Below are 71,073 nucleotides of genomic sequence, written 5' to 3' on the forward strand. Positions count from 1 at the left end.
GCCTTCAGTGACAAAATGCATGAGAATTCATCTAGAGGTCAACTCTTCCACCCCGCATACCCTTCACCACTATTATACACTGTATAATAATATACATTATACACCATTATACAGCATGCTCCTATTCCTTTCCTGTTTCTCCCATATACATGAAAGAAATGCTAACAGGGTTACCTACCCAGCACAGCCAGAGAGCTGCAGCTCCCAACACTCCTGTAGTGACCAGGATGGGTGCTGTCTTCCAAAGCCTAGGACTGGAAGAGACCCAAAGGAGTCTCAGCCTCAAGGGAGAGATGTCCTAAGGGCAGAAAGAAAAGTCAGAGTTAGGAAAGCATCTCTTGCTTCAGAGAAGGAAGCAAGCACTTTTTTTTTTTTCTCTTCAAAGTTTTATTTCCCTAACTTCAGGTCAAATTTCCACAAAATTGTATTCTGGTCAATTACTAGCCTTTTTTAGCTCCCCACAACGGTAGTAGCAAAAGATTTGTGAGTCAGGGAGAAGAGACGACTTTAAGAAGCATTGTATTTACTCATGACACAAGGCAACAGAGTTGGGTATCTGACTGTTCAACAACACAAAGCTTTAATTGCCTCAGTGAGGGCAGACAGGCAAACCAGGCTGTAGACACTCTTCAACTTGTCAGAAATCAGACCAAGGAAAACCTATTCCACACCAATCCAATCTTCTCTTTTCTGTTGCCGCAACATTTTTCTTCTTTTAATTATCATATCATGTATTTTCTCAAGTCCTTCCTTTAGCCCACCTCCTATGATTGCACAGGTGGGCTGCCAATGCCAAGAGTGCACGAGGTCAATTCACCCATTGGTAACAAGTCTCAATCTCTGATAGACCGGGTGGGTAGCAACTATAAGTACAGGGACTCCCTGGTTTTCTGATATCTTAGTTATTTTATAAAGTTCAGTTTTGGCTTCTTCTGTTTGCTACATCAACAGAGTCCACCACAAACACAATGTCATCTATGCATGGAGTATATGACTATCACAGTGGTCTTCATTTCTCTTGCCCACCTACATCCAGAAGTGAAAAGTGAATGTTTTAGAATTGCCCAAGGTTACCTTAGTTTTCTCAGTGTTAAATCCTTTTGCAGGCATGGTATTTACAAAGCCGTTGAACTGCAGCCTGCATAAAATTGTTGTCTTTCCAGCACAGTCCAAACCAGTGGGAAAGGACCAAAAGGGTGGCAGGCTGGTTCATACCCAAGTTCTAGCTGCAAATGGTTTACCAAACTGAATGCTTTCTTCTTTTTTCTTTTTTTTTTAAATGTTAGTGTTTACTTTTTTTTTTTTAAGATTTATGTATTATTATATCTAAGTACACCGTAGCTGTCTTCAGATGCACCAGAAGAGGGCGTCAGATCTCATTACAGGTGGTTGTGAGCCACCATGTGGTTGCTGGGATTTGAACTCATGACCTTCGGAAGAGCAGCCGGTGCTCTTAACCACTGAGCCATCTCTCCAGCCCGAATGCTTTATTCTTATCTGCTGAGAATTTCCTTTTCTGGGTGAGAGAGCTACTGGATTTCACTTTCCACCCTCTGCTGTCTACTGTCAGCCTCTGCCTATTTCACTTTCTGCCCCTGCTGTCTACTGTCAGCTGCTGCCTAGAAGTCCTCCCCTTGCAGCAGCTAGGTCTGAAGGGGGAAGGGACAGAGGGAGGGAGGGGCAGAAGAGAGGTGGCACACAAGCCTAAACCTAGTGCTAAACCTAGTTAGGGGCATGCTTGCCAGCCTCCCTAGGTGGGGAGGCGCCCAGAGAAGGAAGCTCTTAAAGCAACAGCTGAGTATGGAGAAGGAGGGAGCATGAGTCTGCTTTACCAGAGGGACATTGGAGGCCACCATGATCACTCAATATGGACAGGATGGAAGTCTGGACTGACAGTCCATTCCCCATTTTCAGCTGCAGATGGTGTCCCAAATAGAATGTGTTCTTCTCAGCTTATGATTTCTCTTTCTGGGTGATCGCTGGCTGACAGTCCTGAGTTGTCACCTCACTCTCAACCTGGGCTGTGAGCTGCTGCCCTGCTCAGGAGTCTGTCCCTGGACAGCTGCAAGCCCTGATGCTCCCCACCCATTCTTGCTAGGGACATGCTCTCCAGCCTCCTTAAACCAACAGCCTAGTATAGGCAAGGAAGGAGCAGGAGTCTGTTTACCAGAGGGACTGTGGAGGCCACCATGATCACTCAATATGGATTGCATAGAACCAAACCCCACAAGGTCTCTCATGCAGCACAATACAATTGAAAATTGACCTAAGACGACCACCCACTTTATTAAGGGTGCTCATGGTGTCTTCTGTATAGAAATTGAGGGTCCTGAAATGAGGCTCAGATCTCCAGGACAAGAAAACACAAGGGTATGAAAGCAGAGCCCTGCCACTCAATGGTGATTACAGAAAAGAAATGTTGATCTCCACCAGGATTCAATATTCCCAGGACCCAGCTCAGGCCTTCCATTCTATTCTGAGTCTCTAAATAATGAGAACTCAGTCACATGGGAGTTTGACCTGTCTCCTCCCCAAACCACCTCTTCCGGGCTTCCCCACCTGACATAGATCCCAGATCTGCTTACCAAGAAGAAGAGACTCTGGCTCATGGTGAACACTAGATCCTTCCAACCTGCTTTAGAACAGCTCTGGATAACAGGACCATCCCTGAGACAAACACAGTGGAAAGATTGAGAACCTGGTTCTGCAAGGTTTCCTCTGACCTCCTCATCTGTGCTGGGGAAGAAGATGGCCAGGTACACTTCAGACAGACAGACAGACAGACAGACAGAAAGACAGAAAGACACACACACACTCACAGTGAAAGTAATAAAATTTAAAACGCCAGAGTTTTGGGTCTTATTATAGGAAGGGAAAGAATGGGAAGGAGGAAGGAAATGAAGAAATAAGATTTGTATTCTATTCTCAGCCTCAGTTCTCAGCTCTCAGCTCTCAGCTCTCAGCTCTCAGCTCTCAGCTCTCAGAGAACTCCGCCACATCCTGTGCTCTCCAATGCCAGTGCTGCTTCTTGCTAGCTGACCACAAATCCACCGGTGGTAAAGCACCCAGAAAACAACAAAAGTCACTCACAAGAGTGCGCCCTCTACTGGAGGAGTGAAGAAACCTCATCGTTACAGGCCTGGTACTGTGGCACGCTGTGAAATCAGACGCTATCAGAAGTCCACTGAACTTCTGATCCGCAAGCTCCCTTTTCAGTGTCTGGTGAGAGAAATTGCTCAGGACTTCAAAACAGATCTGTGCTTCCAGAGTGCAGCTATTGGTGCTTTGCAGGAGGCAAGTGAGGCCTAGCTGCTTGGCCTTTTGGAAGATACCAATCTGTGTGCTATCCATGCCAAACGTGTATCAATTATGCCAAAAGATATCCAGCTAGCACACCGCATATGCAGAGAATGTGCTTAAGAGTCCACTATGAGGGGAAACATTTCATTCTCAAAAAAATTTTTTTCTCTTCTTCCTGTTATCAGTAGTTCTGAATGTTAGATATTTTTTCCATGGGGTCAAAGGTACCTAAGTATATGATTGCGAGTGGAAACATAAGGGACAGAATCAGGTATTGGCATTTCTCCACGTTCATTAAATGCAAGATGTAAAGCATTAATGCAAGCAAAATGTTTCAGTGAACACATTTAAACACAATTATAAATAAACCTGTTAAAATCTTCTGGACAATACCAGCATTTGGATTTTTTTAAAAATAAATAAATTTCTTATTGACGACAACTAAATGGTGTTTGTAGCATTTTTATCACACAGTAGATGCCATCCATTCACTATACTTTTCTAACTGAGTTGTCCTACATACAAGTACATGTTGTTAATGTTGTCAGTCTTCTGTACTGTTCCTGTAAGTTTACTACTAAAATACATTAAACTATAAAATAAAATAAAATAAAATAAAGAAATAAGATTTGTCTGTAGGTCTCTTCTCAATTCCAGTCTAAGGAAGGTGTGTGTTTGGGCGGGGGGGGGGGGGGGACAGTGACATAACAGTAGTCTGTCAAGCAACACAGGGTTCTGGGCAAGGTCAGCTATTGAGGTCTGGGATGGAGTAGCCCTAGCAGGCTCCTCCCCATCTTGCTAGTTTCACTTCCCACCCCCAACCTGTGTGATGTCCTTCTCCCCTGACACTGATGACAAATTGGCAGTTATCACCCCCAGAGGATAGTGAGATCCTGAAACAACAACCAGCATAGTCTCCAGTACTGGTTATAAACTCCTCCTAGATCGGGAGGAATCAAACAAGCTCTGTATTCCTCTCTATATGTGCCTGACCGAGCTGTGCAAGTTCCTTCTGTGGCCGGTGGCCACCCTGGCTGAGACCCAGACCAGCACAAGTGAGTGATGGAGTCTGCAAGAGGAGGCAGGGGTGTGGGGGGTAGGGTGGGGAGAGAGTGCCGAACCAGGGCTTTTCCCACCAGACACCACTCTCCAAACGCGTTTGAGCACTGCCCACTACTCCCCTCCTCCCGGAGCACCCTTGGCATCCCAGGAGGAGGTCGGGATCTCACAGCTTACAGTCCTCAGGCTCACACTCGCTGTGTTCTTTCCTCACCGCCTTGTCCTGGCCTGACCTGGAAGAGCCACGATTCATGGAAGTTACTTGGACCACATGGATTTCCTGTGCTTCCACAGCGACCTGGAGACTCCACCGTGGGTGGAGCAGGAGGGGCCAGAGTACTGGGAGCAGGAGACAAAGAGAGCCAAGACCATAGAGCAGACTTACCTCATGGACCAGAGGACCCTGTTTGGCTACTACAACTAGCACCATGCATTTTGGACTTCCACGCGGTTTCTGGCTCAGCATGGACCATAGCACCTCATTCTCGCCTGGGCACCCAGTTCTGTTCAGTCATCTTTCCTTCCAGTTATCTGAGTTCACCTTTAAAAGCATCTTTCCATGGACCTGACCTTCACTGGTATTTCCAGGAACACTTAGGGCTCTGAAGACTCCTCTGCTGCCTCTGCTGCCCTGAGCCTCCTCTCAGGCTCCCAGGAGCTGCTCAGCAGGCTGCAGGCAGGAAATGGCTTCAGTCACAGCCATGCTTCAGGATCTGTTCCTGAATCTGGTTATGCAGCCCTGGCTCCTCCACCTCATCTATCAGGTCACAGATGGAGTAGGTGTTGGGGTGGACCGACTTGAAGCTCTGGATCTGGGCACAGATGACAGCCGAATAGGTCAAAGAGATGGTGGCTTCCTTTACAGAGCTTCCATGTGCCTGTTCCTCATGCAGGAGTCTGATGGAAACAAATTACTAATTACAGCTACCTTAACCCACTTCAGTACTCTGTTACATGGTCCAGCCAGTTGTACAATTGCATGTGACCTTATGTTAACTTTATATTTTATCTTATAATGATTTGTGTTATTCTTGATGTAAATTTTGTTCTTGTTAACTTTGTCTCTTAATGTTTCCCACATAGTTGTACAGTTCTTACCACCTGACTTACGTTCTGTATCTTTACCACTATGAGGTTATTTTGTGTCCGCATGGACGGACACTCTTCTGAGTTACACTAACTACTTCTCCTTCTGAATAGTGGGTTTTGCCAGCTTGAAAGAGTTACAGCACTCCTCAGCCCCTGACTGAGGATCTCTGAAAAGGGAGCCATACACATCAAATAATAAAACAATATAGAGGGCCATCAAGAAAGGCACTTGCAACCATGCCTGCGGAACTGAGTTTGATCCCAGGGATCTCAAAGAAGGAAGAAGCCTGTTGCTTGAAATTTGTTCTGAGGCTATCTACAAGCACTAGGTGGAATGCATTCAAACACCCCTAGTCCCAACCACCATAAAGTAATTTCACACACACACACACACACACACACACACACACACACACCATCACCACCACCACCAAGGAAAACAACCCAAACAAAGAAAGATGCAAAACCTGCCAGCTTTTGCGCCACATGTCATTTTATGCTCATTATAAGATAAAGGGTGGTGTGACCACATCCCCACACTCCTACCCACTCACCCCACCCAATCCCATGGACTAACAGTCAGGAGGAATATGAACACTGAAAGGTGCCTGGCTGTAGCTGAGTGCAAAGGACAAAAGAATTCTCAGAAAGATGGCTTGTGGCCGGAATGAGCCAACAGTCTCACTTCCCCAGGCCAACCTGACAACAGTCTGCCCACCCTGCCCTTCAGTTCCCTTGACTATTGATTGACTATTGGTGAGGAAGACTTGGGACAGAGTAGAGAAAGATATGCAGGCTCAGAGTCACATGTGTTTCCTTACACACATTAAACAGCTTTCTTCAACTGCTCATTCTGTCTGCCAAGCTGGAGATTTCTCTACTGCAGCTGCTGGTTGCCCTTGAGATTTTTCCTGACTTGTGAGTCAACTGGCAGAGCAAAAAGCAGATCAAGACTTTTTTAGACCGTGTCAATACTAGGTGAGCTTTAAACTCTATCTAGAGTCAATATCTCACTGATAAAACTGTTTTCTTTTCTTTTTTCTTAATTTTATTATTTAAATGCATTTTATACATCAAACATATTAATAATATTGAATATTTTGAGAATCAAATAATACCTAAAAATGTATTCAATTTTTATAATCATATCCTTTCATATGCTAAAAATATCATTAATGAACATTTAATACTCTCCATAACCGAGGACCCTATAACTAATGTTGAATAATAAATTGTTTCAAAACATATAAAATATTCTTTGGGAATTAAGCATACTAGGAGAGCATAGAATATTAAAAATGAATCATTAACAAATATATTCAAAAGCCCTTATATGATACCATCTGACATAGTGAGAGAGTATTTAAAATGCATTATATATCTGTGTACATTGTCTAATTATAAGTTTACTTAAAGAAGATCAGGGTTTCTAGGAGAAATTATTTTATCAGTAAGTATAATTTAAACATTTCAAAATAGCAAAAACTCTTTGAAGTTAAACATTAAGAAAATGCTGACTTCAAACACAGTGAGAAAAATTATCAATAATATTCCATGATGTTTGCAGAACATGGTTTTAATATTTTGAACTGTTTAGCAAACAGATTAATTCTTTTAAGATATATTTCATTGTTATGTCTCCCTTTTCATTTCTGATTTTATTAATTTGGATACTGTCTCTGTGCCCTCTGGTTAGTCTGGCTAAGGGTTTATCTATCTTGTTGATTTTCTCAAATAACCAGTTCCTGGTTTTGTTGATTCTTTGAATAGTTCTTTTTCTTTCTAGTTGATTGATTTCAGCCCTGAGTTTGATTATTTCCTGCTGTCTACTCCTCTTGGGTGCATTTGCTTCTTTTCGTTCTAGAGCTTTCAGGTGTGCTGTCAAGCTGCTAGTGTAAGCTCTCTCCAGCTTCTTTTTGGAGGCACTTAGAGCTGTGAGTTTTCCTCTTACCATGCTTTCAATGTGTCCCATAAGTTTTGATATGATGTGTCTTTGTTTTTATTAAATTCTAACAAGCCTTTAGTTTCTTTCTTTATTTCTTCCTTGAACAAGTTATCATTGAATAAAGTGTTGTTCAGCTTCCACGTGTATCTGTGCTTTCCACTGTTTTTGTTGATATTTAAGGCCAGCCTTAGTCCAGGGTGATCTGATAGGATGCATGGGATTATTTCAGTGTTGTATCTCTTGAGGCCTGTTTTGTGACCAATTATATGGTCAGTTTTGGAGAAGGTGCCATGAGGTGCTGAGAAGAAGGTATATTCTTTTGTCTTAGGATGAAATGTTTTATAGATATCTGGGATACTGGACATGTGTGAGTGCCTGGGAGTGGAGCTTCCTCTGGGTGCTGTGGACTGGCTGCAGAGTTTGTGTCCAAGGTGTGCACAGAGCACCAGCCCAGACCAGAAAGAACCCATGCCACTGGTTTGGCAGACTTCCTGAGTGCCTATTATTTTATCTTCTAAGTTCCTTAAAAGTTGTGTGGCTGCAGAACAGTAGTTTCTCTATCAACTGGAACTGACTCCTCAGCGCTGATTTGGTTCAATGTTGCCTATCTGGAACCAGGACAGACAGAAGGTTGAAGGGAAGGGGAACCCCACTCCCACCCATCACGTGGTTCCACCTGTGCAGGAACACACAACAGAGACTGGGTTTGTGTCAAGGAGAGAAACTTTGCCTTCATTGGAGGAGCTCAGACCTCCCCATCCCCACCCCAACAACCCCCCCCCCATGCCCTGACCTCCAGCTTTTGCTACACCTGTTATTTTCTGACCCTAATGACAGAGAGTGTCCCGGAGTAGGTGATGTGACCATACCCTCTTCTTCCCTCACCCATGCACACCATCAATATGTACGCACAGTCAAGAGTAGGGAATTAGTTTGGGTCTGGGACTGAGAAATTCATCAATTCCTTGCCTTAATTGGAGCATGCCACATGTGGTTTTTACCTGGTCCAAGATTCATTGCAATGCAGCTATCTGTTTCTGCTGTGATAGCTGCAACTGGGAAGCCTAAGGATCAATGCTGGTTTTGAAGACTCCTGTGCTAGTGGGAACAGTTCTAGGCACTTGCTGAATATACAAGTTGAGGGTGGGTTGTAGCCAGAAAGAGAGACATGGAGCAATCAGGACCCTAACTTTGTATCCTTCAGAGAGCAAAGATAGAAGAAAAAGTATAGAAAGTACAAAGAGGAAGGGTCAGCCTAGGAAAAGGACAAAAGACTTGAGTTGGACTCATCTGCTCTGCTGGCCTACACTCTTCTTCCCTACAATCTGCTCCCCAACACTCTGCCTGAACTCTCTACCATCCAGTCCTCCCCTTTGCCTCTCTTCTATTTCCTGTTATAGAACAACTCCCCATAAAACAGAACTGCCAGCATCTTCATATGTTTTAAGAATTTATCCAGTATTTTCTGGACAGGTAGTAGAAGACAATGACTATGTCCCTAATATAACTGAGTGTCTCCTAGTCAGCCATGGTAGCAACACATCTTTAATCCTAGCAGTCATGATGCAGACACAGGTGGTTCTCTGAATTTGAGGCCAGCCTGATTTATACACAGAGTTCCAGGACAACCAGAGGGAAAAACCCTGTCTTGAATCCTACTCCACCCCACTCCTGAAAAAGAAACTTCCTTGAATCTGATCCTTCAGTAAATGAAGGCCATCTGATCTACCCATGGCCCAGGAAGGAAACTGGGGGCTATGATTCCTGAGAATGCTTGCCTCGCCCCTGCTTGATCACCCCTGACAGAGTTTGTAGTCACCCAGCAGTCATCTGCAGCCTCTGATGCTTTTGTCCAGTGCTGCTGGGGACCACTGGGGATGATTTAGTCTCTCTGTTCATCAGGGAGGCTGCTGTGCCCTTGGTTAGATCCTCTTCTTGGAACCCCCGTGGTTCCTGTTCAGAGGGTAATCGCGGGTTGAGAATCCTTCTCTGCCCGGCAGTGGTGGCGCACGCCTTTAATCCCAGCACTTGGGAGGCAGAGGCAGGCGGATTTCTGAGTTCGAGGCCAGCCTGGTCTACAGAGTGAGTTCCAGGACTGCCAGGGCTACACATAGAAACCCTGTCTCGAAAAATCAAAAAAAAAAAAAAAATTACTGAGGAGAATCCTTCTCTGTAAATGAGGAAGAAATATCAATATTGCAAACCATGAACATTACCTGTTTCTAGCACAATTATCCCAGTTAAAATAGTATTTTTTCAGAAAATTGAAAGATTTTTCTACAAAGCAGAGCTTATACAAAAAACAAACAAACAAATAAAACACAAACAAACAAACAAAAAACACCAAAGATTTGAGATCTATGGAGGTATTGCCTGTACCCCTGAGAGAGTGAACAGGCTCACCAGGAAAGCAGGAAGAGGTAGGAGGGATATTGATAGTGAAACAGGCTCAGCAAGGGACAAGTAGTGTAGGCAAAGGGAAAAGCAGAAATTGACCTTCAGAAACACCAGCAGGATTGAAGAAATAATTTACTCAGGTCAATATTAAAGGACACTGTGATGGTCAGAACTGATCTAAAACTTAACAGTATCCAGAGTCCAGTAGCAAAGGAAAGTCCGCTCCAGGTGTGCCTGGAGGAATTATCAAGAGTAAGTTACTCTCTGGAATGCCTGAGGGGCATTGTCTTTATTGGGTTGAGCTTGGAAGCCTCTTTCCTAATATGGACAGATCTTTGTACTGGGATGGAGTCTTACACTGCCAGGAGACAGTTGCTCTGCCCCGAGTCCCTAGAGGAACTCCTGGTCTCACCGCACAGTGTTCCCAGGTTCACACTCACTGTGGTATTTCCTCACTGCTACCTCCCAACTGCCTCGGGGAGACCAGGTTTATGGAAGTTGGCTACCTGGAGGACAAGCAGTTTCTGTGCTTAGAGAGCAACTTGGAGAATCCTAGGGTGGAGCAGCAAGCATGGGGGGTAGAGGAGGAGGGGCCTGAGCACTGGAAGCTGGAGTCAGGGAGAGCTGAGGAGGAGGAGGAGCAGACTCCCCCTGTGAACCAGAAAACCCTGCTCCACTATGACAACCAGCCCTTTATAGTCAGCAGCACACATTTTGGACTTCCACAGGGTTTCTTGCTCAGCATGGACCACAGCATCTCAGTCCGTCCTTAGTTTGATCATTCTTCCCTGGAATCCCAGCGGTTTCATCATCTTTCCTTCCAATTTCCTAAGTTCACATCCCGCCCCCCTCCCAGGTAAAACTTTAATCTCATAGCGCCCCTCCTGACACCTATACCATTCTCCCACACCCAAATCCAGGGCCAGAAAATGAGGCCTCCTTTGCCTCTGCCCCCACTTGGGTGGGAGAGGCCTTTTAAGGCACCTGTTAATGTGGTGGGGGGCAGTAAGCTGGTAAGGTCCTGGGTACAGGACAAGTTTTGATGGACAGGCTGTCTTGCTGTGGAACCTACAGGCTGAGCTTTTACAACTAGCCCCGCCCAACCGGAGGGTGCCAATCCCACAAAGAATTCTTCTGTTGCTGGGCAACAGAATTGACATGTTGCTGGGCAGAGCAGACAGTGGCCTCTCGCGCACGGAGGCGTTCTGCACGCTTAATAGTTCCGCTTCAGCTTCTGGAAGTCGCGGGTACTGAGCCGCGACCGCGGAAGATCCCCGAAGACCTGGGGTGTCCTCACCTCTAGCAGCACTAGCGCACACAAGCTAGCCGCTATTTCTTCTAGGTCGGGCGAGAAGGGCGGGCTATTCTTCTGATCTGACGATCCGGCTTCTGTCCTCTTCTTGAAGGCCCACACTGGCACCGACACCTGCAGAGACTTGGCATACAGCTGGGTCGTTAGGGCTGTGCTTGGGGGCTTGGGGCAGGCTGGGGGACCGGCGGGTGTCTCCCCACTCAGGCTGCCGTCAACTGAGTGCTCTCCGGGTCTGACTTGCAGAAGGGGGGCAGGTCCTGGAGGGTGGCATCCTCATTCATAGCGAAGAGACTTCAATGATCGCTACCGCCCAGTCGCTTCCCAGATAACTCTTTCAGTGGGCTCGTCCTCTTCTTCCTAATCATCCTCCCTGACCAAGGCTGGCCAAGGGCTGGGCGGCTGTGGTGCTGGTGGCGGGACCAAGAGGTCAGGTGGCAGTTACACTGTGTGCCTGTGCGATGTCATGGAGGCAGAGTCGTGCGGCCTCTGCCAGGGCTCCGTGACCATGGGCAGCATAGGCACAGGGCCCTGGCGGAGCGGTGCCGCGGTGCTGCAGTCAGTAATACCAGCTCTGAGCCAGTGCTGGCCCAAAAGCTCTGAGCAGCCCCCATGACAGCTTCCCCACAGATTTCATCCACGCCCCCTTTCGATCTCCGTTTTGCTTTTCCAACACGTCTCCATCATGCCCAGCAAAGAGATAGTAGTGTCCAGTATTAACATGGTTTCCACCAAGCTGCTATGCGAGTTCCCATTTTTAAAGCATCTTTCCAGGAACCAGCCAGTGGTCAATGGTATTCCAGGAACACTTCAGGCTGCAGGAAGGAAATGGCGTGTTTGGGTGAACCGATTTGAAACACTGGATCTGAGCGCCGCAGACAGCCAAATTGGTCAGCCTGCAGGCTGCAGAGGATTTTCCTCTCTCTTTTAATTTGTCAAAGAGATGGAGGCTCCCTTTACAAAGCTTCCATGTACTTGTTACTCATGCAGGAGTCTGATGGAAACAAATTGCTATTTACAGTTACCTTAACCCACTTCAGCACTCTGGTACACGGTCCAGCCAGTTGTACAAATGCATATGACCATATGTCCACTTTATATTTAACTTCATATTGATTTGTATATATCTTGATGTAAATTTTGTTCTTATTTTTATCTCAATATTTCCCACACTGTTATACAGTAATTTCCACCTGACTTATTTTATGTATCTTTACATCCCCATGGATGGACTTTCTTCTGAAGTACATGAACTACTTTTCCTTCTGCATAGTGGGTTTTGTCAGCTTGAAAGAGTTACAGCCTGCCTTAACCCCTGACTGGAGATCTCTGAAAGGAAGCCATACACATCAAATAATAAAAACAATATAGAGAGCCATCAAGAAAGGCATTTGCAGCCGGGCGTGGTGGCGCACGCCTTTAATCCCAGCACTCGGGAGGCAGAGGCAGGCGGATTTCTGAGTTCGAGGCCAGCCTGGTCTACAAAGTGAGCTCCAGGACAGCCAGAGCTATAAAGAGAAACCCTGTCTCGAAAAACCAAAAAAAAAAAAAAAAAAAAAAAAGAAAAAGAAAAAAAAAGAAAAAAAAAAAGAAAGGCAGTTGCTCCCACACTGGAGGACCTGAGTTTGATCCCTGGGATCCACAGGAAAGAAGACGCAGGTCTCTTGAAATTTGTTCTGAGGCTGTGACAATGCATGTTGAAATACATGCAAACACCCACACTCCTCACCACCATGAAGTAATCTCATACATACACACACCACCACCACAACAACAAGGGCCACAACCAAAAACAACAACAACACAAACAAACAAACAGAACCTGCCAGTTTTTGCTCCACATGTCATTTTATGCTCAGTATGGGATAAAAGGTGGTGTGACCACATCCTCACCTACCCACCCAGCCCATGAACTAACAGTCAGGAGTAGTGTGGGCACAGAAAGGTGTCTGGCTGTAGCTGAGTGCAAAGGACAAAAGAGTTCTCAGAAGGATGGCTTGTGGCAAGGTCCTATCCCCAGGAAGGAGTCCACAGCCTCACTGCCCCAGGCCAACCTGACAACAGTCTGCCCTTTATCCACTCCCTTCCTGCCCTTCAGTTCCCTTGACTGTAGATTGACTACTAGTGAGGAGGACTAGGGACTGAGTAGACAATGATCTGCAGGCCCAGAGAAACATGTAGCCTATATGTGTTTTCTCACCCATAATACACAGCTTTCTTCAACTACTTATTCTGTCTGCTATGTTGGAGATTTCTCTACCGCTGCCTTTTACCCTTTTGATTTTTCCTGACTTGTCAGTCAAATGGAAGAGAAAAAAAAAAGATTACTTTTTTAGACTGTGTCTGTACAAGGTGAGTTTTAAACACTAGAGTCAGTATCTCACTGTTAAAACTGTGTTTTATTTTATTTTCTAAGTTCTTTAAAGGTTGTGTGGAGGATTTCCCATTTTGGTCACAGGGTTTTCTCTGGTGACTGGAACTTATTTGTCAGTGCTGACTTTGGCTCACCTTTCCACCTCTCTGGAACCAGGACAGACAAAAGGTTGAAGGGAAGGGTAACCCCACCACAACCCCGCTATGTGGTTCAACTGGACCCCTCTCCTATGTGCATATTAAGAGCTTGTGTGCACCATGGTGCGAACACACAGCAGAGACTGTGTTTGTGTCAAGGAGAGAAACATTGCATCCCTTGGAGGAACTCAGACCTCAGCCCTGGCCGCCAGCTTTTGCTCCATCTGTCCTTTTTTGATCATAAAGAGCAGAGTGTCCCTGGCTAGGAGGTGTGACCACAGCCTCCTCATCCCTCACCCATCCACTCCACTCACTGACTGTCAGGAGTACTGTGTGACATGGAAATCAGTCTGGCAGGGGAACCGAGAAATGCTTTGATTCCCCGGTTACACTGGCACCTTCACAGGTGATCTTTACTGTGTCACTATTTCACTGCAAAGCAGCTGGCTGTTTCTCTGTGATCCCAGTCAGAGCACAGCTTCAGGTTCTTGGATGCTTTGGAGGACTTACAGAATAGTAAGAGAAGTTCAGGGAACTTATTAAATACAGGGGTAGGGGGTCACAGGGAAAGAGGGAGAAAGGACTGAGGACCCTAACTTTGTATCCTTCAGAGCTCAAAGCAGGAATAGAAAGTGGAAAGTGGAAGTGTCAGTCTAGGAAAGGGACACAAGGTTTGAGGATGACTCATCCACTATGCTTCCCTCCACTCTCCTGCTCTAATCTCTGTTCCTCTCTCCTCTGCTTCCCTCCACTCTACTCCTCTCCCCTCTGCACTGCCCTACTCTGCTATTCTACATGCTGTCCCCTCCAATCTGCTCCCCTCCACTCTGCCTTCCAGTCCTAACTTTGGCCTCTCTTCTATTTCCTCTTATTGTCAAGTTCTCAAAAAAAAAAAAAAAAAAAAAAAAAAAGCAGAACTGCTATTGTCACGTACTTTGGTTGAGTCAGTTTGACATAGCGAAAAGCGAAAGCTGGGAAACTGACCGATGAAGCAATGGGTTTCAAAGGGAACTCTCTTCCTGAAGTCTGACATTCTTCTCCCCAAATTTTTTTAAATCATAATATCAATCCTCCACTCACTGTCAGTCTAATGTATAGACTCACGTGCACTCTATTAAGCATTACCTTATAGTAAATGCCTTTTAAGATTGTATTCTAACATAGCTAAAGCCTTTTCCCAGGGTTCTTAGATTCCAGATAGCAACAAGGAGTTTAACCTAGTCAATAACCAATTAAGTACTAGTCATTAAATCAGCTATCTACAAAAAGAGACTGGAATTCTCACTGAGATAGAAATTCTTATTACAGACTATATTCCGTGCCAACAGCAAATTAAGTTACTATACTGAAAAATGGGAATTCTCCAGACATAGATAAGTATTAACAAGGCCTAAGTCCTTGACACTACTTTATTCCTGAGGCCAGGCAAGGGTTAAAACTCCTCTAGCCCAATTAACTCTAAAGTGCAAAACTCAGGGGCCTCCTACCCCAACAGGTGCTAATCTCTAAGATAAACATAGTCCTTTTGTAGTCACTCCTCTTATATCTGGAGGGATGCTGATCCCTAGCGTAAACTTTGCAGTCACACTTTTTGCCCCTGGGAAACTTCAATGTACCATATCTGTTATGTTTTACAATTTATGATATTCGCTGTAATATAATTAGTCTAAGCTCAACCAGACATTACATTCAGATTCAACACCTCTCTTGTGTGTTTGTCTGTTTGTCACGTCCTAATCTTTGCCCATCTACTCTAGAGAACCGTTTTACACAGGCACGGGACCCAGAGGGTCTGCGGCATGCCAGCATCCTTTAAGTATTTATTCTTTGGGCAGTGGTGGCACACACCTTTAATCCAAGCACTTGAGAGGCAGAGGCAGGTGCATTTCTGAGTTCAAGACCAGCCTGGTCTACAGAGTGAGTTCCAGAACAGCCAGGGATACACAGAGAAATCCTGACTCAAAAAACAAAAAAACAAAAAACAAAAACACCCAAAACAAACAAACAACAAAAAAGGTATTTATTCAATATATTCTGTACATGTAGTAGAGGACAATGCTTATGTCCCTGGTAAAAATGAGTGTCTCCTTGTCAGCCATGGTAGCAAACATTTTTACTCCTGGCATCAGGGTGCAGAGGCAGGTGGTTCTCTGAATTTGAGACCAGCCTGATTTACACAAGGAGTTCCAGGATAACCAGAGGTAAAAACACTGCCTTGTAACCCTACTCCAACTCAACCCCTGAAAAAGAAAGTTTTCTGCATCTGATCCTCCAGTAAATGAAGGCCATCTGATCTCCATGGACCAGGAAGGAAACCGGGGCCTATGATCCCCAACAATTTAAGCCTCACCCTTGCTTGATCACCCATGAGAGAGTTTTGTAGACACTCAGCAGTCATCTGCCTCCTCTGGTGGCTCTTGTCCAGTGCTGCTAGGAAAACCCCAGGGATGACTAAAAGTCTCTCTGTTCATCAGCAGGGCTGCTGTGCCCTTGGCTTGGATCCTCTTCTTGGAACACCAGTGGTTCCTGCTCAGGGAGCAATCTCCAGTTTCCAATTCTTCCATGTAAATGAGGAAGAAATATTAATATTGCAAACCATGAACTTTATCTGTTTCTACCACAATTATTCCATTAAACTAGTATGTTTTAAGGTAACTGAAAGATTTTTCTACAAAGCTGAGAATAGACAAACTAAACAAAACAAAACAAAACCTGAAGACTTGAGATCTATGGAGGTACCTGTACCCCTGAGAGAGTGAACAGGCTCACCAGGAAAGCAGGGAGAGGGAGGAGGGATATTGATGGTGAAACAGGCTCAGCAAGAGACAAGTAGTGTAGGCAGAGGGAAAAGCAGAAATTGATATTCAGAAACACCAGCAGGATTGAAGAAATAATTTACTCAGGTCAATGTTAAAGGAGACTGAGATGGTCAGAATGGATCTAAAACTTGACAGTATCCTGAGTCCAGGAGAAAAGGAAAGTACACTCCAGGGAGTCTGTCCCTGAACACAGGCGAGCACCGACATAGTGTGCCAGTGTGGTATGCTCGCCAGCCTCTCTAGGAGCCCAGCTTCGGCCAGAGAAGGAAGCTATTATCTGCTTAAGATTTCTTTTCCTGGAAGATGGGCTACTCGATTGCTGGCTGAAGGTCCTCTATTTTCCTGCCTCTGCAGAGGTTGTCTGTCAGCTGCTGCCCAGTAGTCTGTCCTGGCGCAGCAGTGAGGTCTGATGCCAGAGCAGCCAGGCTTTGAAAGTGCCTGCCTCTGCCTCCTGAGTGCTGAGATTAAAGGTGTGCACCACCACGCCCAGCTTTAAAGCAACAGCTGAGTATAGGGAAGTAGGAAGCATGACTCTGCTTTACCAGAGGGATTGTGGAGGCCACCATGATCACTCAATGTGGACCGGATGGAAGTCTGGTCTGACAGTCCATTCCCTATTTCCAGCTGCAAATGGTGCCCCAAACTGAATGCATTCTTGTTTTTTTGGTTTTTGATTGTTTGTTTTTTCGAGACAGGGTTTCTCTGTGTAGCCCTGGCTGTCCTGGAACTCACTTTGTAGACCAGGCTGGCCTTGAACTCAGAAATCCACCTGCCTCTGCCTCCCAAGTGTTGGGATTAAAGGCATGTGCCACCACTGCCCAGCGAACTCCTTCTTCTTATCTGCTTACTATTTCTCTTCCTGGGTGATGGAGCTTTGCTATTGCTGGCTGACAGTCCTCCTTTGTTGCCTTGGCAGATGTCAGCCCCTGAGGAATCTGTTTCTGGGCAGCAGAGAGCCCTGATGCTGCTGCAAGCCAGCCACATGGGAGTTTGACCTGTCTCCTCTGGTTCATGGTGAACACTTGATCCTTCCAACTTGCTCTAGAACAGCTCTAGATTCCAGCAGCACAGGGTTCTGGGCAAAATCTGCTATTGAGGTCTGGGTTGGACCTCTGAGCTATCAAAGCAGGCTCTTCCTCATCTCTCCAATTTCACCTCCCTTCATCCTAAATCAAGTCCTTCTGCCCAGAGACTGATGACTAGTTGGCAGTTATCACCCCTATTGGACAGTAAGATCCTGAAAAACCAACCAGCATCGCTGAGGGCACTGGTTATAAAGTCCACACAGATCCTCAGGAATCAAAGAGGCCCTGAATCTCTAGATCTGCCTGATGACACCCTGCCTGTTGCTCCTGCTGATGGAAGCTGCCCTGACTCCCGAAACTGCCCGTTCTGGTGAGTGCGGGGTTGGAGGGAACTGGAGTCTGAAGAGAGGAGGAGCAGAGTGGATGAGGGGGCGCCACCTAGGAAGCCCTGTCCCTGCTTTACCCACTTGACCTTCTGCCCCTTCTCCACCAGAGTGCCCTGTTCCTCTCCTGGCAGTAGCACCGCCCTCGGGTGCAAAGAGGACCTCCTGGTCTTATGGTGCTCCTTCCCCAGGCTCACACTTGCTGTGGTATTTCCTCACCGCTGCACCCCGACCTGTCTCAGAAGCCCAGGTTCATGGAAGTAGGCTACATGGAGGACAGGCAGTTCTTGCACTAAGACAGGGACTCGGTGACTCTGTGGATGGTGGGTGGAGCAGGAGGGGCCTGAGTACTGGAAGCCAAAGAAACAGAGAGCTGAGAATGAGGAGCAGATGTGCCCAGTGAACCAGAAAATCCTACTCCATTACTAAACCAGCCCTTTATAGTCAGCAGCACACATTTTGGACTTCCACAGGGTTTCTGGCTCAGCATGGACCACAGCATCTCAGTCCTTCCTTAGTTTGATTGGTCTCCCCTCGGCACCCTGCTGTTTCATTATCTTTCCTTCCAATTTTGTGAGTTCACATTTTGTAAAGCATCTTTCCAGGGACCTTCCCTTCTCTGGTATTTCAGGAACACGTCAGGCTGCAGGCAGGAAATGGAGTAACTGGGTGGATGGAATGGAAGCGCTGGGTCTGAGCCCAGATGACTAGTCAGCCTACAGGCTGCTGAAGATCCTCTATTTCTCTTTAAATTTGTCAAAGAGATGGTGGCTCCCTCCCATTACAAAGCTTCCATGTGCTTGTTCCTTATGCAGGAGTCTGATAGAAACAAATAGCTAGTTACACTTACCTCATGGTGAGCCAGTTGTACAACTGCATTTAACTTTTGTTAACTTTATAGTTAATCTCATATTGATTTGTGTTCATCTTGATGTAAATGTTGTTCTTATTAACTTTGTCTCTTAATGTTTCCCACACGGTTGTACACTTATTACCATGTGACTTATGTCATGTATCTTTATCATCTATGAGGTTATTTTTTAAAGATTTATTTATTTATTTATTTATTTATTATATGTAAGTACACCATAGCTGCCTTCAGACACTCCAGAAGAGGGTACAGGATCTCGTTACAGCCACCATGTGGTTGCTGGGAATTGAACTCAGGACCTTCGGAAGAGCAGTCAATGCTCTTAACCGCTGAGCCTTCTCTCCAGCCTTATTAGGTTATTTTTTTGTCCTCCTGGATGGACCCTCTTCTGAGGTAAATGAACTACTTCACCTTCTACATACTGGGTTTTGTCAGCTTGAAAGAGTTCCAGCATGCCTCAGTCCCTGACTGGTGATCTCTGAAAGGGAGCCAAACACATCAAATTATTTTAAAAAATAGAGAGAGAGGTGCATCAAGGAAGGCAGTTGCTACCACACTGGAGGACCTGAGTTTGATCCCAGGGATCCACAGGAAAGAAGATGCAGGTCTCTTTAAATTTGTCCTGAGGCTGTCACAGCACATGTTGAAATACTCCCCACCACCATAAAGTGTTTCATAAACACACACACACACATACACACACACACACCAACAACATCAAAGTCAACAACACAAACAAAGAAACAAAACCTACCAGCTTTTGCTCCACCTGTCCTTTTCTGATCATCAGGACAGAGTGCCCCTGGCTAGGAGGTGTGACCACACCCATCCAGTCCCTCATTCACCCATTCCACTCATGTGTACCCACTGTCAGGGGTACTGTATGACATGGAAATCAGTCTGGCAGGGGTACTGAAAAATTCTTTGATTCCCTGCTTAAAGTTGACCATTCAAGGGGTGATTTTTACAGTGTCACTATTTCACTGCAAAGCAGCTGGCTGTTTCTGCTGTGATCCCAGGCAGAGAACAGGTTTAGGGTGCTTTGGAGGACTTACAGAATAGTGAGAGAAGTTCTAGGAACTTGGTAAAGACATAGGAAGGGGGAGGGGCACAGGGAAAGAGAGAGGAGGAAGATTGAGCACCCTAACATTGTATCCTTCAGAGCTCAAAGCAGGAATAGGAAGTGGAATGTGGAAGAGTCAGCCTAGGAAAAGGGCATAAGATCTGAGGCTGACCAAGCTCTCTGCTACAGTCCACTCTGCTCTTCTGTACTCTGCCTCCCTCCATTCTCTCCCCTCCATTTGGCTCCCCTCCATTCTACTTCCCACCACTCTGCTCCCCTCCACTCTCCCTCCTATATTCTGCCCCCCAGTCCTTCCTTTGTCCTCGCTTCCATTTCCTCTTATTGTCCAACTCCCAGAAAGCAAAACTGCCAGCATCTTCAGAAGTTTTAAGAATTTATTCAGTATTTTCTGTAAATGGAGTAGAGGACAATGACTATGTTCCTGAGAAAAATGAGTATCTCCTAGTCAGCCATGGTAGCACCCAGGATGCGCAGCCAGATGGTTCTCTGAATTTGAGTGCAGCCTGATTTACACAGAGAGTTCCAGTACAGCCAGTGGGAAAATTTACACAGAGAGTTCCAGATCAGCCAGTGGACTGATCCCCCAGTAAATGCAGGCCCTCTGATTGACCCATGGCCCAGCAAGGAAACTGGGGCCTATGAACCCTGACAGTGCTTGCCTCACCCCTGCTTGATCACCCATGACAGAGTTTTGCAGTCACCCCAGCAGCCTCTGATGGCTTTGGTCCAGTGCTGCTGAAGAATCTGTAGTGATGATTTAGTCTCTCTGTGCATCAGGAGGGCAGCTGTGCCCTTGGCTTGGATCTTCTTCTTGGAGCGCCAGTGGTTTCTGCTCATGGGGTAATCTCCGGTTGGCAATCCTTCCCTGTAAATGAGGAAGAAATATCAATATTGTAAACCATGAACATTACCTGTTTCTACCACATTATCCCAGTTAAACTAGGATGTTTTCAGGTAGATTTTTCTATAGCTGAGACTATACAATAAAATAAAATTAAATTAAATAAATCCACCAAAGATTTGAGATCTATGGAGGTGTTTCTATAGCCCTGAGAGAGTGAACAGGCTCACCAGGAGAGCAGGGAGAGGGAGGAGGGATATTGATAGTGAAACAGGCTCAGCAAGGGACAAGCAGTGTAGGCAAAGGGAAAAGCAAAAATTGATATTCAGAAACACCAGCAGGATTGAAGAAATAATTTACTCAGGTCAATGTTAAAGGACACTGTGATGGTCAGAATGGATCTAAAACTTGACAGTATCCTGAGTCCAGTAGCAAAGGAAAGTACACTCCAGGTGTGCCTGGAGGAATTATCAAGAGTAAGTTACTCTCTGGAATGCCTGGGAGACCTTGTCTTCATTAGGTTGAGCTTGGAAGCCTCTTTCCTAATGTGAACAGAACTTTGCCCTGGGCTGGAGTCTTACACTGCCAGGAGACAGCTGCCAGCAACTCTCCCATTTAACTCCCCATTTTGTTAACTGGATTAAGCTGAGTTCACATTCCCAGACTCAGGGGCCTCCTCCTACTGTGCCCCTCTGAATACTGTCTTAATTGACTATAAACCAGTAAACAAATGTAGAACCTGCTGTCATCATTATCAAGGTGTCTACATTGTAAGAATAGAGTCAGTCACCTGGAGGCCCTCATTAACTACAACCAGCTGACCTGCTTTTGTTCTTTTATCACTTTGAGCTCTGGACCAAATATCTATGAGGATGAGTTAAGGGTCTTGGATTCCCAATGGAGTGTCTAAGGGAATGAGTTAAAGGCCTGGAAGACAGGTGTCCTAGGAAAAGCCCAGTCTACTTCATAAGGGTTAAGCCCTTGCTTAACCCTTAATGTCAAACTGGGATTTGGATGATCTAAAAGCTCTCCCTAGTCCCCACTCCCACTGGCCTGTTATTGTGGTTTTCCCATTAAATACATCTTCCTGAACTGGCCAACTCCCTGAGCACCCAGAAAATAAAGCTTTCATGTTTAAGCTTAAATTGGCTTTTCTCCACCTCCACTCAGAACCCACTTCATAGAAGGAACAAAGTTCCCTAAGCACTGCCTTTGGAGCTTTTTGCCCCCCTGTGGATGTACTGTAAGCAACTGCTCCAGCTTCCCAACTCCATGGCCATGCCCTGGGTCTGTGCCCAACTACACACTTCTGCCCTTGCTTATGTCTGAGGATTCTGTCATACCAGAGGAAAATAAACCAAGACCAATGCATGCATGCCATAATTCTATATTAAAGATTATGGAGAGTCACAAACTGAACCTCACAGGGACAGGAAACAATGCTGTGTGAATGTTAGGGAAGCTTGCCTGGCTCAGAGACATTGAAGAGCTCCCACACAGAGGCTTAAACAGAGATGTCTGAAGCAGCAGGGTGTGCTGCTTAAGTGAGGAGGTCATCTCAGTCAGGAGGACATAACAAAGAAATGAAGCTCTGGCAAGGATGTAAGAGGAAATAATACAACAAAAAAAGCAAAGACAGTGGATAGCAGTGTGGGCCAGGACCACAGGGTCTGGCTTGGGGTGGAGGACACTGAACCTCACTGCTGGGATGCTCCCTTGACGTTGAGGCTACAGAGATATGAGGAGGATAAAGAGAGACAGGGCAAAGGCTGAGAGATGGGTCAGGAGTTAAGACCACTGGCTGCTCTTACTGAGCTCCGGAGTTCAACTCCCAGCAACCATCTGGTGGCTCACAACCATATGTAATAGGATCCTATGCCTTCTTCCGGTATGCAGGAAAACAGTGTGTTCATATACATAAAATACATATACATAAACAAATTTTACAAAACAAAAAAATCATATTTGAAAAAAAACAGGGGGGGTCACTTCCTGTTGACCATACCAGGACTCATTTCTAAGAATTCAATGACAAATTGCATGAGAATTCATCTAGAGGTCAACTTTTCCACCCCACATACCCTTCACCACCATTACACACTGTCCCCAGCATGCTCCTGTTCCTTTTCCTTTCTCTCCCATACACATGAAAGAAATGCTAACAGGGTTACCTACCCAGCACAGCCAGAGAGCTGCAGCTCCCAACACTCCTGTGGTGACCAGGATGGGGGCAATCTCACAAAGCCTATGACTGGAAGAGACCCAAAGAAGTTTCAGCCTCAAGGGAGAGATGTCCTAAGGGCAGAAAGAAAAAATCAGAGTTAGGAAAGCATCCCTTGCTCCACAGAGAAGGGAGCACTTTTGTTTGTTTGTTTGTTTGTTTGTTTTGTTTTGTTTTCAATCTTCAAAGTTTTATTTCACTAACTTCAGGTCAAATTTCCACAAAATTTTTTTCTGGTCAATTTCTAGCCTTTTTTAGCTTCCCACAATGGTCGTACCAGAGGATTTGTGGGTCAGAGAGAAGAAACCACTTTAAGAAGCACTGCATTTATTCATCTTCCACAGGGTAACAAGTCGGGTATCTGACTGTTCAACAACACAAAGCTTTAATTGAATCCCTGAGGGCAGACAGGCAGACCAGACTATAGACACTCTTCAACCTGTCTGAAATCAGACCAAGGAAAACCTATTCCACACCAATATAATCTCTTCTTTTTCTGTTGCTGCAACATTTTTCTTCTTTTGATTATCATATCATGTATTTTCTCAAGTCTTTCCTTTAGGCCATCTCCTATGATTGCACAGATAGGCTGCAAATATCAAGGAGTGGGTGAGCTCAGTTCAACCATTGCTAACAACTTCTCAATATCTGATAGACATGGGATGGGAGGGAGGGAGGGAGGGAGAGAGAGAGAGAGAGAGAGAGAGAGAGAGAGAGAGAGAGAGAGAGAGAGATCCTCAGGTCTTGTTAGCAACTATAAGCTCAGAGACTCCCTGATCTTCTGATATCCTAGGTATTTTATGATGTTCAGTTTTGGCTTCTTCCATTCTCTCAATATCAACAAAGCCCACCACAAACACAATGCCATCTGTCCATTGGGTATATGACTATCACAGTGGACTTAATTTCTCTTGCCCACCTACATCCCAGAAGTAAAAAGTGACTGTTTTGTCATTCCCCAAGGTTACCTTACTTTTCTCAAAGTTAAATCCTTTGGTAGGTACTGTATTTACAAATTCGTTGAACTGCAGACTGTATAAAACTGTTGCCTTTCCAACACAGTCCAAACCCAGAATAACAATGGGAAAGGACTGAAAAGATGGTAGGCTGGACAGGATGGATTAAGCTATGAGATTGCTGGCTGATGGTCCATCCACTGTTGCCTCTGTGGATGTCAGCTGCCAGGGAGTCTGTCCTTGAGCAGCAGGGAGCCCAGATGTTGTAGCAAGCTGGCCTTGCTAGGAGCACACTAGCTATGCACTCTAGGGGCGTGGCTTCGCCCAGAGAAGGAAGCTCTTAAAGCAACAGCTGAGTATCAGGAAGGAGGGAGCATGAGTCTGCTTTACCAGAGGGACAGTAGAGGCCACCATGATCACTCAATATGGACAGGATGGAAGTCTGTTCTGACAGTCCGTTCCCCATTTCCAGCTGCAAATGTGCGAGTTCTTATCTGCTTAGGATTTCTCTTCCTGGGTGATGGAGCTTTGCGATTGCTGGTTGTTGGTCCTCTAATCATCCTTCCTCTGTGGAGGTTGCCTGTCAGCTGCCTCCAGGTAGTCTGTCCAGGCCCAGCAGTGAGGTCTGAGGCAGAGCAGACAGGCCTTTGAAACCTTGGCGGACTGGACCGGCCAGCTGTGGGAATCCTTGCAAGGGGCACACTTGCCAGCCTCACTAGGGGCCAGGCTTCACCCAGGGAAGGAAGCTCTTAAAGCAACAGCTGAGTAGGAAGTAGGAAGCATGACTCTGCTTTATTAGAGGGACAGGATGGAAGTCTGTTCTGACAGTCCGTTCCCCATTTCCAGCTGCAAATGTGGTCGCAAACTGAACAAGTTCTTATCTGCTTAGGATTTCTCTTCCTGGGTGATGGAGCTTTGCGATTGCTGGCTGAAGGTCCTCCTTTGTTGCCTCAGGGGATATCAGCCGCTGAGGAGTCTGTCTCTGGGTAGCAGTGAGCCCCACCCCAAATATGTGCTGCAAGCCAGCCACATGGGAGTTTGACCTGTCTCCTCCTCAAAGGGTCTTTTCCTGCCCTTCCCACCTGACATAGACCCAGATCTGCTTACCAAGAAGAAGAGACTCTGGCTCATGGTGGACACTAGATCCTTCCAACCTGCTCTAGAACAGCTCTGGATAACAGGACCCAGGGATTCCTGCAGATCACTTGCCCCGTGCTGCACGATGTACACTGTGCAGTCTATAACTGATTGTTTAGCGACTACTGTGACTCCAGCAGCCCTGATATTCCTCTATTCCTCAACTCATGTGAGTTGATTGGTTGGAATAACAACGAATTGGAGTTAAACATTTTACAAGTCATTGATTGCTCATCTGCTCATCCTTTTTTGGTTTTGAGGAAAGGTTTCTCTGTGTAGCTCTGGCTGTCCTGGCACTCACTCTGTAACCAGGCTGGCCTCCAACTCAAAATTCCATCTGCCTCTGCCTTCCATGTGCTGGGATTAAAGGCATGTGCCACCACTGCCCGGCTTCTCTTCCACACTTCTAACTTTGTGGTTTGTGGTTCTAAGATAGAAACTGCTGGAGAGTCAGAGGCTACTTCCAATTTTCTGTTGCTCACTAAGCTGAGCTAGGGTTGGAATTCCTGATGCCGAGTTGGGCAGGTATGCCTCCATTTTCTAGGGAATGCCAATCTGGGAGGACAAGAACTGCCCTGACCTCCAGTCATGGGAACCCACCTCACCCTACATCATATTAGAATGCCCTCAACCAACAGAATCATTTTTAGTGTGATGAACTAATTAAAACTTATCCTATAAGCAGATGTACTAGGAACATAGAACCCGGTCTCTGGTGCTTGAAGGACAACTCCTCCAGCTCTAAAGGAAAACACCTCTGGAGCTTGGATGGCAAGGTCAGTGGCTCAGTGGGGAAAGCACTTGCCACCAATGCCATCCCTGAGACCAATGCAGTGGAAGGAGAGAACCTGGTTCTGCAAGGTTCCCTCTTACCTCCTCATTGTGCTGTGGCCAGAAGATGGCTGGGAACAAATGCATACACATACACAGACAGGAAGGCAGGCAGGCAGGCAAACACACACACACACACACACACACAAACACACACTCACAGGCCCGCATGCACATGCTCACACAGTGAACGTAATGAAATTTAAAACGCCAGAGTTTGGGGTCTTATTATATATAGGAAGAGAAAATGAATGGGAAGGAGGAAGGAGATGAAGAAATAAGATTTGCCTGTAGGTCTCTTCTCAATTCCAAACTAAGGAGGTGTGGGGGAGGTGATATAACAGTGCTCTGGCCAGCAACACAGGGTTCTGGACAAAGTCTGCTATTGAGGTCTAGGATGGAGCAGTTCTAGCAGGCTCTTCCCCATCTCTCTAGTTTCACACCTCACTCCCAACCTGAGTGAGGTCAGTCTGCCCTGACACTATTGACTAGTTTGCAGTTATTACCCTAATTGAATAGTGAAATTCTGGAGAAAAAAAACAAATAACGAAACAAGAAAACAAATAAATAAAACCCAGCGTCGCCCCACAGAGCTGCAGGAATCAAACATGCCCTGCATCTCACCATCTGCCTGGTGGCACCTCGCACACAGCTCCTGCTGCTGGTGGCCGCCCTAGCCCCATCCCAGACTTCGCTGGTGAGTGTGGGGTCGGGATGGAAAGGTTCTCTGTGGGAAGGGGCGCAGGCAGCACTGGGAAAATAGTGTACCTGTGTAGCCCACCGACCCTCCGCTCTTTCTTCTTCTTTGACTGGAGCCCTGCGCCCTGCTCCCCTCTGGCCTTCGCAGCCTCTCGGGGTCCCGGAAGGAGGTCGCAATCTCACCGTGCGCCGCCCCAAGGCTCACACTCGATGCGGTATTTCCACACCTCTGTGTCCTGGCCGGGCTTCAGGAGAAACCCATTCATCTCTGCCGGCTAAGCTGACCACATGCAGTTAGTGCGCTTGAGACTTGGAGGATGGAGCGAGCCCCCGTGCACCGTAGGTGGAGCAGGAGGGGCTGGAGTATTGGGAGCAGGAGACACAGAGTGGCAAGAAGGAGTGGACCTGAGGTCTCTGCTCCACTACTACACCCAGAGCAAGGGTAGTGAGTGACCCCGGGTCGGAGGTCACAACCCCTCTGCTTCACAAGACAGGACTGAGATGGGTATGATCCATGTCTGAGGTTCTTCTCAACGTGCGGGACCCATGGAGACCCAGACCTAGGACTCACTTTAACTTTTAGTTCAGGGGATTCCTAGGGAAGGGTAGGCAGGTGGGGCTGACCGCAGACACCATCCAGCGATTGTGAGGCTGTGACTTGGGGTCAGACGGGAGCCTCCTCAGCAGGTATAAGCAGCATGCCTCATGCCTATGATGGCCTGTGATTACACCACTCTAAAAGAAGACCCGAAATCGAGGGCGGTGGGGACACCGTGGAGTAGATTACCTGATGCAAGTGGGAGCAGGTTGATGAGGCAAGAGAAACAGAAGGCCAATCTGGGGGATTGTAGTAGTGAAGTGGCTTTGGAGATAACTGGAGAAGAAGGAGATGCTGCAGTGCACAGGTAACCACTGCAGCTACCCCTCCCCCAAGCTGGGAGTTAGTTCTGAGAAAGAAGAAAAGTATCAGCTGTAATAATGCCTTCTCACCTTGTTACTACTTTTTAAAATGTTAAAAAAAAAAAAAAAAACGTGGCAAAAGAATCACATAAGGAAATTAACCAGATGAAAGTTAGAGTAGGTATTTTGAACCCATGGAAATTCACCAAGGTCTCTGCTGAATTTTGAGGTCTTTTTTTTTTTTCAAGGTAAAAGGTGAGAATCTAAGTTCACGTTCTTGAAGTTGCTATGTCACAGCAGCATCTCTGATCCAATGCACGTTCTGTGTTGAAAATTGATTATGCATAGCTTTGACGTTTCATTTCCAGGACCTCTGTCTTATGCCTTTGATTTCCAGCGTTGTTCTGGTCACTACAGCTCTGTAATAACATCTGACAACACCTCCAGTTCTTACTGCTTATGATTAGCTGGCTGTTCCTAGTCTTTTGTATTTTTTTTTCTAAACCTATGAAATGGACTAGGATTTTGATAGTCATGCATTAAATCTGTAGGTTAATTTTGGTAGAACGACCACTTTCACAATCTTAACTCTGGTAGTCCAGGAGCATGGGTTTTCTGTCCAGAGTCTAACACTGCCCTTTGTGGTGTCCTTTACATCATCACGAAGTGAAGTTTCCATTGTAGAGTTCTCCCATTTCCTTGGTTAGGTAGATCCCTAAGTGCTTACCTCTTGGGACTCACTTAGAATGGCATGTTTCTCCTAATGTTCTTCCCTGAGAGTGCACTGTTGTATAAATGAAGGCTACTTTCTAATATGGATTTTTGTAACCCAAGCAATAAGGGTTTATTAGGTCCAAGAGTTTCCCTATGGACTCAACTGGGACTTTTAAGTTAAAGAATTGTGTTGTCTGGAATAAGAGATAATGTGACTTCTTCCTTTCCTATCTTAATGCTTTTCTTTCCTCTAACTGAGATAGCTGTTCAAATAGGAGTGGAGAATGGACAGTCCTGTCTCACTCCTCATCTTAAAGTCTTAGATGACACACTGGTTGTCCTTTTCTTCTCTCTCTCTCTCTCTCTCTCTCTCTCTCTCTCTCTCTCTCTCTCCTTCACAGAGTGGTCTAGCCCTCTCCTTCTCTCTCTTGTGTATAGGAGAAGGAGAGACATCCTAGAATTCTTTACCCATTAGCAGAGATTGGCTCAGCCTTCTCTCAGGACAGCTCACTGAGGGTCTTAGGAGGGAAAATAACCAAGGCAGTTAACCTTCCACCTGCAGTCCTTGTGAGGCTGAGGTACAAGTGCTATGTGCACAGGAGGGGCTGCATAAGCCACTCACCCTAAGATGGGGTAAGGGAAAGCTGGAGCCTTCTGCAGACCTGTGGGGAGAAACAGGGATGATGGCTGTGGTCACATCCCCTCACCTTCCCTTCCTTTCAGCTCCTTCCCTTTCCCTTTCTTTCCCTTTCCCTTCCCCCTCCTCCTTTCCTTTCCCTTCCCCCTCCTCCTTCTCTTCTCCTTCCCCTTCCTCCTTCCATTCTCTTTCCCCTTCTTACTTCCTCTCTATTTCCCCTTTCTCCTTACTTTCTACTTCCCCTCTCCCCTTCCCTCTCCCTCCCTCCCCTCCCCTCCCCCTCTCCCTTCCCCTCCCCATCCCCTTTCCCTTCCCTTCCCTTCATTTCCCTTCCCTGAGCTTCCTCAGTCCACCATCCCCATCATGACCATTGTTGGTGCTGTCCTTGGAGCTGTTGCCATCTTGGGTTTTGTCATCTGAGGTGTTCTGATATGGATGAACAAGAATGCAGGTATACAAGAGGCAGGGTATGCAATTTGGTTTGAGGGGTGTGGAGGGTGTTTGTTTCCTTTCAGCAACTACAAGAAGGGTACACAGTGAATGGGAAGCCCCACACACCATGTGCTCACACACTGTGCCTATCTCTGGGTCTGTGTGCCGGCCTCACTCTAAAGCACAGGGAAAATGAAGGGCAGATTTGTAAAACTGATGACAGATGTCACAAGGATGTGACCTCTTAGTGACAGAGGTCAGGGCAGCAGGTCCCTGTGGAATACAGACCTTGAGGCTGATACTGGTCCATTCCCTGCATACCTCCTTCCTCATGTCTGCTGACCCTTCTCTGGTCTGATGACAGTTCTAGAAACTTCCTGGGGTCCAGAGCTTCTCTGGTCTATCACAGCTCAAGGGTGCTACACTCAGGCTCCAGGTAAATGTAGGGGGAAGGCTTTTCCCTGAGGCATATGGGGGTGGAGCTGGAGCCTGAGGGAGCTCAGCCAGCCCAAAATTCCCCTTATAGCCAAATCTTCAGGGATTGAGTGTGGGCTGTTGTAAATATTTCTACCCCAGACAAGGATGGTGCCCAGAGCTCAAATGTGTCTCCCATAGACTGTAAAGGCAACACCCTAAGGATCAAATCATTAGGGTGTGACAGATTTGGACATGCCTTGTTCACAGAGACTTGCAGAATTTAGACCTTTCAGTGAGTGTGTGGGTGGTTGGGATATTGTCTTCACGGAAATTGTCTGTGAATCTTCTCCTACAGTATGAAGCTGTAGGAACTGAGTGACAGACAATGTGTTGGGGTCTCTCCTGTGACATCCAGAGCACTCAGTTCTCTTTCAGCAACAGGGTCTGAATTTCCCTGTGATCCTATGAGCACAATGTGAAGAAATGTGAAGCCCAATCTACCCCTGCACTCTAGGACCCTCTCCCTGAACTGCCTGTGTTCCCTTCCACGGAGGGGACATCTGCATCCTGTCAGCTCCATGCTGCCCTGAGCTGCAGCTCCTCACTTCCACACTGAGAATAAGAATCTGCATGTGAACTTGATTGTTCACACCCTTGATCTGACAGGATGATTGATGGGAGTATTAAAGGATTGACAATACTTTGAGTTTTGGGAAAGAAATAAATGGCAGCATGGAGAACCTTCTGGAATCTGTGTTCTTTATGCTGAGTGTGTCTGGTGGGAAAGAGGACTCTGTGGGAGCTGAGTGTGAACAGGGCACAGCCCAGGTAGGGCTCAGCTGGTTGTAGGCTTTGATGTGGTCATTCCTCAACTCGGTCACCTTTTGGCTGTGTTCTCTTCATCAATCAATAGAATGACATGCTGACAGGGTCTGTGACCAGACATGGCCTTGTTGGTCTCCAGGATTATGGACAGCCAGGACTGCTGTAACAGTGCAATCTGTGCTATGACCTGGCTGTGGCTCTCCTTCCTAGTTTCTGTGAAGAACCAGAGCTGTCCTAGTTCAAATGATGCAGGTCTTCTTCCCTGGGCTTCTAGAGTAACAGTCTGGGACTCAGGGTCCAGAGATACTACCTGGGGCTGCCTGACTGGTAGAGAAGGAGGTTCCTCCTGCTGCTCATAGAGAAACCAGGGATTTAAAAAAATAAAATATCAAATAAAACAGAGGAGATATCAAATAACACAATCTCTTCTTCTTCCTGATTTTAACAGAAACACTAGGTATCTCTTCATTTCACTTACTGTTCCAGCCCTTTCCTCCTCGCTAGCATGAGGGAGGGGGAGAGCACTCCTGTGTTTCCTGACTCTATCAGAGGCTGGATCTCCTGAGGGAGCACCTTTGTCTCAGGAGAGTTCAGAGTCTCTTCAGGATGAAAAGGGAGAAGAGAAGGTTCCTGAAAGAACCAAAGCTCCCCCACTGAGTCTGCTGTCCTTTAGAGCCATGGCTTCTCTCAGGCCTTGTTCTCTGCCCACACCCAACCTCTGTGAGGTCTGACATCAGTGATGCTGAATCTCTGAGTCTTACCCAAACAGAAGCAGAGGTCCTTTTTTTCCTCCTGGGACACATAGCTGCTCCTGGGCACAAGTTCTAGAATTTTCAGAGCATTGTATGTAACCTACTGGGAAATTTGACCTTTGTTCCAGTCATTTCCTTCACAGGTGGCCTTACAGACACTTCTGGAGTCACCAGGAAAAATATATGATGCCCAAACTTTCCAACTCTTCTCCTCAGATCCTCCAAAGACACACTCATCATCTCAGGCCTGAAGGTGAAGTTACCCTGAGGAGGTGGGCCCTGGACTTCTACTCTGCTGACATCACTGTGACCTGGCAGTTAAATGGAAAGGAACTGACCCCGGACATGGAGCTTGTGGAGACCAGGCCTGCAGGGGATGGGACCTTCCAGAAGTGGGCAGCTGTGGTGGTGCCTTCTGGGGAAGAGCAGAAATACAAATGGCATGTGTACCATGAGGGGCTGCCTGAGCCTCTCACCCTGAGATGGGGTAAGGAGGGTGTGGGTGCAGAGCTGGAGTCAGGGAAAGCTGGAGCCTTCTGAAGACCCTCAGCTGGTCATCTTAGGTTTTATGAGAGGAAGTGTTATGATGTGGATGAAAAGAACAAAGGTATGGAAGAGTCTGTGGCTGGGAGCCTTATGAATATCAACCAATACACATGCACTGTATGCAAAAGATTGCCCATCTCTGGGTCTGTTTGCAGACACTCACCTTACAATAAAAGACAGTTTCATAATGGTGATGGGGTATCAGAGGTCAGAGGGCAAGGCTCCTGCTAAACACTACAGATCTCCAGGCTGGCCTTGGTTCATCCCCTGCATATAATGTCCATGGCCCAGAACTTCCTTGGTCTCTCATATCTTTTTTTTTTTTTTAAACAATTGGAAACAGAGGCTATGACCCTGCTGCCTGTCAGAATGTGAGGGAACACTTGTCCCTGAGGCACTCGGGGTCAAATCTGGGCTGAAGGTTCTTCCTCCGGCCCCACCATTGGTCTCCTGACAGTGCTTTGTTACTTCTTCTACTGCAGGCAAGGACAGCTCCTGACGTATCTCTGGAGACTTGAAAAGGTGAGACCTGGGAACCTGAGATTGGGACTGAGGCAAACTGGAAAGGACTGGGTCACTGGGCCTCTCAGATTTAGACCTTTGAATGAGAGGAGGGCCTTTGAGATGTTTTCATATTGACTGCCCTGACTCTTGTTCTTCATCTTGGGACAGGTGCCTTCTGGGACTGAATGACAAGTTCTGACTTCTGAACAGTGAAATCACTTTGGGCAGCAGTGTCCAGGGGCTTATTCTTTTCCTGTGCACACAATCTAGAGATCTTCAGAGCAGAGCCCACTCAGGAACACCAGACCTCTGTCCCTACACTGGCAGTCATCTCTTCCACAGCCAATCTTCCTAGTGCAACAGACACTGGGGACATCTGCATCCTGTCAGTTCCATGCTGCCCTGAGCTACAGCTCCTCATTTCCACACGTAACATAAGAATTTGAATGTTAACTTGATTGCTCAAATCTTTAACCTGAAGGGTTGAATAGTGAGTAAATTAAGGGACTGAGACTACTCAGAGTGCTGTGGAGGAAATAAATGGCAGAATGGAGAACCTTCCAGAATCTGTGTTTCTTGTGCTGAGTGTGTCAGGTGGGGCAGGAGTCCTCTGTCATCTGCTTGTGAATGGGACTATGCCAAGTGGAGCTCAGTCCATGTGCACGTCCTTGCTGGTCTGGTCATTCCTCAGCTGTATCTCCTTGGTACTTGGCACTTAATAGAGTCACTGGATGACAGACTCTGATCATAGGAACACAGGCATGGCCTTAGCCTTCTCTTATGACCAGGACTATGAGCCCCTAGGGCTGTGCCAGGCCTGACTGTGTAGCTGAGAAACTGATATTACCAGTGAAGAAATTTCTGGAGAGTGGTATTGAACACCTTTAATCCCAAGATTCAGGAGACAGGCAGGAAAACACTGATTTCCAGGCCGTCCTGGACACTCAGGGTGACACAGAAACCCTGTCTTCAAATTGGTTCCTGGGATCAGGGTATCCCTGTGTCCAGCCTGACCATGCAGATTATTGGCAGAATGTGGATCTTTGGGTTTTGGATTAGAACAACATTTTATGCATGAAGCAAGGTTTAAAGAGCCAAGCTAGCGGAAGCATGGAAGGCAGACCTGAAGGCAGGTTGACCTTTGGGGACCAAGGTGATGACATTTAAAAGGGGAAGAATATCAGTTAAGTGGTTTGGAAACTCATTCTTGTATTGTTTTGGAGAAGACAGTGGCTGTTTTCTGCCCTTGAGCAAAAGTCTGTCTGAAATTAAATCAGAGAGTTTTAGATTAAGGGCCTTGGCAGAGGAGAATTCAGGAGAATCAAGTCTTGCCTGTGTTGCTTGCTTATTTATTAATGGCCACTCCCATGCACCTGTCTAATGGAAATGAGCAGGGTACATAAGGAAAATGCACAAAGTACAGTTTAAAGAGATAAGGACCACTAAGTAGTGCTCAGAGGAATGAAGTTTAAATAAAATCTACTGCTAAGTGGAAGAAAGGGAAAAGCCACACACAGCTATGCTTCCAACCTGTAAAAGAAAATTAAAGAAAAACTTAAACAGTGAAGAAAACCACCAAAACCACAAAACTGGTGAGGAGATAAATGAATGTGGGGGCCACGATCTAGCTCCAGTAAGCATCAGAACTTGGCAGCTTTATTCTGGCTTATGGAATCTCCCTACATTTGTGTGTCCAGAGTGTCCCTCCACAGATGCCCAGAGACGCCATTGAGCAAATCTGGGAGAGTGAATGCTGGATTTCACTGGAGAAGCCAAGATTGGGAGATGCCAGTCTTCCTGTATTTGCAAGGAGAGCTGCTATTATGTGTGAACCAGCCTGAAAGGGCTGAAGAGCCAACACAGCTGACAGGAGCTGGAGGACTGAAGAGAGCTTTGGCAGCAGACATGGAGATGCAGTTTGCAGTTTGCCCAGCTGGTTTTTAGTCTGTAATCCAGCATTTCCTCACTTTGCTCTTTCCCTTCCTTTTAAAACACAAATGCACATCCTTTGCCACTGTATATTTCAACTATGTGATCTATGTTTTATTTTCTTATAGAGGGGTTGCAGTTAAGAGATTGTGTTGAGCCTCAGAAGAAAGTATAAACCTTGAAGTTTTAAAGTGTTGAGACTGACAGACTATGCAGACTTTCAAGTTGGACTGAGGTTCTTTTACATTCTGTTATATCTACTTTCCTATGGGGCCAGGTGGTGGTGGAATATGGTAGTTTGAATGAAGATGGCCCCCGTTGGCCTAAAGACTTGAATGCTTGGTCATTAGGGACTGTCACTATCCCATGGATTAGGACTTATGTCACTCAGGGTGGTCTTGGAAGATTCCAAAGCCCAAGACAGAAACTGCCTGAGGAACCAGATGTGGAACTCCCAGCTACTGCTCTAACACCATGCCTCCCTACCTGCCAGCATGCTTCCCTCCATGAGGGCAATGGACTAAACCCCTGAAACTGTAATTAGGTCCCAGTTCAATGATTTCTGTTGTTGTTGATGATGTTGTTTTTGTTGTTGCCATGATCCTGGTGTCTCCACAGCAAGAGAACACTCAGACACAAGTTGACTTTAGAAAGAAATTGTTGTAAAGACCTTTCAGTGAAAACTGAGAAACTTGTGTCTTCTTTTGTTGTATCAAATTTTAAACTGTTTTTTTAAACTAACACCTTGCAAAAAGAAGATCAATAAGTGTCCATCTGACTCACAGGATGCTGGAGTAACATTGTAGTTAGAGTGAGTATTCACAGATTTGCAGCTCTGCCCTTGATTCCATCCTCTCAGATGGTCAGGACCTGCTCTCTCCCTTTTCCTGACAGAGAGAGACTGTGATAGTGTGGTCATGTTCTTGTATTGGATCATGAACATACTACACACAATCTGTAATATTCTATCATTCTCTCTCTCTCTCTCTCTCTCTCTCTCTCTCTCTCTCTCTCTCTCTCTCTCTCATGGCTGGCTCTAGGTAAGTAAGCTGCTCTTTCAAGAGCAGTCTCAAAAGACATCTTGGTAAATAGGGACAGAGGACTCTTGGGGACAGCTCAGCAGGAACCTGAGTCCTTTCCAGCTGCCATATAAAGAAACCTTATCTCTCCCTATCACATGTGGCCAGCACTAGGCATCTGCCTGTTGCTGATCCACAAGAGAGTGAAACAATGGTCTCCTTCGTTGGAAGACAAGCCTATGACAAGAAAGCAACTGCTACCTCTGACTGCCCGTGTCAGCTCTAGAAAGACACTGAATTCTCAAAACAAGAGCACAATAAACACAGAAAGCCATGCTTATCCCAAGATAGCTGTATACCCCTGCCTTCATAAGTCTGAACAAAAAATGATCTCCACATTGTTCTGACTCTGGTAGTGGGAGGTTGAATTTCCAAATGGACTCTAACATTAATCCCTTGTGTTGTTTGGAGCTAGTCACTCAGCCTGACTCTAATCACAGATAAAAATGTGTTTAAAGTTAAAAAAAAAAAAAAAAAAAAAAAAGAAACCTTATCTCATGTGACCCCAACCCTAGAGAAGCCTTGAGAAAACTCAACAAGAAGAAAACAGAACCTGGGCATACTCCTGAGGCAGGGTCACCAAGGACTCTTGATGTCACACACTGTGGGAAGTATCAGTGGTTGCAGTCTCCATATGCTGAGCTTGGCTGCTTTGCTACAGTGCAGCAGATAACTGAGAAGTGCAGTTCTCAAACAATCTTCTTGGGGAAGTCAGAGAACTCTGAGCTAAAGCTAGAGTGTCCAAAGATGAGGAATTATCCTATTCTGCATTTCTCTCTGCACTAAGCTATTATAAGGCAAACATCTTAGCATTTTATTTCAATTATAAGTGTTCAAAGCAAAGTCTTAGTCCAGGCTAGGTCAGGGGTGGGCAATCCCAGGGCCCTGGATTCCCCATCTCTCCAGTTTCACTTCTGCTCCTAACCTGGGTGAGATCCTTCTCCAGGACACTAATGAATGACTTGCTCTCAGATCTCACCCCCATTAGATAGCAAGATCCTGGGAAACCAGCCACCTTGGCCTTGGGCTCTGGTTGTGAAGTCCTGGCAGATTGCAGAATTCAGACCCGCCCTGATTGCCAGATGGGGGCAAGGGCGCAGCGAATGCTGCTTCTGCTGCAGGCGACCGCCCTGGCCTGGACCCAGACACTTGAGGGTTGGTGCGGCGTCGGGAGGGAAAAGGCCTCTGTGGACATGGGCGGGGCGGGGACCGCACCTGGGAAGTCGCTTCCCCGGGTCGCCCACCGCACCCTCCGCCCCTTCTCCACCCTCGTCCGGAGCCCCGCGCCCTGCTCCCTTCCGGGACCGCTTACCAGCCCCGTGTCCTGGGAGGAAGTCGGGGTCTCACCGCGCGCTGCCCCCAGGCTCACACTCGATGCCGTATTTCTCCACTGCCATGCCCCGGCCCGGCCACGGGAAGCCCCTGTACACGGAGGCCGGCTACGTGAACGACATGCAGTTCGTGCGCTTCGACAGCGACGCGGAGAATCCGAGATATGAGCCGCCCGCGCCATGGATGAAGCTCCAGGGGCATGAGTATTGGGAGCTACAGACAAAAGTCGCACAAGGCCATGAGAAGAGTTTTCCAGTGCATCTAAGGACCCTGCTTGGCTATTACAACCAGAGCAAGGGTGGTGAGTGACACCAGGTCGGAAGTCACAACCCCTCCTCCTCTCACTCAGGGGCCAGAGAAGTCCTGGGTCCCAAGTCCCAGGAGCTCCCCAGAACTTGCGGGACCCGCTGGGACCCAAGACCCACTTTCACTTTTAGTTTAGGGGATTGCTAGGGCGCAAAGGGCGGGCGGAGCTGACCGCGAGGTCCCGCAGGCTCTCACACTTTCCAGTGGATGTATGGCTGTGACGTGGGGTCCGACGGGAGCCTCCTCCAGGGGTAATGGCAGTATGGCCTACAACAGTCGCGGTTACATCGCCCTGAAAGATGACCTGAAAAATGGTCAGCAGCGGACAGGGTGGCGCTCATCACCCCACCCAAGTGGGAGCAGGTTAATAAGGCAGAGCATTACAAGGCCTACCTGGAGAGCACTTGCATGGAGTGGCTCCACAGCTGCCTGGAGCACTGGAAGGAGACACTGCTGTGCACTGGTGCAGGGGCTGCGGACATCTCCTCCCTCTGCTCTTGGGCTGGGGCTCAGTCCTGGGGAAGAAGAAACCCTCAGCTGGGGTGATGCCCTTGTCTCTTCTTGTCTATATATACACTTATCTTTTTTTTTAAGTGACAAAAAAAAAATCACACATTGAAATTAACCAGAACAGAAGCCATACATCTCAGTGAATTTCTATCCAGTTAGAATAGCCATTCTGAACCGCTGAATATTCATTTTGAATTATCAAATAGAAACCCAGTACCAATAGACAAAAAAAAAAGAAAGAAGAGGGAGGGAGGGAAGGAGGGAGGGAGAGAGTCCAGGACAGAGGTAGAACTAGAAAACAATTGGCTTCTTGCCCTGTCTCATACCTCATGGTGATTATCTGCATTCTGTCTCTTCTTGTCTCTCAATATTTACCTTCCTTGTTTCCTTTTGGCCATGTTATACTGTACACATGTATTCAATTGGATACATTTATACATATGCTTTTTGCTATATCCCACACATGAGGAAAGGCTATGTAATTTTCTTCCTGACCTTGTGTAACATCAATAACACTATATATGCTAAGTTCACCCATTTACCTTGGTTGTTTGTGATTACATTGTTTAGAGCTGAATAGTATTCCATAGCCTTGACATTTCATGTCCAGCACCTCTACCACATGCCTTTGATTTTCCTGTCTATTTTTGGGCAGTTTCACCCTGTTCCTGTCACTAGAGCTCTGCAGTATAATTTGAGGCTGGGATTGAAACACCTCCAGATCTTACTCCTGAGACTGGCTCTGAGTGATCTTTTAAATTATTTACAATTCATATCAAATTAATGAGAGTCTAATACTAGTGCATTATGTCTGTAGGTTACTTTGGTAGAATGGCCATTTTCACCATATTACCTCTGCCAGTCCTGGAGCAAGGGTTTTAGGTCCAGCATCTGACATCCTCTTAGGTGATTTCCTACTACAGTACCTTGCAGTTTGCAAGGTAGACTTCTATCATTTCCTTGATCTGATAGATCCCTGAACTCTTAATTCTTTGAGAGTTATTGTGAATGACATGTCTCTCCAATGTCCTCCTCTGAGAGTGCACTGTTGTATAAGTGAAGGCTACTTTTTTCTTTCATTGATTTTTGTGTCCTTAAACAATAAGTGTTTCTTAGGTCCAGGAGTTTTCCTGTGGCTCAGCTGAGTATTTAAAGATTCCTCTGGTTTGGAAAAATACATAATGTGGCTTCATCCTTTCCTATATTGATCCCTTTTGTGTCTTTCTTTTGTCTAATTTTGAAGCAAATATGAAATTATCACCGTCTCAAAGGAGATACCAGAGAATGACATCCTTGTCTGAGTCTGACTTCAGACAGAAGAACTCTGGCTCTCTTTCTTTTGACACAGTTTTCAATTCTCTCCCTCTCTGGCACATGAGAGGAGGAGAGTTCTCCTGGGACTCCTCATCTTTTATCAGGAAAGGGTCTCCCTTCTCCAAGTCTCAACCTTCTCTCAGGACAGCTAAGAGTGAGTCTCAGGAGGGGAGGAGTCCTTGTGAGCCTTGGCCTTGCTCAGGGCACATTCTCCCCCTCCATACAAGGTCTTTGGAGTCTGACTCCAGTGATGGTCAGCTTCTGACACACCTGGTCAGGAAAGAAGTAAATTTTCCTAGTGAGCACCTGGAGTCCCTGACCATGGCCTCCTTAACCCAGATCTAAAATTTCCAAATGATAAGATTGTCCAGAGTACTGTGTCTAAGCTATAGAAGAGGGATTTTTACCTGTACCACACCTGATTCAATCCATCCCCAGGGCGGTCTCAGGGGCATTGCTGGAGGTCACAAAAGAAAGAAAAAAGCCTGCACTTTCCAACTTTTCTCTTCAGATCCCCCAAAGACAAAAGAGACCCATCATGCCAGACCTGAAGGTGGTGTCACCCTGAGGTGCTGGGCCCTGGGCTTCTACCCTGCTGACATCACCCTGACTTGGAAGAGAGAGGAAGAGGACCTGACCCAGGACATGGAACCTATGGAGACCAGGCCTTCAGGGGACGGGACCTTCCAGAAGTGGGCAGCTGTGGTGGTGCCTTCTGGAGAGAAGCAGAGATACACATGTCATGTGGACCATGAGAGGCTGCCTGAGGCCCTCACCCTAAGATGGGGTAAGGACAGTGTGGGTGCAGAGCTGGGATCAGGGAAAGCTGGAACCTTCTATAAACCCTGGATAAGGTTAGGGTTGTTGGCAGGAGACATGACTCTCACTTTCTCTCCCTTGCCCTCTCCTTCCCAGAACCTTCTCAGTCCATCATCCCCATTAGAACCATTGTTGGTGCTGTCCTTGGAGCTGGGGTCATCTTAGGTTTTATCATTGGTGGTGTTAAGATGTGGATGAAGAAGAAGAGAAAGGGTATGGAAGGGCTGCTACTTGGTTCTTTCACAAGGGTGCACTGTAAATATGAGGCAGTGCACATGTACCATATGTGCAACCGTGCCCATCTCTGGATTTGTGTGCTGACACCCATCATACAGTAAAGCACATGAAAAATGAAGGGGAGAGTAACAACCCTGATGGTGGAGGTGATCCACACATGAATCTCTGCGGTCAGAGGTCAGAGGGGAAGCTTCCTGCACAGCACTGCAGATCTCAGGCTGCCATTGGTTCACTCCCTGCATAACTCCCTCCTCATGCCTCCTGCACCTTCCTACTCCTGCTGTTATTGTTCTGGAAATCTCCTGGGACCAGGACTTCCCAGGTTTCTCATAGTGTTTCTTCTCACAGGTGAAAACAGTGGCTATGCTCCTGCTGCAGGTCAGTTTGGGAAGGGACAATTATCCCTGAGGCAGTTGGTGTACAAGCTGAGCTGAAGATCAGCTGTCAGCCTCCTGACTATGACCCCTTATTTCTTTCTTTCTTTTTTTTTTTTTGTTTTTGTTTTTTTTTGTTTTGTTTTGTTTTTCGAGACAGGGTTTCTCGTGTAACCCTGACTGTCCTGGAACTCACTCTGTAGACCAGGCTGGCCTCGAACTCAGAAATCTGCCTGCCTCTGCCTCCCAAGTGCTGGGATTAAAGGCGTGCACCACCAAGCCCGGCGACCCCTTATTTCTTGTACTGCAGACAGGCACAGTTCCTAGACCTCTGACTTGTCTCTGGAGCCTTGAAAAGGTGACACTTGGGGCCCTGAGATTGGGGCTGAGGCAAACTGGAGAGGACTGGGTCCCTGGGCCACTCAGATTTAGACCTGTGAGTGAGAGAGGAGCCTTTGACATGTTTAAATATTGACTGTGCTGACTCTTGTTCTTCATCTTGGGACAGCTGCCTCATGGGACCAAGTGACAAGATCTGACTTCTAAACAGTGAGATCACTTTGCGGAGCAGTGTCTGGGGGGTTGCGCTTTTCTCATGCACACAATGGGAAGACCTGGAGACACCAGCCTAACCCAGTACACAAGGACTCTGTCTCTGCACTGCCTGTCATCTCTTCCTCAGCCAACCTTCCTGGTCTAACAGGTACTTGGGGACATCTGCATCCTGTCAGCTCCATGAACTGCAGCTCCTCACTTCCACACTGAACATAAGAATCTGAATGTGAACTCCAGGTAAATTAAGGGACTGAGACTACTCAGAGTGCTGTGGAGGAAATAAATGGCAGCATGGAGAACCTTCCAGAATCTGTGTTTTCTGTGCTGAGGGTCAGGTGGGACAGGATTCCTCTGTGGGGTCTTGTGTGACAATGGGGCCCAGGGAGCCCTTGTGGGAAGCTGTGAAAATATCACCTGGGGTTTTCTGGAGAACCCAAGATATGGGAGATGCCAGTCTTCATGTATTGCCAAGGAAAACTACCAGCAGGTGTCAGCCTGCCTGAGGGAGAGAAGTGCATTGCATACAACATGGTTGACAGGACTTGGAGATCTGGAGAGAGCTTTGGCATCAGACGTGGAGATGTAGATTACAGATTGCCTGGTTTTTAGTCTTCCATCCAGTATTTCCTCTATTTGCCCCTTTTCCTTGTAAAAAAAAACCAAATGTACATCTTGGGCAACTGTGTGGTAGAAGTATGTGACCTACATCTTGATTTTCTTTCTAGAAAGGTTGCAATTAGAAGATTGTCTTGAGTCTCAGGAAAGACGATAACTTTGGACTTTTAAAATGTTGACACTGGCAGATTATGGGGACATTCTAAGTTAGACTGAGTACATTTTGCATTATGATATGGCTACAAGCCTAAGGGTCCAGGTAGTGGAATATGGTAGTTTGAATGAAAATGGCCCCCATTGGCCCATAGAATCGAGTGCTTGGTCATTAGGGAGTGGCACTATTTAAATGGATTAGGAGGTGTGCTCCAAAAACCAACCAGTCCAGAGGCTCTCTTCCTGCTGCCTGAGGAACCAGATGTAGAATCCCCAGCTACCTCTTTGGCACCTTGGCTGCCTGCATGCCAAAATCCTTCCAATGTAATTAGAATGACCCAAACCTCTAAAATTGTAAAGTAGCCCCATGGAATGCTTTCTTCTATAGGAATTGCCATTGTCATCCTTTCTCTTCTCAGAAACAGAACAATTACTAAGACACACGATGAATTTTAAAAAAGAACAACAACAAAAAAAAACTTAGTGGGTTGAGAGATGGCTCAGTGGTTAAGAGGTTAATAGCACTGACTGCTCTTCCAGAGGTCCTGAGTTCAATTCTCAGCAACCCCTTCCTGGCCCACACCCATCTGTAACAGGATCAGGTGCCTTCTTCTGGTGTGTCTGAAGACAGCTACAGTGTACTCATCAAATAAATAAATAAATAAATAAATAAATAAATAAATAAATAAATCTTTTCAAAAACTCATTTGCTGGTCAGTGGTGGCACAAGCCTTTAATCCCAGCACTTCCGAGGCAGAGGCAGGCAGATTTCTGAATTTGAGGCCAGCCTGGTCTACAGAGTGAGTTCCAGGACAGCCAGGACTACACAGAGAAACCCTGGCTAGGGGATGAGGGAAACCTCATTTTAAAGATCCTTTTGAGAAAACCTGAGAAACCTGTGTCATCTTTTGTTGTATTAGAAGTTACCCTTTTTTTAAAAAAAAATTAAATCCTTACAAAAAGAAGATCTCTAAATATCCATCTAACTCACAGGATGCTGAAGAAACATTGTATCTAGAGTGGGTTGTAAAAGTATCTTTAATTGTCTTGTTGTAATTGTTGTCTGGGAGACTTACTTCCTCAATCTGCTAAAATAGGGCTAGTCGTGTAAACCTCATGCCTCCATGTAATCCAATCTAGGCCTAGAATGTTTTCAGCCTCTGAGACTAACTCACTATTGCTGGCTCTTTCTGAACTCTACCTGGCTGGATCAACTCAGCTGTCTGGCTCAAAACTCCTCTCCCAGATGAAGTACTCAATCTGGTTTTTCTCTCAGCTTCTGAATTGCACTGCTTGGCTAAAATGAACCCTGGCCATCTTTTCTAATCTTCTGACTCCTTCTGATTCTCTTGCTCTTGCTGGCTTTCCCTGTGTCTAGCTTGTTCTCTCTCCAATCTGTCTCTGTAGAATTCTCCTGGTAACACTGCCTCCTTCTCCCTCTCTGTGCTGCTCCAGTCTCCCTCTCAACTCTACTGCACTGCTCTCCAGGAACTCCACTGTATCCTGTACTGTGCTCTCCTCCTCCTGTACTGTCTGTCTCCCCCTTAAGTAGCTCCCCTTTCTTCTCTCTTCCCCTGAGAGTCGGGCAGATCCTATTCAGTCAGATCTTTCTCCAGTTTGTCACCTTTTCTGCCACTCTATTACACATCACTTGCAAACAGGAGTGCTTCCTTCTACAACCTCACTCTACCTCCATTCTGTAGGATGAAAGATGTGTTCCATAATGCCTTGGATCTAGGCTTTTTTTTTTTTTTTTTTTTTTTTTTTTTTTTTTTTACCTGAAACTTGCTCTATACCAGTTGGCCTTAAACTCAGAGATCTGCTTGCCTCTATCTCTTGGAATTGAAAGCATGTTTTTATTCCTGAAGTGTCTAACAGACCTAGAAGGTATTTGGATATGATCTCCTGCCAGAGCAGCCATGTTCTGAATTGAATTTTCTCTACAGTGGGCTTTCAAAGGTTTCAGACTCTGCTACCTCCAACCTCTTGGGTGTTCAGGGCCTGCTCACTCCCTTCCCCTGATGGAGGAAGCTGGAGTGATGGACTGTGATCTGGGACTGGATAATTAGCATTTACACATAATTATTCTCTCTATTTCTCTCCCTTCTTCCTCTTCTACTTTTGTCTCCTCTCTCCCTCTCCCTCTCCCTCTCCCTCTCCCTCTCCCTCTCCCTCTCCCTCTCCCTCTCCCTCTCCCTCTCCCTCTCCCTCTCCCTCTCCCTCTCCCTCTCCCTCTCCCTCTTCATCTCCCTCTCCCTCTCCCTTTCCCTCTGTCCCTCTCTCTCCCTCTAAAGGTTGGCTTTAAGGAAGTACGCTGCTATGTCTAGCTAGAGCAGTCTCAAGAGAGACATCTAGGTAAGTAGGGACAGAGGACTGCTGGGGACAGAGAGCAATAACCTGAGGCCTTTCCAGCTGCCACATGAGGAAGCCGTATCTCATGTGATCCCAGCTCTAGTGAAGCCTTGAGAAAACACAGCAAAAAGAAAACAACTGTGACCTGGGCACACTCCTGAGCCTGGGTCACCAGGGACTCTTGATGTCACACACTGTATCAGTGCTATGCTGTCTCCACATGCTGAGCTTGGCTGCTTTGCTACAGTGCAGCAGATAACTGAGAAGTGCAGTTCTCCAACAATTTTCCTGGGGAGTTCCAAGGACTCGGAAAGCCACAGCTTTCAAAGAAGAGAACTGTCCTATCTCCAATATTCCCTAAGATACTCTAAGGCAACACTCTTATATTCTTATCATGGTATTTCAACTTTAAGTGTTAGGGCAAATTTTAGTCCCCAGGTGAGGTCAGGGGTGGGGAAGCCCAGGTCTGGGGATTCCCTATCTCCCCAGTTTCACTTCTGCTCCTACCCTGTGTCCTACCCGGACACTGGTGAAGTGCTGGCAGATCTCACCCCCATTTGGTAGCATGATCATGGGAAACCAACCAGTCTTGCTGTGGTCACAGGTTATACACTCCATGCAGCCCGCCAGACTCAGATGCATCCTGGCTCCCACAAGGGGGCGATGGTGCCCTGCATGCTGCTCCTGCTCCTGGCTGCCACCCTGGTCCCTACCCAGACCATGTGGGTGAGTGCTGGGTTGACAGGGAAATGGCCTCTGTGGGGAGGGTCCAAGGCAGCACCAGGGAAGCAGAGTCCCTGCTTCACCCTCCAGACCTTCTGCCCCCTCTCCTGAGCCCCGCTCCCTCCTCCCCTCTCGGCATGCTCACCCAACAAGGGTCCCAGGAGGAGTTCTGAGTGTCACCTTGCAGCCCCCAGGCTCACACTCACTGAGGTATTTCCACACTGCGATATCCAGGCCAGGTCTCATGAATCCTGGGTATATAGTAGTCGGCTATAAGAAAATCTGCTACATGGACGGCTAGGACATGGATACTCTGAGATATGAGCTGCATGCATGGTGAAGGGAACAGGTGGGCCTGGAATGTTGAGAGATGGATATGCAAAGAGAGCTGAGGAGAGCCAGGGAACCTTCAGGCTCTGTTTGGCTACTACTTACAAAGTCAAGATGCTAAGTTTCTGGGAGTCAGAAGCCAAGTCCCCAAGGGTTCAAAGGTTCTACAGAAACGGAAACTATGAGGGGTCTCCCATTTATTTTAAGGAAGGACACAGGAGGGTGGGGCCGCAGATCAAGGTTGAAATTCGAGGACCTGGCCAAGCTCTCACACCATCCAAGCTAAGTCTGGCTGTGATGTGGATTAGAACAGGCACCTCCTTTGCAGGTATGAGCAGTTTGCCTAGGATTGCCACAATTACATCACACTGAACAAGGATCTGAAAACAAGGACAGCGATGGACACAACACAGCAGCACTCATCATCCAGAGAAAGTTGGTGGAGGCTGGTGAGGCAGAAAGATACAGGACCTACCTGGAGAGCCAGTGCATGTAATCACTCCGCAGACACTTGGAGCATAGGAAGAACTGCAGAACACAGGTCTCAAGGGCAACTTCTCACTCTGCCCTCAGGCTCTGGCTCAGTCCCAAGAAAAAAGAAACCCTCAGTCTCTGAAAGTGAACAGCTCCAGGCCAAGCTGGGGCCTAGCTGTTTGTGGGCTTTTTCATGTGCAAGACTAAGCCTGCTCTTATTCAGAGATTGCTGGTATACTTCTTCTTTGGGGTCCCAGTGTGTGAAAGCCTGGAGCTCAGGATCCAGGGACACTGTCTAGGGTGGGTGGGAAAGGAGGCTCTGCCTGCTGCTGTGGGAGGAAAGTTGTAAAAAAAGCCATTGCACACCCCAGGATTAATCCCAGGATTGGGAGACAGAGGAAAATGATTCTCTAATGTCTAGCCCAGTATGGGCATAGTGAATTCAAGGGCAATCAGAACTCCCCAACTTGCTTCATGGTCATTATGTTTTTTCCAGGAATAGAAACCCTGACTAAGACAGTAGGGCAACTAGGAAACCAGAACAGGGTGTAGCTTTCAGAAAGCTGGAAGCCAAGACTCTAAATGTCTTCACTGCAGAAATCACACCTTGGAGGAGATGTATAGGATTCACACTCATACCTGATACTGTGCATGCAGGTGTGGAAGTATCTCAGGGTAACCCACAGATATGTATACAGGTTGGAGATACCACAGGATCACTTTCAAATATGAATACAGATGTGCAAATATCACAGGAAAGCCCATAAATATGGACAACTCTCTTTCATGCAACAGCTAAAAAAAAAGAACTTGAAAACCTGGTATGACTGTGTACACCTTTGATCCAGGGACTCAGGATACAGAGGCAGAAATGTGAGTTCAAGGCCATCCTGGTCAACAAAGTAAGTCCAGGATAATCAGTGATGGCTACACTGAGAAAACCTGGCTCTAAACAAAACAAAACAAAACAAAACAAAACAAAACAAAAGATGTGTTCAGGGCAGAGAGCCTCGTCAAAGAGCTTACTCTCTTCCAACAGAGCACACCAATTCCAGAGCCTCCTTGGCACTCCAGTCAGCCCATGCAAAGACACCAGCTCCTGATGTATTCACTGCAGGAAGAGAATGGTCAACCAGAGGGAGATCAGAAACCCAGGAGGTGACAGGTAGTGGTGATTCATGCCTTTAGTGCTAGCACTTGGAAGGCAGAGGTAAGCAGAACTCTCTGAGATTGAGGCCAGCCTGGTCTACAAAGTGAGATCCAGGACAGCCAGGACTGTTACACAAAGAAACCCTGTCTTGACACCCTTGGCTGTGACCTCGGCTTCTGGCGGTCTGCTTACACCCTTGTCCTCCAGCTCAGGCCTCTGGGCTTGGCTCTGGTGTTGGTTGGGTGTGTTCTTTCTTTGCCTACTCTACCACCAGGGGATTGTTCCCCAAGCGCAGGCATGCGGGGCTTTCCTGTGCACACTATGCTGAGCTCCCTTCCCTGGCCTGCTCCTGCCTCTCTAAAATGTTCTCTAACTGCAGTTCTGGGCGTGGAAAGCTAAATGCGCGTGTGCTGCTTCCGCACCATGGAGGGCTTTTCCATAAGAGAGCAGGAGTCACTTTGTAGGGATGTAGTGCAGTTGTGACTCGGTTCCCGGACATTTTCTGGTCCCTTGCTCCAGCCTAACAGGAGCTGAGGGTTGGGTGCAAGGTTTTCTAAAAGTTTGCAAACTGAGTATGGAGGACGTTGGAGAGAAAGCAACATTTACCATGCTCCTCGGAGACGCTAAGAAGAGTGGAGGTGAAGCCCTGGTGTGGCCTCCAAAGTGACTGAACAATGCAGAAGGACAGTGGCCCATTGGTGCCTTTACAGTATTTTGGTTTAGGCTATGCAGCCCTGGTTGCTACCCGTGGGATTATTGGCTATGCGAAAGCAGGTAGTGTGCTGTCCCTGGCTGCTGGACTCTTCTTCGGGGGCCTAGCAGGCCTGGGTGCCTACCAGCTGTCTCAGGATCCCAGGAATGTGTGGGTTTTCCTAGCTACATCTGGGACCTTGGCCGGCATTATGGGGATGAGAGTCTACAACTCTGGGAAATTTATGCCTGCAGGGTTAATCGCAGAAGCCAGTTTGCTGATGGTTGCCAAAGCTGGAATTGGTCTGTTGAGTTCACCTCATCCATAACAGCCATAACCCTGCGTGGACTCCTAAAGAGTTGAAGCTCTCCAGACCTCCACATTACAATGTTGAAGAGATAAGTGCAGCATATTTACAAGGTCGGACATTTTTCAAAGACCCACCCTGAGCACACTGAGGCAAACTTGCTGTTGCTGTGGTGGCCATTCAGAGGTGGCAAGCGTCCGACCTCAGCTAACGCTGCCTTCTTGCGGCTTCATTCTCAAGTTATGATGCCTTGCCTTTCTGTACTCATAGATAAAGGGGTAAAATATTGACTGTCAACACGGGGGCGGGGCAGAGCTTTCTGTCCTGCCCAGAAGTGTGTGAAATCTCTTGGAGACGTTGGTGATGTGGGATCTTTTGCACAGGTCTGCTATGAAATTATGTTATGGTGACATTATCAGTGAAAATAAAGTTTTCTATTAAGAACAAAAAAAAAAAGAAAGAAAGAAAGAAAAGAAAGAAAAAAAGAAAGAAACCCTGTCTTAAATATTTAGACAAGACAGACACACAGACAGACAAGAAACCAGGAGGTGTAGGAGGCTCAGTGCAGAGAGGGGACCATCTTGGGTCCAGTGCCTTCCTTCCTACAAGTTCTCAAATTCACTGAGGCTCTTGGTGATTCGCAGAGGCTACACTTGTCTACTAGTGTTGGGACACACTGAGCAAAGCATGGAGAGGTAGCTGGCATGGCAAGTCCTGCCACCAGACACGTAGACCTGCAGGCCTCAGATTCGGGCCCTAGAGGAAGATACTGCCTTAGTGAACCAGCATGAAACCACGGAGGAAGTTAAAATTGGGTGCATGTGCTCTGGAGAGAATGGGATCTGCAAGCACACAGATGTACCAGAAGGTGGCGCTGCGAGTTCTGAGTTTCTGAACTCACTAGGAGCTGAGCTTGGTGCAGCCCTGGCAGGCCAACCAGCCACCCTGGCATGGAGATATTTGATGCAGTCAGAGCTGCCCACAGAGCTCTGACAATGAATTGGACAGAGACAAGCTTTGCCTCAAATGCTCTGGAGTTCTGTGCCTTCTCAGTGCAGCAATCACCCACCATAAAGGCAGCAGAGAGTAATCAGATAGAGACATCAAAGTCACTGGCATCCTGCTCTTCCTCTCTCTTGAAGATTTATAACTCAGTCTCCCAGGGTGTTTGGGCAGATACCACCTGCATCTGATGCCTCAACTGCCACCTTACATACCGGATGCAGGAGCTGTCAAGGCAGTTACACAAGGCCCTGAGAACCACACCTGCTGATGGGCTTCAGCTTGGCCTACATCTTCTGAACCAGCACCTCATGGCCAGAGAGGACCTAGACCACTTAGCACTGCCAGCTCCAGGAAGGACTTCAAAACAGCCACAAGTACAGTCTAGAGCATCTGAGGGTCTCCTACTGGCTGGTTTGCATAAACCAGAGGACACTTCTCCCAGTTCCTTGGATTCAGTTTGCTGTAGACCTTGGTTACCTTGGTCTGTTCATCTGGTCAGAACCTGTACTAGCTCACCCTCACTGGCTCTCTAGCCCTTGGTCCCTGCAATTTCACCAAGTGAAAAGAGATATGCCCAAGCCTCCCTTCCAGCACTGCAGAAACATTTTGCTCCTACAAAGATTCAAGAAAGCCTCCAGCCTGCAAATGTCCATGAACAGTCCATCTTGTGCTTGTGAGGTCTGCAGGGTGTTTGGGTCTCAGCTGCAGGAGCTGGCTCTGCATACCCAGGAGCCCAGGAGGTTCTGATACCTGTAGCTGTCCCAGAAGAGAAAAAGAACTCAGAAGCTGAGGTCAAAGTTGACAGCAGAGAGGACCTGCCCTCCTCTTCATCCTGGCTGTCCTCTGGGTGCCTCTGCTCATCTGACTCCCAGCTCTCGATGACCCCAGTTTCCAGGGTGAAGCCACAGTTTACTCTGGAGGCTGTGGACCATACTGCTGCCCTGAGCTGCCTGCAGGCCTGGGAGTGAACAGTGCCCTGTTAGTTTGACCACAGTGACTTTCTGCTCAGCAGGTCTGCAGATTATACAAATAAGGGCTGGTGTGGGAGCAGGGTTACAGCCATTTCCCACCTTGGCAGACATTCTGGGAAAGAAGCAGACAGTGCCTGAGACCTTAGTCACCTGAGCCCTGACCTTCATGTGGGTTAACACTGCTGCTTCCTGCACTTGTCAGGAATGCCACCCCACATTGCCTGGGTGAGCATCCTAACTCCCCAGGAGATGTCTCAATGCTCTCCTTAGCATTTCAAAGCAGTACTCTGAGGTGTGAGGTCTTGACTATGCATAGAAATCTGTGCAGTGAATCAGAGGCCAGAAACTAAAGGAGGGAGTTGACTCCAGATGTGGATATGGGTTCTGAAGGAGAATCCCAGGCAGGCTGGCCTCAGACATCTGTGCATTGATGGGAAGCACAGGGATGCCTTGAGAGGGACAGAGAGATTTCTGAGTGCTTTGGAGGCAACAGACAAATCCATACACGAAAAGGAGAATCAAACTGAGCAGCAGCTGAAACCATTATCTGACCCAGGATGGAGAGCCCAGAGGGGGAAAGAAACAGCCATGTTCACAGACTCAAAGACAAGAGGAAGCAGGAAGTCTAGAAAGGGAGAGCAACAGGCTATGTTGATAGCATGTGTGTGTGTGTGTGTGTGTGTGTGTGTGTGTGTGTGTATGTATGTGTGTGTGTGTGAGTCTGTGTGTGCGTATGTGTGTGCTTGTGTTTTAATATGTGTGAGTGTGTGTTCGTAATTGTGTGAGTGTGTGAGTTTGTGTATGAGTGTGTATGTGAGTGAGTGTATGAATGTGTGTGTGAGTTTGTGGGTATGAGAGAGTTTGTGTTTGTGATTGTGTGAGTGTGTGTGAATGTATGTCAGTTTGTGTTTGTGATTATGTGTGTGAAAGTATGTGAGTATGGGTTGGTGATCATGTAAGTTTGTGTGTGAGTGTGTTTGTGAGTGAGTATGTGTGTGTTATGTGTGTGAATGTTCGTGAGTGAGTTGTGAATGTGTGTATGTGAGTGTGTGTGTGTGTGAATGTGTGTATATGTGACTGTATGAGTGTGTGTGTGTGTGTGTGTGTGTGTGAATGTGTGTCCGTGTCTGTGCTTGTATGAATGTCCATGCACTTATATAAGAAAAAGAAGACTAATAGAGTTCTGGATGAATGGCTTTTAGTGTTAAAAGACCTCAGACGGAAATATTGGAGTAGTTGGCTATTCTGGGCAACTTAGAGATCAGGACAACGATGAAAACATCTTCCCATTTCTCAGAAGACAATGCAGGCATGGGATGCACACAGTAACAAGGCCACTGAGAGGTTAAAGAGAAGTCATGCTAACAAGGGAGGATGATGCAGCATGAAGGAAATATGAAGAAGCTGACAGTCTGGTGCTGCTGTGCAAAACTGTTATTTCCCCAGTGCAGGTGGACCTGACAGGAGACTTTTAGGACCTGCTGTGGATCTAGCACAAAGATGTTTGGACCCATTTTTTATGTATTTAGAACACAGATTCCATAGCAGTTTGGCTTGGCAGTGTGAGCTAACCCTAAACCACTACAGGTGAACACAGACTCCTGGTCTCTGTCTGTGGGAAACTGTGTGGTGCTTGCTGGTCAAAGCCTCCTGCTTTTTTTTTTTTTAACATATGTGTTTAATTAGATATTTTCTTCCTTTACATTTCAAATGCTATCCCAAAACTCCCCTATACCCTCCCCTCGCCCTGCTCCCCTACCCACTCACTCCCACTTCATGGCCCTGACTTTCCCCTGTACGGGGGCATATAAATTTTGCTAGACCAAAGGGCCTCTCTTCCCAATAATGGCTGACTAGGCCATCTTCTGCTACATATGCAGCTAGAGACATGAGTTCTGGAGGTACTGATTAGTTCATATTGTTGTTCCACCTATAGGGTTGCAGACCCCTTCAGCTCTTGGGTACTTTCTCTAGCTCCTCCTACATTGGGGGCCCTGTATTCCATCCTATAGATGACTGTGAGCATCCACTTCTGTATTTGCCAGGCACTGGCAAAGCCTCCTGCTTTAAAGAAAACATCTCTCCACTGCATTCCAGACCACCTGAGGACCATCCCAGTGGGGTCAGGTGTGGAGGTAGAAGGGAGCAAAACAACCGCTCTAACCCTGAAAGTTTCCACTCTGATTACCACCTGACATTCTGGGCAGGGCTCAGATAGAGGATGCTATCTATACCCAGGGTTCAGTGCAGAAGAAGGAGTCAAGACAAAGTCCCAAGTCCCCGGAAGTGGCTGTCAGGGTCTGAGGCCTGAAGGCAGGGATTAGGTTGAGCTGTACAGAACTATAGTTTCACTTCCTGCTCTCTGTACCATTGTCAGATTGTTGTCAAAGGCTTTGCACTCCTGTTGAGAGCAGGTACTTAGAAAATGCAATAAAACTCTGTGATTACAAGTTACAAAGTCCAGGACTTTGTACAACTTCGGATCTCCCTAACATGAGGATGGGGAGCATGGTGCCTGGCACCCTCCTGATCCTCCTGGCTGCCTCACCAGGCCAGACCCAGACCTGCGCAGGTGAGTGCTGAATGAGGAGGGAAACAGCCTTTTAGCGGGGTGGGGCTGAAGTCCACCCTCCACCAGACCCTCCACCACTTCTCTAGGGACTCAAGACCCTAGACCTGAGTCCTTCTACTTCCCTGGCCTGCGCACCCTGCCCGGGTTCTGGGAGGAGGTTGGAGTCTCACCATGTGCTGCCCCCAGGCTCACACTCGCTGAGGTACTTCTACACCGCCTTGTCCCGACCTGCAATCAGCGAACCATGGTACATCGCTGTGGGCTACCTGGATGACATTCAGTTCGTGCGCTTCGAAAGCGCAGGGGAGACTGCGACATATAAGCTCCGTGTGCCATGGGTGGAGCAAGAGGGGCCCGAGTATTGGGCGAGAGAGACAGAGATCGTCACAAGCAATGCACAGTTTTTCCGCGAGAATCTGCAGACTATGCTGGACTACTACAACCTGAGCCAAAATGGTGAGGAACCCTCCAAACCTAAGAGTCTGTCCCCACTCCTCTCCCTCTTATGCAAGCCGCCTAATCACTGGGTGCAAAAGGGACTGGGTTTGCCTTTCAGTTTGGAGAAGTCAGTCCTAGGGTTGGCGGGCCTGACTAGGAGAGGGGGGCCAGGCTCTCACACCATCCAGGTGATGTATGGCTGTGAGGTGGAGTATTTCGGGAGCGTCTTCCGCGCTTATGAGCAACATGGCTATGATGGCCGCGATTACATTGCCCTGAATGGAGATCTGAAAACGTGGACAGTGGCGGACATGGCAGCAGAGATCACCCGAAGCAAGTGGGAGCAGGCTGGTTATACAGAGCTCCGTAGGACCTACTTGCAGGGTCCATGCAAGGATTCACTGCTCAGATACCTGAAGAACAGAAAAAATACACAGGTGTGCACAGGTGCGTGGCTGCAGGTAACTCCATGTCCGTTTGCCTCTGTGCTGGGCTTAGTCTAGAGAGAGAAGAAACTCATTAGCTGGGAAAACTCCCATCTCTTTTTCTTTTTTCTTTTTGTTTGTTTGTTTGCTTTTTTGGTTGGGTTTTTTGTTTTTTTAATTTTAAAAGGCAACAACAGAAAAATAACATATGGAAATTACACAAACCAAAGGCTATACCCAGCTCAGTGAGTTTGTATACAGTTAGAATCGCCACTTTGAACCAGTAGAGAATTTGAATTTTACCTATTTTCCATTAAATATACTCATGGCTATCCAACATCGACCCCAGGGGTGTAGGGCAGGGAGAGAGACAGAGAGACAGAGAGACAGAGGCAGAGGCAGAAAGAGATAGAGAGACAGAAACAGAGAGACAGAAACAGTGAGAATCAGTGACAGAATTAGAAGTAGTTATCAATTATTCCCTTCCATTGTCCATCAAGTCCTTTACCTACATTTATTCCTTGCCCATCTCCTAATATTAGCATTTTCTGATTTCATTATGTCATGTTGCAAGTAACAGCAGGTACATTTCTTAACAAGTATATGGTTTTTTGTTTGTTTGTTTGTTTGTTTGTTCTGCTAAATTGCCTCTATGAGCAAAAAGACTGTGGTTTTACTTCCTGTTGTTGTTCTGAGATTGTGTGACTTCGTTTAATATTGTATATTCAAAGTCCATCAATTTTCCTAGATAATTGTGTGATTACATTGTGTAGAGCTCAACAGGATTCCACTATATATATATATGTATATATATATATAATTTTTGATATTTACTTAAGTGAATAATGAGTTGCTTTACTGCAATAGCTAAGATCTAACACTCCATATCAAAGAAGAGAGTAGAGAGTGGACAGTTCTTTCTTTCTTTTTTTTTTTTAAGATTTATTTATTTATTATTATACATAAGTACGATGTAGCTGTCTTCAGACACAACAGAAGAGGGTGTCAGGTCTCATTTCAGGTGGTTGTGAGCCACCATATGGTTGCTGGAATTTGAACTCAGGACCTTCAAAGAGCAATCAGTGTCCTTACCCATTGAGCAATCTCACCAGCCCAGGACAGTTCTTTCTTTTTCCTGATCTTACCAGCAATACTGGGTGTCTCTTCATTTGACACAATGTTCCAGCCTCTTCAGTGTTCCTTTCTCTTCAATATGGGAGAGGGAGAGTACTCCTGTGTTTCCTGACTATCTCAGAGACTGGCTCTCCCAAGGGACCACCTTTGTCTCTGGACAGTCCAGAGTCTCTTCAGGATGAAAAGGCAGAAGAGAAGGTTCCTGTAAGAACAGAAAACAATTCCCATGAGTCTGCAGTGCTTTTGAGCTATGGCTTCTTTCAGGCCTTGTTCTCTGCCCACACCCAACCTCTGTGACATTTGATGTCAGTGATGCTGAATCTCTGAGCCCTACCCAGACAGAAGCAGAGGCCCCTTTTTGCCTCCTGGGACACTTAGCTCCTCCTGGGCACAAGTTCTAGAATTTTCAGAACATTGTATGTAACCTACTGGGGAAATTTGACCTTTGTTCCAGTCATTTCCTTCCCAGGTGGCCTCACAGACACTTCTGGAGTCACCAGAAAAAAATATATGATGCCCAAACTTTCCAACTCTTCTCCTCAGATCCTCCAAAAACACATGTGACCCATCACCCCAGGCCTGAAGGTGATGTCACCCTGAGATGCTGGGCCCTGGGCTTCTACCCTGCTGACATCACCCTGACCTGGCAGTTGAATGGGGAGGAACTGATTCAGGACACGGAGCTTGTGGAGACCAGGCCTGCAGGGGATGGGACCTACCAGAAGTGGGCAGCTGTGGTGGTGCCTTCTGGGGCAGAGCAGAAATACACATGTCATGTGTACCATAAGGGGCTGCTTGAGCCTCTCACCCTGAGATGGGGTAAGGAGAGTGTGGGTGCAGAGCTAGGGTCAAGTAAAGCTGGAGCCTTCTGAAGACCCTCAGCTGGTCAGAGTTGAGAGTTGAGATCATGTTGCTCACTTTCCCCTCATGTCCTTACCCTTCCCTTCCCAGAGCCTCCTCAGTCCAGTATGCCCACCAGGACCATTGTTTGTGCTGTCCTTGGAGCTATGGTCATCTTAGGTTTTATGAGCGGAAGTGTTATGATGTGGATGATAAAGAACAAAGGTATGGAAGGGTCTGTGGCTGGGTGCCTTATGATTATAAACCAATACACATAGACTATATGCACAAGATTGCCCATCTCTGGGTCTGTTTGCAGACACTCACCTTACAATAAAAGACAGATTCATAATGGTAATGGGGGGTCTGCACAGGATTCTCAATGACCTCCCAGAGGTCAGAGGGCAAGGCTCATGCTAAACACTACAGATCTCCAGGCTGGCCTTGGTTCATCCCCTGCATATAATGTCCATGGTCCAGAACTTCCTTGGTCTCTCATATCTTTTTTTTTTTTTAAACAGGTAGAAACAGAGACGAAAACACTGCTGCATGTCAGAATGAGGGGGAACAGCTGCCCCTGAGCACTCGAGGTGAATCTGAGTCACTCATGGTCGAATCTGGGCTGAAGGATCTTCCTCCAGACTCACCAGTGGTCTCCGGACAGTGTCTTGTTACTTCTTCTACTACAGGCAAGGACAGTTTCTGTCTTGTCTCTGGAGACTTGAAAAGGTGACACCTGGGAGCCTGGGATTGGGGCTGAGGCAAACTGGAAAGGACTGGGTCACTGGGTTTTTCATATTTAAACCTTTGAATGAGAGGAAGGCCTTTGAGATGTTTTCATATTGACTGCCCTGACTCTTGTTCTTCATCTTGGGACAGCTGCCACATAGGACCAAGTCACAAGTTCTGACTTCTGAACAGTGAAATCACTTTGGGCAGCAGTGTCTGCAGTTTTATGCTTTTGACTATGCATACAATGGGAAAATCTGGAGAGCACAGTCTGCCCCTGCACACCAAGACTCAGACCCTACATTAGCTGTCATCCCTTGCACAGCCAACCTTCCTGGTCCACATGCATTAGGGGACATGTTCATCCTGTCAGCTCCATGCTGTCCTGGGCGTGTGTCTCCTCACACGCCACAGTGTGTCTCCTCATTTCCATACTGAACATGAGAATCTGAATGTGGATGTCAGGCAGTGGTGGCACAGGCCATTGATCCTAGCACTTGGGAGGCAGAGGCAGGCAGATTTCTGAGTTTGAGGCCAGCCTGGTCTTCAGAGTGAGTTCCAGGACAGCCAGGGCTACACAGAGAAACTCTATCTCGAAAAACAACCAAAAGAGAAAAAAAAATAATAATATGAATGTGGAGGCTGGAGAGATGGCTCAGTGGTAAGAGCACAGAGGTCCTGAGTTCAATCCCCAGAAACCACATGGTGGCTCAAAGCCATATACAATAGCATCCAATGTCTTCTTCTGGTGTGTTGGAAGACACCTACAGTGTACTCACCTACATGAAATGAATAAATCTTAAGAAAAGAATCTGAGTATGAACTCCTTGACCTGAGCAGTTCACTTGTGGGTAAATTTAAGGATTGAGAATATCTAAGTATTGTGGAGGAAATAAATGGCAGCATGGAGGACCTTCCAGAATCTGTGTTTCTTGTGCTGAGTATGTCAGGTGGGGCAGGAGTCCTCTGGCATCTGCTTGTGAATGGGGCTGTGCCAGGTGGAGCTCAGTCCGTGTTCACGTCCTTGCCGCTCTGGTCATTCCTCACCTCTACGTCCTTGGTACTTGTCACTTAATAGAGTCACTGGATGACAGACTCTGATCATAGGAACACTGGCATGGCCTTAGCCTTCTCTTATGACCAGGATTATGAGCCCCTAGGACTGTACCAGGCCTGTTGTGCAGCTGAGAAAATGACATTACCAGTGAAGAAATTTCGGGAGAGTGGTGGTGAACACATTTAATCCCAACATTCAGGAGACAGACAGAAGAACTGTTGTGTCCGGCCAGCAGATCACAGCCTGGGTTCTAGCCTGGAAAGGCATTTTGGAAACCTGGAAGAGAAGAGGGGCTAGGCGACGAGAGAAAATGATGCAGCTAACACAGGCATTCTGATCAAAGCTCAATTTTACTGTTCCGCACGCAGTTATGAAGAAGGGGAAGGGGGCCGGATTCCCGCCAAATAATCTCGGGGTCCAGTAGCAGGGTGACCAGGTGTATGGCTCCAAACAGCAAAACAGCAGGTTCTAGCAGTGGGCGTGGCAGAATGATTGAACAGGAAGCTCCACCCCTGAGCAGGCAGATTTCAGGCTGGGGAAGGGAAGACTACAGAGAACCACTGATTTCCAGGCCATCCTGGACACTCAGGGTGACACAGAGAAACCCTGTCTCCAAATTGGATACATGGGATCAGGGTATCCCTGTGTCCAGCCTGACCATGCAGATGAATGGCAGAATGTGGATCTTTGGGTTTTGGATTAGAAGAACAGTTGCATGCATGAAGCAAGGCTTAAAGAGCCAAGCTAATGGAGGCATGGGAGGCAGAGCTGAGGGCAGGTTGATCTTTGGGAGCCCTGGTAAAGAAGTTTAAAAGGAGAAGAATATCAGTAATGTGGTTTGGAAACTCATTCTTGTATCATTTTGGAGAAGACAGTGGCTGTTTTCTGTCCTTGAGAAAAAAGTCTGTCTGAAATTAAATCAGAGAGTTTTAGATTAAGGGCCTTGGCAGAGGAGAATTCAGGAGAGTCCTGTATTGCCTGTGTTGCTCGCTTATTTATTAATGGCCACTCCCATGCACCCATCTAATGGAAATGAGCAGGGTACATTACGAAAATAAAAAATGTACGGTTTGAAGAGAAAAGGACCACTAAGTCTAGTGCTCATGGGAATGAAGTTTACAGAAAATCTACTGCTAAGTGGAAGAAAGGGACAAGCCACACACAGAAATGCTTCCAACCTGTAAATGAAAATAAGAAGAAAACCACCAAAACCACAAAACTGATCTGGAGATAAATGAATGTGGGGGCCACGTTCTAGCTCCAGCAAGCAGCAGAACTTGGCAGCTTTATTCTGGCTTATGGAATCTCCCTACACTTGTGTGTCCAGAGAGTCCCTCCACAGAGGCCCAGAGAGGCCATTGAGCAAAGCTGGGAGAGTGAATCCTGGATTTCACTGGAGAACCCAAGACTGGGAGATGCCAGTCTTCCTGTATTCTCAAGGAGAGCTGCTATTATGTGTCAACCAGCCTGAAAGAGCTGAAAGAGCCAACACAGCTGACAGGAGCTGGAAATCTGGAGAGAGCTTTGGCAGCAGACATGGAGATGCAGTTTGCAGTTTGCCCAGCTGGGTTTTAGTCTGTGATCCATCATTTTCTCACTTTGCTCTTTCCCTTCCTTTTGAAACACAAATGCACATCCTTTGCCACTGTATATTTCAACTATGTGACCTGGTTTTTATTTTCTTATAGAAGGGTTGCAATTAAGAGATTGTGTTGAGCCTCAGAAGAGAGTATAGACCTTGAAATTTTAAAGTGTTGAGACTGACAGACTATGCAGACTTTTGAAGGTGGACTGAGTTCCTTTTACATTCTGTTATGTCTACACTCCTATGGGGCCAGGTAGTGGAATATGGTAGTTTGAATGAAAATGGCCCCCATTGGCCTAAAGACTTGAATGCTTGGTCATTAGGGACTGTCACTATCTAATGGATTAGGAGGTATGTCACTCAGGGTGGTCTAGGAAGATTCCAAAGCCCAAGACAGAAACTGCCTGAGGAACCAGATGTGGAACTCCCAGCTACTGCTCTAACACCATGCCTCCCTACCTGCCAGCATGCTTCCCTCCATGAGGGCAATGGACTAAACCCCTGAAACTGTAATTAGGTCCCAGTTCAATGATTTCTGTGGTTCTTGATGATGTTGTTGTTGTTGCCATGATCCTGGTGTCTCTTCACAGCAAGAGAACAATAAATAAGACACAAGTTGAACTTTAGAAAGAAATTGTTGTAAAGGCCTTTCAGTGAAAACTGAGAAACTTGTGTCTTCTTTTGTTGTATCAAATTTTAAACTGTTTTTTTTTTAACTAACACCTTGCAAAAAGAAGATCACTAAATGTCCATCTGACTCACAGGATGCTGGAGTAACATTGTAGTTAGAGTGGGTATTCACAGATTTGCAGCTCTGCCCTTGATTCCATTCTCTCAGGTGGTCAGGACCTGCTCTCTCCCTTTTCCTGACAGAGACAGACTGATAGTATGGTCATGTTCTTGTATTGGATCATGAACATACTGCACACAATCTGTAATATTCTATCATTCTCTCTCTCTCTCTCTCTCTCTCTCTCTCTCTCTCTCTCTCTCTCTCTCTCTCTCTCTCTCTCATGGCTGGCTCTAGGTAAGTAAGCTGCTCTTTCAAGAGCAGTCTCAAGAGACATCTAGGTAAATAAGGGACAGAGGACTCTTGGGGCCAGCCAGCCAGAACCTGAGTCCTTTCCATCTGCCATATGAGGAAACCTTATCTCATGTGACCCCAGCTCTAGAGAAGCCTTGAGAAAACACAGCAAGAAGAAAACAGGACCTGGGAGTGTTCCTGAACCAGGGTCACCCCAGGACTCTTGATGTCACACACTGTGGGAAGTATCAGTGGTCGCAGTCTCCACATGCTGAGCTTGGCTGCTTTGCTACAGTGCAGCAGATAACTGAGAAGTGCACTTCTCCAACAATCTTCCTGGGGAAGTCAGAGAACTCTGAGCTAAAGCTACAGTGCCCAAAGATGAGGAATTATCCTATTCTGCACTTCTATCTGCACTAAGCTACTATAGGGCAAACTTCTTAGCATTTTATTTCAATTATAAGTGTTCGAAGCAAAGTCTTAGTCCAGGCTAGGTCAGGGGTGGGCAATCCCAGGGCCCTGGATTCCCCATCTCTCCAGTTTCACTTCTGCTCCTAACCTGGGTCAGATCCTTCTCCAGGACACTAATGACTTACTCTCAGATCTCACCCCCACCCACCCACCCACCCACCCCTGTTGGATAGCAAGTTCCTGGGAAACCAAACACCTTGGCCCAGGGCACTGGTTGTGAAGTCATGGCAGATCCCGCAACTCAGACATGCCCTGATTGCCAGCTGGGGACAATGGAGCAGGGAATGCTGCTCCTGCTGCAGGCAACCGCCCTGGCCTGGACCCAGACCCGTGAGGGTGGGTGAGGGGTCGGAAGGAAAAAGGCCTCTGCGGGGAGGGGCGGGGACAGCACTGGGGAAGCCGCGACCCCGCGTAGCCCACCAGACCCTTCGCCCCTTCTCCACCTGCGTCCCGAGCCCTACGCCCTGCTCCCTTCCGGACCTGCGCACCATCACGGGGTCCGGGGAAGAGGTCCGGGTCTCATCGCGCCCCGCCCCCATGCTCACACTCGATGCGGTATTTCTCCACTGCCTTGTCCCGGCCTGGCCAGGGCAAACCCCTGTACATGGAAGCCGGCTACGTGGATCACAAGCAGTTCGTGCGCTTTGACAGCGACGCGGAGAATCCGAGATATGAGCCGCGTGCGCCTTGGAATGAGCTCCAGGGGCCTGAGTATTGGGAGCTACAGACAAAAGTCGCAGAGGGCCATGAGAAGAGTTTCCAAGTGAATCTAAGGACCCTGCTTGGCTACTACACACAGAGCAAGGGTGGTGAGTGACCCCAAGTCGGAAGTCACAACCCCTCCTCGTCTCACTCAGGGGCCAGAGAAGTCCTGGGTCCCCAGTCCGAGGAACTCCCAGAACTTGCTGGACCCGCTGGGACCCAAGACCAGGGACCCACTTCCACTTTTAGTTGGGGGATTCCTAGGACGCGAAGGGCGGGCGGGGCTAATCCCGAGATCCCGCAGGCTCTCAAACGTTCCAGTGGATGTATGGCTGTGACTTGGGGTCAGACCAGAACCTTCTCCACGGGTACTAGTAGTATGCCCACTAAGGCCGCGATTACATCATCCTGAAGGTTGACCTGAAAACCTGGGCGGCGGTAGACATGGAGGCGCTCATCACCCCACGCAAGTGGGAGCAGGCTGAAGAGGCAGAGCATTACAAGACCTACCAGGAGAGCACCCGCGTGGAGTGGCTCCAAAGATACCTGGAGCACGGGAAGGAGATGCTGCTGCACACTGGTGCAGGGGCCACAGGCAGCTCCTCCCTCTGCCCTCGGGTTGGGGGTCAGTTCTGGGGAAGAAGAAACCCTCAGCTGGGGTGAGGCCCTTGTCTCTTCTTGTTTTTACAATCTTTTTTTAAGTGACTATATATATATATATATCACATTGAAATTAACCAGAATGGACGCCATACATCCTAGTAAATTTATATCCAGTTAGAATAGCCATTCTGAACCGCTGAATATTCACTTTGAATTATTAAATATAAACCCAGTACCAATAGGCAAAGAAAAAAGAAAGAGGAGGGAGAGAGGGAGAGAATCGATGACAGAGGTAGAACTAGAAAACAATTGGCTTCTTGCCCTGTCTCATACCTCAAGGTGATTATCTGCATTCTGTCTCTTCTTGTCTCTCAATATTTACCTTCCTTGTTTCCTTTGGCCATGTTATACTGTACACATGTATACAATTGGTTACATTTATACATATGTTTTTTTGCTATATCCCACACATACGGAAAGGCTATGTAATTTTCTTCCTGTCCTTGTGTAACCTCAAAAACACTATATATGCTACGTTCACCCATTTGCCTTGGTTGTTTGTGATTACATTGTTTAGAGCTAAATAGTATTCCATAGCCTTGACATTTCATGTCCAGCACCTCTACCACATGCCTTTGATTTTCCTATCTATTTTTGGCCAGTTTCACCCTGTTCCTGTCACTAGAGCTCTGCAGTATAATTTGAGGCTGGGACTGAAACACCTCCAGTTCTTACTCCTGAGACTGTTTGGCTCTACGTGCTCTTCTATATTATTTTCTAAACATATCAAATTAATGAGAGTCTAATACTAGTGCATTAAGTCTGTAGGTTACTTTGGTAGAATGGCCATTTTCACAATATTACCTCTGCCAATCCTGGAGCAAGGGTTTTAGGTCCAGCATCTGACATCTTCTTAGGTGATTTCTTACTACAGTACCTTGAAGTTTGCAAGGTAGACTTCTATCATTTCCTTGATTTGATAGATCCCTGAACTCTTAATTCTTTGAGAGTTATTGTGAATGACATGACACTGATTTTGTGTCCTTAAACAATAAGTGTTTCTTAGGTCCAGGAGTTTTCCTGGGACTCAACTGGATCTTTAAGTAAAGATTCCTCTTGTTTGGAACAATACATAATGTGGCTTTTCCCTGTCCTATATTTAGCCATTTTCTGTCTTTCTTTTGACTATTTCTGAAGTAAATGTGAAACAATCACTGTCTCAAAGGAGATACTGAAGAATCAGAAATTCTTGCCTGATTCTGACTTGAGACAGAACTCAGGCTGTTTCTTTGACACAGCTTTCCTCTCCCCCTTCTTCTTCTCTTCTTCTTCTTCTTCTTCTTCTTCTTCTTCTTCTTCTTCTTCTTCTTCTTCTTCTTCTTCTTCTTCTTCTTCTTCTTCTTTCTCTCCCTCTCCCTTCTCTCTCCCTCTCCCTCTCCCTCTCCCTCTCCCTCTCCCTCTCCCTCTCCCTCTCCCTCTCCATCTCCATCTCTCTCCCTCATACATTAGAGGAGGAGAGTTCTCCTGGGACTCCTCACCCTTTATCAGGAAAGGGTCTCCCTTATCCTAGGTCTTATCCTTTTCTCAGGAAAGCTCAGAGTGTGTATCATGAAGGAAGGAAGAGCCTGAAATAACCAAGTCAGTTAACCTCCCATCTGCAGTCCTTGTGAGCCATGGCCTTGCTCAGGACCCATTCTCAGCCCACACACAAGCACTTTGGAGTCTGACTCCAGTGCAGCTCAGGCTCTGGATCACCTGGTCAGGGAAGAAGTCACTTTTTCTACTGCACACTTAAGAGTCTCTGACCATGGGCTGGGTAGCCCAGATCTACAATTCTGCAAACATAACATTATCCACAACACTGTGTCTAAGCTATCAAGGACTTTCACCTCTACCACACCTGATTAAGTCCATTCTCAGGACAGTTTTATGGACACTGATAGAGGCACCAGAAGAAAGAAAAATGCCTGACATTTCTAACTTTTGTCTCCAGACCCCCCAAAGACAAAAGTGAAGGATCATCCCAGACCTGATGGTGATGTCACCCTAAGGTGCTGGGCCCTGGGCTTCTACCCTGCTGACATCACCCTGACCTGGCAGTTGAATGGAGAGGATCTGACCCAGGACACGGAGCTTGTGGAGACCAGGTCTGCAGGGGATGGAAACTTCCAGAAGTGGGCAGCTCTGGTGGTGCCTTCTGGAGAGGAGCAGAGATACACATGCCATGTGGACCATGAAAGGTTGCCTGAGGCCCTCACCCTGAGATGGAGTAAGGAGGGTGTGGGTGCAGAGCTGGAGTCAGGGAAAGCGGGAACCTTTTATAAACCCTGGATAAGGTCAGGGTTGATGGCAAGAGACATGACCCTCACTTTCCCTTCCTTGCCCTTTCCTTCCCAGAACCTCCTCAGTCCATCATCCTCATTAGAACCATTGTTGGTGCTGTCCTCGGGGCTGGAAAAGATGTGTCAGGGAGCAAGCAGGCCTGGTGACCGTCCACCCAGCACAGAGCAACCAGGCTGGTGACCCAGCAAAGCCTGCCCAGGGCACAGCTGTGCTCACCATCAAGCCTGGCTTTCCTGGTATTCTTCCAGCCAAGTCTTCCCTGCTGCATTCCCTCCCCTGTGACCCACACACCCCTGCTGTCCCTAACTCCCACTGCCCACCTCACCATGACAACATGGAATACCTTCCTCCCCTCAGAGCTGCTCATCCTGCCCACGCTCAATCAAGGCTTAAGCCTCTTTCACAAATGCCACCAGACCCCCAAAGGGGGGAGACAGCAACTCCTCAATGAACTCCTAGAGAGAAGTGCAAGCACACACAGGGTCAGACTCCTGGGAGCAAGGGACCACCATTTTGGACAGTGATGTCTAATGATCTGCCAGGCAGCAGCCTCTGTGAGCTTTCCACCTTAGGTGGTGGTGTCACAAGGTGCAGGGGATGTCCCCAAGTGTTTCCTCTAGAACCAAGAACCAATAAGCTGTCTCATCAGGGAACAGTGCTTGCCACTGGTCCCCAGAACACAAGGTGGAAGAAGGAAGAAAAGAGCCCACTCTTAGAAGTTGTGACCTCTGACCTCCATGAGCTTCAGATGTGCCTGTGAGAGCTTACATGTGCACACACACAAAAAGTTCCTGCAAAGCAGAATGCACACACATACAGATCTATAGTGCACACACACATACACACAGGGCTATAGTGCATGCACACACACCCACATACACGCAAGGTATAGTGCATGAAAACACATATACATGTAGCTATAGTGCATATACACACAGATACACATAGCTATTGTACACACACATGTATACATAAATAACTATAGTTTTATTTTGCTTCTAAGGTATTAGTACCATGAAAAAGTTAAATGAAACAGACTAGCAACAAGGCAGTGGGTTATAATCATGACTGCACACGGAGGTCAGTCCAACAGCATCACACCCAGGTGACCATCCTTCCACACCCAGGCCCTACCTGTGTCCAAGCATTGAGCAGCTACTGGAAACTCTCCACCCCTTTGCTGTCATCAGCAGCCTGCTCCTAAGGAAGACAAGAGGAGTCAGGAGCTTGGGAACCTTCACTGTTGCCAGAACTTCCCCTTCATTCCATGATGAGGACACTGCCAGGATCCAAGGGTAAAGCACTGAGCTCAGGCAGAGCTCACAAGCTGTAGGGACCCCCATGGGAGGAGCAGCGTTACCATCAGCACCACGAGCATCATGTCATAGTTGTTGGTCAGAAACACAAGGTGCTCCTTCCTGGAGGAGAACTCTGCAGCCTCTCGGAGGACAAAATTCTCCACCTCCACCTGCACAAGCCAAATGAAAGCAGCAGGTTAAAAAGCTAGGACACAGGTCTGCTCCCCCTGCTGGCAAGTCTGTTCCACCTAGCCCCACCTGGAGCTGTCCCAGGAGCAGCAGAGTGCATTCTTGCTTTCCTTGGGGATGGATCAGTCCGAGGAACTCCCAGAGCTTGCTGGACCTGCTGGGACCCAAGACCTGGGACCCACTATCACTTTTAGTTTAGGGAATTTCTAGGAAACGAAGGGCAGGCAGGGCTGACTGCTAGGACCCGCAGGTTCTCTCATGTTCCAGTGGATGTATGTCTGTGAGGTGGGGTCAGACAGGAGCCTCCTCCATGGGACTGACCAGTTAAATATGGAGCAGGATCACATGAGACCACCTGAGTAAAGGATGGACTGCTCCCTGGCTGCAAACCCTCTTGAGGAAGCAGAATTAACATCAGAATACAAACAGCAGCAGGACAGCCCACAGCAGGACACTAAGCTTGTTTTCTGCACAGTCCCTCTGCTGTTAGACAGAGGAGCTGGTGAGCACTCCTTCAGGAGAGGCTGCATCCCCACACTCCTGGGACACCTCTGGTCCTGCCTGGGGAATGCAGGCACAGAGGACCACCATGGAGAAGTGCTGGGAAGAAGAGGACTGGCTCCTGAGCTCACACTCACAGCTTACCCAGCACATTCCACAGGAGCTATGCACATGCACAAGACTACAGGACAAAGATTTTATGGATAAATGTTTGCCTGCTCCTCCAGGGACCCATGCATCAATGGAACGAGATACCTTAGGGTCTCATATTCTGCTTCCAGGGCATCCTGTGTCCACTCTTGTCACAGAGAAGCCTGGAAAATGGCTCAGGCTTTATCAGAGGGACCTAGACACCAGCTGCCATCACTGCCTTCCCAGAATGATCTCATGATCATGAACATCACTGTGTACCAGAAGATGGGAGTCCCAAAGGATAGAGACATGGGATCCCCTCCACAGTCTTCTACCTCAGTCTGGACTGATGGTGGCAGTTGCTGCTGCTTAATTCTTGACATTCTGATGTGCTTTGAATAAGAATGGGCCCTGTAGGCACACACATTTGAAGACAGTGACCAGGGAAGGGGACATTTTGAAAGGTTTAGGAGAATTGGGGTATGGCCTTAATGCAGGAATTGTTTCACAGGGAACAGTCTTTGAGACTTCAAAAGGCCATTCCAGCCCAGTCTTGGTCTGTCTGTTACCTATTGATCAGGATAGGCTCTCAGCTCATGCTCCAGCCCCATGCCTGCCTGCCTGCTTGCTGCCCTGCTCCCCACCATGATGAGAATGGACTAAGCCACTGAAATTGTAAGCAAGCCCCAATTAAAGGCTTTCTATTTCAGAACTGCCTTGGTCATGGTGGCCCTGCACAGCAATAGAACAGTGTCTAAGACTCATCCTATCATTTCCTAGTCTCTGTCATCTATGTCCCCATCCATCCAGCAGTCACCTCACCTAGAAGCAAGAGGGACCCTAGTGCTCATTAAGACCAGACCCAAGGCACCATCCCTGTCCCTCTGCTGATGTCACTCTCCAGCTCAGCTCTGACTCCTCAGAGCAGACCAGCTTTGTGGTAAACCTAGAACCACCTACATTCCAGAACCAGGGGTCTCCTAGCCTCCCTTCAGACACTCAGCACCATCAGCTTAGTCTTCACCAGCCACAAATGGGACATATTACCACTGTTGCCCTCACCCACTTTCTCTTCCATTCTTGCTCAGAAGCAGCCTTTTTATAGGACCCTCAATATACAGTAAATCTCACTCCTGAGCTGTGTTGGGGGTGTGATTTTTGAGGCATTCCTTGGCTCTCTGAATGCCACAAAGATCCCAAAACCTAACATTGGTGCCATGGTTTGGTAGGCTGTCCGCAAGCCTGTGCACCCTTTGGAGCACCAAAGCTATTCAGGGACTTTATACCTTATCTCAGGTTCACCCACAGCAGACCCACCTTCTGGCCCTCCATCCATCACCAGCACAAGGTGAGTGGTCCCTCTCAGTTGGCCCCAGTGCTTCCCTGAGTCTTGGTACTCTAGGAGGTGGAGGTACCCATCCCTGCTCTGGACCTTTTCCCCTGGGTTGGGTTTTATTTTGAGCTATATATTTTTTTCTGCTACCTGCTGTCTCTCTTTGTCCTTCCTGTGCCTGTACATTGTGAGTTTCCTTGCCTCTCACACATAGAGTAGAATGTGGGTGGTCCTAGGATTACCAACAAGGCTGATCTGCTCTGAAGAGTCAGAACAGAGCTGGAGAGTGATGTTGCATAGCTATACAAATTCCCTCTACAAGAATTTGGTTTTATAACCCTCTCTCCACCTCCATGGAATCCAGTTTTATTACAACATCTTAGCCTCAGTACAGATGAATGGGCAAAAATTTGGGACCATTGATTTCCAACATTTCCCAAATAATAGCAACTGCCACTGCACATAGAAGTGATCTGCAAGTTGAAGGGGTTGGCAACCCCATAGGAGGAACAACACTATGAACTGACCAGTACCCCCAGAGCTCCCTGGGACTAAACCACCAATCAAAGAAAACACATGGTACAACTTGTGGCTTTAGCTGCATATGTAGCAGAGGATGGCCTAGCCAGTCATCAATGGGAGGAGAGGCCCTAGGTCCTGTCAAAGCTCTAATCCCCAGTATATGGGAATGCCATGACCAGGAATGAGAGTGGGTGGTTGGGGAGCAGGGGGAGCAAGGAGGGGATAGGGGATTTTTGGAGGGGAAAATAGGAAAGGGGATAACATTTGAAATGTAAATAAAAAATATCTAATAAAATATATATATATTTTTAAAAGAACTGAACCCCATATATCTTGTGTCCAAACTTTCTCCACCCTGTACTTTCTCTATATTCCATTCCTAAAAGTATTTTATCTCTATAATTTCTCTGTGTTTTGCTCTCAAAAACTCTCTTTAAAACTATGGTGTAAACTAAGGCCCAATTTATAAGTTCATTGGGTATATTTTAAAATTGATAAAGTATATAACAATTTGGCTTTAAACTTAAAACTAAAGGTGATATTTGAAATCCATATGTAAGTAATCTTAATTTGTTGCAATATAGCATATTTGATTCAACTCTATGTGTAGGTATATGTAACTTGGAATTATTTTTTTCTATTGCCAAAAAAACCTACTAAAAATATAATCTGCCAAAACCAAAAACAAACAACCCTGAGAGTTAGGATTTGGGCAGGGTGTTGCTTCTCCCCTCCCAGGTGAATAAAAGCATCCAACTAGGGCTGGTGAGATGGCTCACTGGGTAAGAGCACCCGACTGCTCTTCCGAAGGTCCAGAGTTCAAATCCCAGCAACCACATGGTGGCTCACAACCATCCGCAACGAGATCTGGTGCCCTCTTCTGGAGTGTCTGAAGACAGCTACAGTGTACTTACATATAATAATAAATAAATAAATCTTTAAAAAAAAAAAGCATCCAACTAAGGAATCTGGAGACCACTGGGCAAATGAAACGTCTGAAGAAAAAGATGGTTCATCAAGAGAAAATGTCCCAAGAAAAGGGGTCAACTGGCTAAGTGGTATTGCCCACCTCCATCTTGTCTCTTCTGCCCTCTACAGACAGAAGTGGGAAATGCTCTTTATATGATCTGAATTCAATTAAACATTAAAACTGGCTTGGGGGTTGGAACTTAGGTCTCCTTTTCTAAACCCACACATGCTTGTTAAAGGAAATTCCAAAATCTCCATCTTGGATCAGAAGAACTAATTTGTATAGGACAGAGAAAAACAGAAAGTAAGGGACTGTTCTATTGCCAACAATCTCATAATCCTTTGGTTTTCATTTACTCTCTAACACTTTTCTTAGGGTATAAATACTACCTCAAATTCTTTATGAATATTGTGGATACACAAACTCTCTGTCATCATGCCAGTAGTTGTACAGGGTAGGAATTGAGTCTATAAATGACCTTCATCTTGCTTCCTGTGGGTGTTTACAGGTTTCAGTCTGAGCAAGTAACTAGAAACAAGGTTTGTGTACCTCTAATGTACGTAAGAGATTGTGGCTCTAAAACCATTCTGAGATGTGCTGACTATAGCATTAAAAATGAATAGATTTTTTAGAATTCCTAAAAGTAATCTTTTAGGTTTCCAAGAAGAAGGATGACACAGCCCACTGACTGCAAATTCGCCTGGATTGTGTTAACACTAACTACTGGGATTAACTGCCCCATGCCTCATCTGCTGCTAGGTCCTGTGCAAACAGTGGGCACCTTTGGGTTGACTGCTATGTTCTACATAGACAGGATTGCTGCCAAAGTGGCAAACACCACCCAGCAATCAGCTTCAGACTACAAACTGCACAGGATATTCAAATTCCTGAGTTCTTAGGAAACTGACATGAACATTGTATAGAACTCTGAACTCAAAAATACTGAGTCCTGAGACTGCAAATTCAACCAAGCTGGACATTGTGGGAAGCTTGGCAGAAATAGCTTCATTATTGAAAACAGTTTTACTGTGTTACACTTAAAATCTTGATTTTTTTTATCTGGACAAGAAAAGAGGGATATTGGAATAATATGTGGATAATAGGAATCAGGGGTAAATTATTCAATATGTTTTTATATACCACTTTGCATTTTGATACAAAATCTTTGGAGATTGTTACAAAATTATATTAGCTTACATTGGCTTGGATCTTTGTATATTGAAACAAAATTGAGGTTGTATTTGAATAATTTCCTGGTCCACACCCATCTGTAACAGGATCAGGTGCCTTCTTCTGGTTTGTCTGAGCAGCTACAGTGTACTCATTAAATAAATAAATAAATAAATAAATAAATCTTTTCAAAAACTCATTTGGCTGAGCAGTGGTGGTACAAACCTTTAATCTCAGCACCTGGGAGGCAGAGGCAGGAGGATTTCTGAGTTCAAGGCCAGCCTGGTCTACAGAGTGAGTTCCAGGACAGCCAGGACTACACAGAGAAACCCTGTCTGGGGTTTGGGGCAGATCCTTTTGAGAAAACCTGAGAAACTTGTATTACCTTTTTTGTATTACAAGTTAGCTTTAAAAAAAATTAAATCCTTACAGAAAGAAGATTTCTAAATATACATCTAACTCACAGGATGCTGAAGAAACATTGCATCTAGAGTGGGTTGTAAAAGGATCTTTTATTGTCTTGTTGTAATTGTTGTCTAGGAGACTTAACTGCCTCAATCTGCTAAACTAAGCCTAGTCCTGGAAGCCTCTGGCCTCTGTGTAATCCAATCTAGGCCTAGAATGGTTTCAGCCTCTGAGACTAACTCACTATTGCTGGCCCTTTCTGATCTCTACCTGGATGGATCATGTTCATTGGTAAAACTGAGTGACTGGGATTAAGTTTTTAAAAACAACAGACCATGAAAACAGATGTTTTAAGACAGCAACCATGTGGCTCTCCTTCATCTTGGTTGATGATATTATCAATATGGATGTTGCCATATGACTGGCAGCCATCCTTACTAAGCTTAAAGAGTACATGCCATGTGAGTTCACCAACATCATCACTTCACCACATGTCACAAAATAATAACCAAAAAACTTTTTTGTCCTCATGAGATTTCTGTATAACATTCTATCTCTTTATAGACTAAAGAAGGACCCACAACTCTCAAGTATTTCTGATTGGCATAGTTTTTTATATGAAGATAAAAATTTAAGGTTACATTTGTTACAACATACTGCATATGTGATCAACTCTGGTTTAGAATATAGTGTATGTGATAATAAAATGTAATTTTCTAAGGATCTACTCGAATTAGCAAACACTGATATAAGATGGATGCCTATCCTCCTATGTCTTTGCTAACTGCTCAGCACCCAGGTGCTATAAAATGTAGATAAGCACAACACATGTTTGATGAATAAGGAGTGCATTTTATTCTAACATCATATGTTATGAGCATTGTATGCATTCATGTCTGTGTGATTGTGTCAGATCCCTGGAACTATAGTTACAGACCATTGTGAGCTGCAGGGTGGTTGCTGGGAATTGAACCTGGATCCTCTAGAAGAGCAAGCAGTGCTCTTCACTTCTGAGCCACCTCTCCAGCCAGTTATACTTGAATAAGGAATACTGATTAATACGTTCTATATTTCTAAGATCTACTCAACTTGACAACAATAATTGTCTAGCTTTTGTCCTTGCTCATCTTGTCAAGGTTTATCTATTTTGAGAAACTGAGTCATACAAAAACTATTATTCTATAATGGTAAACTATAAAA

The 71,073-nt window shown here is 46.6% G+C and overlaps 1 protein-coding gene, 1 long non-coding RNA gene and 6 pseudogenes across 2 annotated transcripts; 5 read left to right on the forward strand and 3 right to left on the reverse strand.

Annotated features, from left to right (window-relative positions):
* Window positions 1-660: 660 nt before the first annotated feature.
* LOC110312225 (ADP-ribosylation factor-like protein 4A) lies at window positions 661-1,908 on the reverse strand (annotated as a pseudogene).
* Window positions 1,909-11,003: 9,095 nt separating this feature from the next.
* LOC110283686 (proline-rich AKT1 substrate 1-like) lies at window positions 11,004-11,822 on the reverse strand (annotated as a pseudogene).
* Window positions 11,823-17,733: 5,911 nt separating this feature from the next.
* LOC110312224 (uncharacterized) lies at window positions 17,734-32,752 on the forward strand. Its single transcript, XR_015045967.1, has 4 exons — window positions 17,734-17,824; window positions 31,371-31,641; window positions 32,183-32,222; window positions 32,373-32,752. It is a non-coding gene; the product is annotated as an uncharacterized LOC110312224 (long non-coding RNA).
* LOC147000427 (ADP-ribosylation factor-like protein 4A) lies at window positions 18,130-24,276 on the reverse strand (annotated as a pseudogene).
* A 3,542-nt stretch (window positions 32,753-36,294) lies between the features above and the next one.
* Window positions 36,295-40,164, forward strand: LOC110312223 (H-2 class I histocompatibility antigen, Q10 alpha chain-like; annotated as a pseudogene).
* A 6,966-nt stretch (window positions 40,165-47,130) lies between these two features.
* LOC110283689 (transmembrane protein 14C pseudogene) lies at window positions 47,131-47,475 on the forward strand (annotated as a pseudogene).
* Window positions 47,476-51,819: 4,344 nt separating this feature from the next.
* Window positions 51,820-55,572, forward strand: LOC110312222 (H-2 class I histocompatibility antigen, TLA(B) alpha chain-like). The gene is made up of 6 exons (XM_021185773.2): window positions 51,820-52,002; window positions 52,189-52,458; window positions 52,612-52,887; window positions 54,543-54,818; window positions 54,951-55,064; window positions 55,361-55,572. Exons 1-6 carry the CDS (start codon window positions 51,924-51,926, stop codon window positions 55,570-55,572), a joined length of 1,227 nt encoding a protein of 408 aa, XP_021041432.2. The 5' UTR covers window positions 51,820-51,923.
* Window positions 55,573-59,962: 4,390 nt separating this feature from the next.
* Window positions 59,963-63,499, forward strand: LOC110312221 (H-2 class I histocompatibility antigen, Q10 alpha chain-like; annotated as a pseudogene).
* Window positions 63,500-71,073: the final 7,574 nt, after the last annotated feature.

This window comes from Mus caroli, unplaced genomic scaffold (assembly GCF_978045245.1).
Source record: "Mus caroli unplaced genomic scaffold, Mus_caroli_1 scaffold_18, whole genome shotgun sequence".
Taxonomy (NCBI): Eukaryota; Metazoa; Chordata; class Mammalia; order Rodentia; family Muridae; genus Mus; species Mus caroli.

Excerpts from the sequence above, each read along its gene's own strand:
- LOC110312222 (XM_021185773.2), top strand. The coding sequence starts at position 51,924 with ATGAGGATGGGGAGCATGGTGCCTGGCACCCTCCTGATCCTCCTGGCT. Across the intron at positions 52,459-52,611 it reads CTACAACCTGAGCCAAAATG|GCTCTCACACCATCCAGGTG; the intron begins GTGAGGAACCCT and ends GAGGGGGGCCAG. Across the intron at positions 54,819-54,950 it reads GCCTCTCACCCTGAGATGGG|AGCCTCCTCAGTCCAGTATG; the intron begins GTAAGGAGAGTG and ends TTCCCTTCCCAG.